We start from the raw sequence: 71,751 nt of genomic DNA on the forward strand, positions 1-71,751 counted from the left end.
AGGGTCTTCGCACCATCGCAGCAAATTCCCCAGGTGGGATGTTCAGCCCCCTCCCTCTTCCAGACTTTCCAAGCCTATCTGCGCCCTTCTCCCAACTCTTGGATAACATCCTTAATGATACCACGATGCACAGTGAGAAGAATCCTAGTCCCACTTCCGGTATATATACAAAATCATCCGATCCAATTCCAATATAGGAGTATTCATAAAATTATGCTTGCTTGGAAACAAACATGTGATTGCGTAAATGATGAATGGTCAATGTTTATGTGCAGGGAGGTGGCCGTTAAATGTAGTGATTGTGTCAGCATTTGATTGCACCACCTCGACCCCAGCTTGGAACAAGGTGAATCGTGAGGTCTATTGGTTGGTGCAAAAGAAGCTAACCCAATTTGTTCATAGTTGCCTTGGCTACACATATGTCATGTCCACCCCAAACACGTACACATCTGAGATGAAACTGGTTGACCCCATGGAGATAGAGGCAAGTGGGTACCCAAGAAGCTCAGCCTGGCGAAGGGATGCTTGCACGAACAACATGGCAGCTGGTCTCATCGAGGCACACAGACTGATCAGCGAGCACGGGCACCTGAATGGCATCATCTTGCTCTTCTCTGATGGGTTGATTAACAAGGGCGACTTCTTTGATGGAGTTCAGGGCTTCATCTCCAAAGTTCCAGTTCACACATTTACTCTTGGCGGAGATGCATATAACCAAGTACGTATTTGACCAGGTTTATTTTAATCCAAATTATGTCCAGCTTATTAATCAATTCAATTTGCGCACATATCATGAGTATATGCTATAGGATCTTTTCACCATCGCAATAAATTCACCGGGAGGCACGTTTCACACCCTCCCTGTCCCGGAAAAACCGAGTCTATCGGTGCCTTTTTTGAGGCTGGTGGATACCATCCTCAGTGGCGCAGGTATTTGTAACAACAAATATTCGACCCGATCTGAATTCAAGAGTGATCATGATATATGCTTGCTAGGAACACATATATATAATTGAGTCAATGACATATTGATTTGTAGGGAAGTGGCCACTAGACGTGGTGATTGTGTATGCATTTGACAGTACCACCTCAACCCCAGATTATAAAACTGTGGACAATATCTTTTGGTTGGTGCAAGAGAAGCTCATCCGTCTCGTGGATAGCTGCCTTGGTTACACTTATGTCATGTCAACCCCGAACACGTGCACGTCTGATAGGAAAATAGTTGATTCGACCGATACAGAGTTAAAAGGCTACAAAAGAAGCCCGTCCTGGAGACGGTCCGCCTGCACGAAGAACATGGCGTCTGGCCTCTTCGAGGCCCACAAACTGATCAGCTACCGTGGACACTGGAATAGCATCATCTTGCTCTTCTCCGATGGGCTGATCAACAAAGGAGACTACTTTGATGGAGCCGAGGACTTCGTCTCCAAAGTACCTGTCCACACGTTTACTCTCGGCGGAGACGCGAACAACCACGTAAGTACAAGATTGGAGATCCATTAATCCAAGTTTCATGACAATTTAGTAATTACATCAACTCACTCATGTATGACGCCTATATGCTATAGGTTCTTCATGCCATGGCAAAGAATTCCCCTGGTGGGATGTTTCACCCCCTCCAGGTCCCTGATAAGCCGAATCTACCAGCACCCTTCTCGCAACTGCTGGACAACATCCTCAACGGTACCACGAGATCCACCTAGTCCAAAATTCCCGATTCAGGTAATATTATAGATCATTATATATCTCCTCAATGAAAAATAGAGTATTATATATTAACTGGCTACATATTCATGAGTGTGCCAATAAATGAATGGTTACTGATGTGTGACGGTCATTCATGCAGCTAGGAGAAACAAGGAGGGGCATGTGATGATGAAACCGCGCGCCCAGCAGTTGCTGAGGCTGCGAGTGGTTGCCGCCTTCGCCACTAAGCCGTAGGTACTCTACCTCCGCCATTTCAAATCGTCACCATTCACACGGCTCACCTACACACCAATAAATTTATAATTTACATTTTCGGCCCGGGCAGTCCTTATTTACTTCTGCATAACTTTTTTTTCCAATAATAATGTGTTAGTTGCATGAGTTTCCTTTGGTTTTCTTGTAATCACACTTTACCCTATCAAGTTTCCCCTTAATTTGAACCGTGTTCGCTAGAACTCCATACATACAGTTCTAATATTGGTCCGGTACGGTCAAAAATGATGGTCCATACATGCTGCTAGCCGCAACCATGACAATTTTGACTTCTCAAATTGCTATTAATTTCGAAGTCAGCGCATTGGCGTACATGTTAGGTTAGCTAGCTGCTGTCTGGCAAAGATGAACATCAACATGTGAATATAAAATGGAGTCAGCTAAACCAGCGCTGAGCGGGTGGTCATGCCAAGAAATTGACTAGCAGAGGAGAGATTAATGCGGAGTGATTTACGATGCAACTACAAAGAACTTCAAGTGAGTGTTACTGTCTTGTGCATATTTGGTTTTGCTTACTCGAGGTTAATTATAGTAATGTAATTGATGAGTTATGCATGCATGCACAGCTTCCACTTTATTTTGATAGAGATCAATTTGACCGGGGAGTAGTAATTGTCTTAGACTCGAGATGAAAAGATCCCCAGGACTATGCGGACATGACTGCAATGCTCCAGAAGTAAGTTCAATCGATCATTATCACACCATATCGGCAACTTTGTTCATTTCCTGATATCAAGTAATTATTATTTTTGTCTCACAGGGTTTGGAAAGAGTTCACCGGAATAGTTCCGGGACTGCCGAGGGAGCTGCGATTTACTCACTCGAAAGTAAGTAGTACTTGCTAGTTCTGCGCATCTCCCATTTATTCTATTTTCATCAATACCATTTATCATGTTTGATTATCAGTTTGATTGAACTCTATTTCTCGTAAAAGTCTTGTGGCAGAAAGGCGGGAATAATTTATGTGGATGCTACGTTTGCGAGTTCATCTATAACGCGACCTCTCAGCGGGGCTACTTCGGAAAACAATATGAAGTACGTAAACAATAATATTCACAATTTTATTTTATTATCATCATTTGTGTTGAGTTTTATTCATATATATGTATTGACCCCTTCTTTAAATTAGATGTTGCAGATGCAGGATGAACTCTTACCACATGATTGTATTCGAGCAATTCAAGAGGAATTAGCGGGACTCTTTCTTGACCACGTCATAAATGAGAAGCGAGAATACCATGTGGAAATTGATTATAGATGTTAGGGATTGTAAGAGATGTTATATTGTATATATGTAGTAGCGTCAGATCGATATACGAAAACTTGTTGTTCGACCAATCTCTCGGAGAAAGAGAGGTCACTCTCTCTCTATATATATGTTCATGACGATATTGTACAATTAATGGTTCCTTCATTTGCTTACTAGCTAGCGTGTTGAGTTATGTCTATATGTATAGTAGCTAGCGTCGACCAAGCACGGAAAAAGAGAGGTCACTTCTCTCTATTAGCTAGCTAACACAATATGAAACCCTTAAGTTAACCCTCCAAAACAAAAACCCCAGCGCCTGCGAGCTGCTGATGCGTGGTAGCCTTTTGGTCCGGGTTGGTGTTACCAACCAGGACTAAAGGTCCTCCTGCCTGGGCGCCCCGCTGCGGCCACGTGGAGCCCCTTCTGTCCCGGTTCGTAAGCGAACCGGGACTAAAGGTTTTGGGTTTTAGTCTCAACCCTTTAGTCCTGGTTCAAGAAAACGGGACTAAAAAGGCCCTCCGGAACCGGGATTAATGGGCCGTTTTCTACTAGTGGCCGTAACCGCCGCCTCCGAGATAGTGGTGGATAAGGCCACGCGCCTTGGCGATCTTGGGTGGCAAATCCTCCTTTATCATCGGGCGGTGGTGATGTCGTGGTGGCGACGAGGGCCCATCGATCCGCGCGTAGCGACCTTGTGGCGGAGGCGACGATGGCTCGTCCTTCACGCGGGGGAGGCACTGGGGACTCCGGCTCCTGCTTCAAGCAGTCGCCAATGTGAAAGTCGTGGTTGCACGACGGGGATGAGGACTCGTCGTTCACCTGCCGGGGTGGGGATACCGGCTTCCGCTTAATGCAGACCCGCGGGTGGGACAGTGGCTCCTCCTTCACGCGCGCCGTCGACGGTAGTGCCGGGCCCATATGACGGAGCGAACGCTTTGTCATAATCTCCATCTGATGGACGTAGGCACACAAATTCTTCGTCCGTCAGAGACGCCTCCGAGATGAGATGGGCCCGTTGCTGCGGCTGGTCCTCCTCGTTGCCGGAGGAGATGACTATCTCCTCCTTGACGGAGGAGCCCTCCACCATGGATGCAGATGGTCCCGGTGAGCGAGGGTGGCGGTGCCATGATCCACCTGACGACGAACTCCCACAGGTGCCGCCTGCCGGCGCGAAGAACCAGGACTTCGGCATCGCTCGGAGATGAGGAAGGTATCTACGAGGTGGAGGAGGATGGTGCGGTGCTCGGGAGGAGGGTGCGGATCTGGAGCACGGCTATAGTAGCCGCGGGCAGGCCAGGCGGAGGGGCGGTTTGCCCGCTGTTAGAGTACACGAGTTGGTCTCTGGCGCTACCAGCTTGAGCTGGTCAAGCGCACCTTATGCCACCGACCTTGTATGACGCATGCAGAGCAACGACCGGTGTCTCCATCCCATAGATCTAGGATCGATTGTTGTATTCAGTTAGAGAGTGCGTGTGTATTTCCTTCTCTCTCTCCCAGATGTACTCTATATTACTGCCCCTTGTGCATGAATACAAGTGTGATGCATCGCAACCTTATCTCAATTCTCAACATGACATCATTCTCACTACATCGTCCTCGGTCGCGAGTTCTCCATGCCAGATCTCGGCCCTCTCTCTCACTTCCTCGGCATTGTCGTCTCCCGCTCATCTTCGGGTCTCCACCTCTCTCAGCGACAGTATGCTTTGGATATCATCGAGCGAGCTAGTATGTCCGATTGTCATCCTGTTCGTACTCCTATCAACTCGGGTGCTAAACTCTCTATATCAGACGGTGATCTCCTCGATAACCCTACTCTCTACCGTAGACTCACCGGTGCCTTGCAGTACATGGCCATCACCCGTCCTAACTTATCTTACGTTGTTGAACACGCCTGTCTTTTCATGCACGCTCCTCGCTCCTCTCACTACTACCTTGTCAAGCGCATTATACGTTACCTCAAGGGCACCCTAGACTACGGCTTGCATATATACCCATCATCACCCTCCATGCTCTTCGCTTACTCCGACGCAGACTGGGTTGGCTGCCCCTACACTCGACGTTCTACCTCTGGGTTTTGCGTTTTTCTTCAGGATAATTTGATATCTTGGTCGTCGAAGCGACAACTTACTGTTTTCAGGTCTAGCGCTGAGGCGCCGTGCCGTTGCCCACGTCATTGCCGAGATGGCTTGGCTTCGACAGTTATTCCAGGAGCTACATCAACCCATCACTAAGTCTACTGTGGTTTATTGTGATAATGTCTCTATGGTGTATATGTCGGCTAACCCAGTGCAGCCTCAACGGACGAAACATATCGAGATCGACATTCATTTCGTCTATGACAAGGTTTCTTTGGGAGAGGTGCGCGTGTTGCATGTTCCTACTTCTTCACAGTATGCAGATATCTTCACGAAAGGTCTGCCTACCGCTACATTCACACAGTTCTGGTCCAGTCTCAACGTTCGGCAAGCCCACGATGAGACTGCGGGGGGTTGTTAGACTACACGAGTTGGTCTCCGGTGCTACCAGCTTGAGCTGGTCAAGCGCACCTTATCCCACCGACCTTGCATGGTGCATGCAGGGCAACGACCGGTGTCTCCATCCCATCGATCTAGGATCGATTGTTGTATTCAGTTAGACAGTGCGTGTGTATCTCCTCTCTCTCTCTCCCAGATGTACTCTCTATATTACTGCCCCTTGTGGATGAATACAAGTGTGATGCATCGCAACCTTATCTCAATTCTCAACACCCGCTTCAATGGGGCGTACCGGACAGAGTTGGTTTCTCGAGACGCGGCATTTGCATGGAAGCGGCAACGCCCGAGAGGTGGCGTCAGTGTGCGCCGCTTTCCCGTCCAGTCAAATCGCGGCATCAATGTCGGCGCTGCATGCTCTGGGTCGATATGAATGCGGCGCGGCAAGCGGTGCCGTGTGTGGGATGGAAATCATGGGAGGGGCGGGTGCGGGGGTTTGGGTGGGTCAGTGTCGTCAGAAGCGGGCTTCGGAGCGGTCCAGGCGCCCGCAAAGTTTCCTCATTTTTGTCTTCGATTTGCGAGAGAAAGTACGTTTAGACCGTGTCGCGGATCGATACAGACCTATATTGGATGATTTCCGCAGTCCGGACATCACGGGCCACACACGTATGCGGGTGGTTTTTGAGATTAGCTTTACTAAAAAAATGAGCATAGATGCTTATTTTTAATGACCTATTACAATTCAGAAATAAATAGAAGGAAAAATAGTTGTGATTAACTTAACTAAAAAATGAGCATAGATGCTTATTTTTAATGACTTATTACAACTCAGAAATAAAAAGAAAAAAAAATAAATATAGCAGAAAAGAAAAAAAAACTATATAAAAACTACTCAGAAATAAATAGAAGCAAAAATAGTTGTGATTAACTTTATTTAAAAAATGAGCATAGATGCTTATTTTTAATGACTTTTTATAATTCAGAAATAAATAGAAGAAAAAATAGTTGTGATTAACTTAACTAAAAAATGAGCATAGATGCTTATATTTAAGGACTTATTACAACTCAGAAATAAAAAGAAAAAAAATAAATATAACAAAAAAGAAAAAAAACTATATAAAAAACTGCTCAGAAATGAGCATAGATGCGCTTATAGAGAAAATTCAACCTAAATTCATAATAAATTTCTACTAATTTGAGAGAAATTCAATATGAATTTAGATTAAATTTCCTGTATAAGGGCATCTATTTTCATTTTGAGAGGAGCTCAACAAAGGGAGAGAGGGAGGGGCTTATAAACCGGTCTGATTCCCCTTCGGTTGGCGAGGTGGGACTAAACTCTGACCGCAACGAGGACCAACCCTTTAGTACCGGTTGGTGGCATGAACCAGAACTAAAGGGCAGCCTTTGGTCCCGGTTCAAGCCACCAACCGGGACCAATGGTGGTGGGCCAGGAGCGAGGCGCATTGGTCCCGGTTCGTCCCACCAACCGGAACCAATAGGTCCAGACGAACCGGGACCAATGTGTTGGGGAACGTAGTAATTTCAAAAAAAATCCTACGTACACGCAAGATCATGGTGATGGCATAGCAACGAGAGGGGAGAGTGTCCGTCCACGTACCCTCGTAGACCGTAAGCGGAAGCGTTATGACAACGCGGTTGATGTAGTCGTACGTCTTCACGATCCGACCGATCCAAGCACCGAACGTACGGCACCTCCGAGTTCAGCACACGTTCAGCTCGATGACGATCCCCGGGCTTCGATCCAGCAAAGCTTCGGGGATGAGTTCCGTCAGCACGACGGCGTGATGACGATGATGATGCTCTACCGGCGCAGGGCTTCGCTTAAACTCCGCGACGATATGACCGAGGTGGAATATGGTGGAGGGGGGCACCGCACACGGCTAAGGAATGATCCGTAGATCAACTTGTGTCTTGTGGGGTGCCCCCTGCCCCCGTATATAAAGGAGGGAGGGGGAGGTGCGGCAGGCCCCTTTGGGGTGTGCCTGGAGGAGTCCTACTCCCACCGGGAGTAGGACTCCCCCCTCTTGCCTTGGTGGAGAAGGAAAGGGGGGAGGGGAAAGAAGAAAGAGGGGCGCCCCCCCCCCCCTTCCTTGTCCTATTCGGACTAGGGGGGGAGGGGGCGCGCGGCCTGCCCTGGCCGGCCCTCCTCTTCTCCCTCATGGCCCACTAAGGCCCATTAACCCCCGGGAGGGTTCCGGTAACCCCCCGGTGTTCCGGTAAAATCCCGATTTCACCCGGAACCTTTCCGATGTCCAAACATAGGCTTCCAATATATCAATCTTTATGTCTCGACCATTTCGAGACTCCTCGTCATGTCCGTGATCACATCCAAGACTCCGAACAAACTTCGGTACATCAAAACTTATAAACTCATAATAAAACTGTCATCGTAACGTTAAGCGTGCGGACCCTACGGGTTCGAGAACTATGTAGACATGACCTAGAACCATTCTCGGTCAATAACCAATAGCGGGGCCTGGATGCCCATATTGGTTCCTACATATTCTACGAAGATCTTTATCGGTCAACCTTATCTCCCACTTGGACTTGGTCCCGAATGGAATTGAAGCGTCTCTTGATGTGCTTGGTCCTCTTGTGAAATCTGGATTCCTTTGCCAAAGCAATTGCACCAGTATTGTCACAGAAGATCTTCATTGGTCCCGACGCACTAGGTATGACACCTAGATCGGTAATGAACTCCTTCATCCAGACTCCTTCATTTGCTGCTTCAGAAGCAGCTATGTACTCCGCTTCACATGTAGATCCTGCCATGACGCTTTGTTTAGAACTGCACCAACTTACAGCTCCACCGTTTAATAAAAACACGTATCCGGTTTGCGATTTAGAATCGTCCGGATCAGTGTCAAAGCTTGCATCAACGTAACCATTTACGACTAGCTCTTTGTCACCTCCATATACGAGAAACATATCCTTAGTCCTTTTCAGGTATTTCAGGATGTTCTTGACCGCTGTCCAGTGATCCACTCCTGGATTACTTTGGTACCTTCCTGCCAAGCTTATTGCTAAGCATACGTCAGGTCTAGTACACAGCATTGCATACATGATAGAGCCTATGGCTGAAGCATAGGGAACATCTTTCATTTTCTCTCTATCTTCTGCTGTGGTCGGGCATTGAGTTTGACTCAACTTCACTCCTTGTAGCACAGGCAAGAAACCTTTCTTTGCCTGATCCATTTTGAACTTTTTCAAAATTTTGTCAAGTTATGTGTTTTGTGAAAGTCCTATTAAGCGTCTTGATCTATCTCTATAGATCTTGATGCCCAATATGTAAGCAGCTTCACCGAGGTCTTTCATTGAAAAACTTTTATTCAAGTATCCCTTTATGCTATCCAGAAATTCTATATCATTTCCAATTAATAATATGTCATCTACATATAAAATCAGAAATGCTACAGAGCTCCCACTCACTTTCTTGTAAATACAGACTTCTCCAAAAGTCTGTATAAAACCATATGCTTTGATCACACCATCAAAATGTTTATTCCAACTCCGAGATGCTTGCACCAGTCCATAAATGGATCGCTGGAGCTTGCACACTTTGTTAACACCTTTTGGATCAACAAAACCTTCTGGATGCATCATATACAACTCTTCTTCCAGAAATCCATTCAGGAATGCAGTTCTGACATCCATTTGCCAAATTTCATAATCATGAAATGCAGCAATAGCTAACATGATTCGGACAGACTTAAGCATCGCTACGGGTGAGAAAGTCTCATCGTAGTCAACCCCTTGAACTTGTCGAAAACCTTTCGCAACAAGTCGAGCTTTATAGACAGTTATATTACCATCAGCGTCAGTCTTCTTCTTAAAGATCCATTTATTCTCAATGGCTTGCCGATCATCGGGCAAGTCAACCAAAGTTCATACTTTGTTTTCGTACATGGATCCCATCTCAGATTTCATGGCCTCTAGCCATTTTGCGGAATCTGGGCTCATCATCGCTTCCTCATAGTTCGTAGGTTCATCATGGTCAAGTAACCTGACTTCCAGAATAGGATTACCGTACCACTCTGGTGCGGATCTTACTCTGGTAGACCTACGAGGTTCAGTAGAAACTTGATCTGAAGTTTCATGATCAATATCATCAGCTTCCTCACTAGTTGGTGTAGTTGTCACAGGAACCGGTTCTTGTGATGAACTACTTTCCAACAAGGGAGTAGATACAATTATCTCATCAAGTTCTACTTTCCTCCCACTCACTTCTTTCGAGAGAAACTCCTTCTCTAGAAAGGATCCGATTTTAGCAACGAAAATCTTGCCCTCAGATCTGTGATAGAAGGTGTACCCAATAGTCTCTTTTGGGTATCCTATGAAGACACATTTCTCCGATTTGGGTTCGAGCTTATCTGGTTGAAGTTTCTTCACATAAGCATCGCAGCCCCAAACTTTAAGAAACGACAACTTTGGTTTCTTGCCAAACCACAGTTCATAAGGTGTTGTCTCAACGGATTTTGATGGTGCCCTATTTAACGTGAATGCGGCCGTCTCTAAAGCATAACCCCAAAACGATAGCGGTAAATCAGTAAGAGACATCATAGATCGCACCATATCTAGTAAAGTACGATTACGACGTTCGGACACACCATTTTGCTGTGGTGTTCCGGGTGGCGTGAGTTGCGAAACTACTCCGCATTGTTTCAAGTGTAGACCAAACTCATAACTCAAATATTCTCCTCCACGATCAGATCGTAGAAACTTTATTTTCTTGTTACGATGATTTTTCACTTCACTCTGAAATTCTTTGAACTTTTCGAATGTTTCAGACTTGTGTTTCATTAAGTAGATATACCCATATCTGCTCAAATCATCTGTGAAGGTGAGAAAATAACGATACTCGCAGCGAGCCTCAACATTCATTGGACCACAAACATCAGTATGTATGATCTCCAACAATTCAGTTGCTCGCTCCATAGTTCCGGAGAACGGCGTTTTAGTCATCTTGCCCATGAGGCACGGTTCGCAAGTACCAAGTGATTCATAATCAAGTGATTCCAAAAGCCCATCAGTATGGAGTTTCTTCATGCGCTTTACACCGATATGACCTAAACGGCAGTGCCACAAATAAGTGGCACTATCGTTATCAACTCTGCATCTTTTGGTTTCAACACTATGAATATGTGTATCACTACTATCGAGATTCAATAAAAATAGACCACTCTTCAAGGGTGCATGACCATAAAAGATATTACTCATATAAATAGAACAACCATTATTCTCTGATTTAAATGAATAACCGTCTCGCATCAAACAAGATCCAGATATAATGTTCATGCTCAACGCTGGCACCAAATAACAATTATTTAGATCTAAAACTAATCCCGATGGTAGATGTAGAGGTAGCGTGCCGACCGCGATCACATCGACTTTGGAACCATTTCCCACGCGCATCGTCACCTCGTCCTTAGCCAATCTTCGCTTAATTCGTAGTCCCTGTTTTGAGTTGCAAATATTAGCAATAGAACCAGTATCAAATACCCAGGTGCTACTGCGAGCATTAGTAAGGTACACATCAATAATATGTATATCACATATACCTTTGTTCACTTTGCCATCCTTCTTATCCGCCAAATACTTGGGGCAGTTCCGCTTCTAGTGTCCAGTATGCTTGCAGTAGAAGCACTCAGTTTCAGGCTTAGGACCAGACTTGGGTTTCTTCTCTTGAGCAGCAACTTGCTTGCTGTTCTTTTTAAAGTTTCCCTTCTTCTTCCCTTTGCCCTTTTTTTTGAAACTGGTGGTCTTGTTAACCATCAACACTTGATGCTCCTTTTTGATTTCTACCTCCGCAGCTTTTACATTGCGAAGAGCTCGGGAATAGTTTTGTTCATCCCTTGCATATTATAGTTCATCACGAAGCTCTTGTAGCTTGGTGGCAGTGATTGGAGAATTCTGTCAATGACACTATCATCAGGAAGATTAACTCCCAGTTGAATCAAGTGATTATTATACCCAGACATTTTGAGTATGTGTTCACTGACAGAACTATTCTCCTCCATCTTGCAGCTATAGAACTTATTGGAGACTTTATATCTCTCAATCCGGGCATTTGCTTGAAATATTAACTTCAACTCCTGAAACATCTCATATGCTCCATGACGTTCAAAACGTCGTTGAAGACCCGGTTCTAAGCCGTAAAGCATGGCACACTGAACTATCGAGTAGTCATCAGCTTTGCTCTGTCAGACGTTCTTAACATCGTCAGTTGCATCAGCAGCAGGCCTGGCACCCAGCAGTGCTTCCAGGACGTAACTTTTTTGTGCAGCAATGAGGATAATCCTCAGGTTACGGACCCAGTCCGTGTAATTGCTACCATCATCTTTCAACTTTGCTTTCTCAAGGAACGCATTAAAATTTAATGGAACAACAACACAAGCCATCTATCTACAAACAAACATAGACAAGCAAAATACTATCAGGTACTAAGTTCATGATAAATTTAAGTTCAATTAATCATATTACTTAAGAACTCCCACTTAGACAGACATCTCTCTAGTCATCTAAGTGATCACGTGATCCAAATCAACTAAACCATGTCCGATCATCACGTGAGATGGAGTAGTTTCAATGGTGAACATCACTATGTTGATCATATCTACTATATGATTCACGTTCGACCTTTCGGTCTTCGTGTTCCGAGGCCATATCTGTATATGCTAGGCTCGTCAAGTATGACCTGAGTTTTCCGCGTGTGCAACTGTTTTGCACCTGTTATATTTGAACGTAGAGCCTATCACACCCGATCATCAGGTGGTGTCTCAGCACGAAGAACTTTCGCAACGGTGCATACTCAGGGAGAACACTTCTTGATTATTAAGTGAGAGATCATCTTAAAATGCTACCGTCAATCAAAGCAAGATAAGATGCATAAAGGATAAACATCACATGCAATCAATATAAGTGATATGATATGGCCATCATCATCTTGTGCTTGTGATCTCCATCTTCGAAGCACCGTCGTGATCACCATCGTCACCGACGCGACACCTTGATCTCTATTGTAGCATCGTTGTCGTTACGCCATCTATTGCTTCTACGACTATCACTACCGCTTAGTGATAAAGTAAAGCAATTACAGGGCGTTTGCATTTCATACAATAAAGCGACAACCATATGGCTCTTGCCAGTTGCCGATAACTTCGGTTACAAAACATGATCATCTCATACAATAGAATATAGCATCACGTCTTGACCATATCACATCACAACATGCCCTGCAAAAACAAGTTAGACGTCCTCTACTTTGTTGTTGCAATTTTTACGTGGCTGCTACGGGCTTAGCAAGAACCGTTCTTACCTACGCATCAAAACCACAACAATAGTTTGTCAAGTTGGTGCTGTTTTAACCTTCGCAAGGACCGGGCGTAGCCACACTCGGTTCAACTAAAGTGAGAGAGACAGACACCCGCCGGTCACCTTTAAGCAACGAGTGCTCGTAGCGGTGAAACCAGTCTCGCGTAAGCGTACGCGTAATGTCGGTCCGGGCCGCTTCATCTCACAATGACGCTGAACCAAAGTATGACATGCTGGTAAGCAGTATGACTTATATCGCCCACAACTCACTTGTGTTCTACTCGTGCATATAACATCAACGCATAAAACCTAGGCTCGGATGCCACTGTTGGGGAACGTAGTAATTTCAAAAAAATTCCTACGTACACGCAAGAGCATGGTGATGGCATAGCAACGAGAGGGGAGAGTGTCCGTCCACGTACCCTCGTAGACCGTAAGCGGAAGCATTATGACAACGCGGTTGATGTAGTCGTACGTCTTCACGATCCGACCGATCCAAGCACCGAACGTACGGCACCTCCGAGTTCAGCACACGTTCAGCTCGATGACGATCCCCGGGCTCCGATCCAGCAAAGCTTCGGGGATGAGTTCCGTCAGCACGATGGTGTGGTGACGACGATGATGCTCTACCGGCGCAGGGCTTCGCTTAAACTCCGCGACGATATGACCGAGGTGGAATATGGTGGAGGGGGGCACCGCACACGGCTAAGGAATGATCCGTAGATCAACTTGTGTCTTATGGGGTGCCCCCCTGCCCCCGTATATAAAGGAGGGAGGGGAAGGTGCGGCCGGCCCCTTTGGGGTGCGCCTGGAGGAGTCCTACTCCCACCGGGAGTAGGACTCCCCCCTCTTGCCTTGGTGGAGAAGGAAAGGGGGGAGGGGAAAGAAGAAAGAGGGGCGCCCCCCCTTCCTTGTCCTATTCGGACTAGGGGGGGAGGGGGCACGCGGCCTACCCTGGCCGGCCCTCCTCTTCTCCCTCATGGCCCACTAAGGCCCATTAACCCCCGGGAGGGTTCCGATAACCCCCCGGTGTTCCGGTAAAATCCCGATTTCACCCGGAACCTTTCTGATGTCCAAACATAGGCTTCCAATATATCAATCTTTATGTCTCGACCATTTCGAGACTCCTCGTCATGTCCGTGATCACATCCGGGACTCCGAATAAACTTCGGTACATCAAAACTTATAAACTCATAATAAAACTGTCATCGTAACGTTAAGCGTGCGGACCCTACGGGTTCGAGAACTATGTAGACATGACCTCGAACCATTCTCGGTCAATAACCAATAGCGGGACCTGGATGCCCATATTGGTTCCTACATATTCTACGAAGATCTTTATTGGTCAAACCGCATAACAATATACGTTGTTTCCTTTGTCATCGGTATGTTACTTGCCCGAGATTTGATCGTCGGTATCCAATACCTAGTTCAATCTCGTTACCGGCAAGTCTCTTTTCTCGTTCCGTAATGCATCATCCCGTAACCAACTCATTTGGTCACATTGCTTGCAAGGCTTATAATGATGTGCATTACCGAGAGGGCCCAGAGATACCTCTCCGACAATCGGAGTGACAAAACCTAATCTCGAAATACGCCAACTCAACATGTACCTTCGGAGACACCTGTAGTACTCCTTTATAATCACCCAGTTACGTTGTGACGTTTGGTAGTACCCAAAGTGTTCCTCCGGTAAACGGGAGTTGCATATTTCTCATAGTTACAGGAACATGTATAAGTCATGAAGAAAGCAATAGCAGTATACTAAACGATCAAGTGCTAGGCTAACGGAATGGGTCATGTCAATCACATCATTCTTCTAATGATGTGATCCCATTAATCAAATGACAACACATGTCTATGGTTAGGAAACATAACCATCTTTGATTAATGAGCTAGTCAAGTAGAGGCATACTAGTGACTATATGTTTGTCTATGTATTCACACATGTATCATGTTTCCGGTTAATACAATTCTAGCATGAATAATAAACATTTATCATGATATGAGGAAATAAATAATAACTTTATTATTGCCTCTAGGGCATATTTCCTTCACAATGGCCCACGTGGCCCGGCCGGCCCCCGGGGCTCACGAACCGGGTCCAATGCCCCCATTGGTCCCGGTTCTGGATTGAACCGGGACTAATGGGCTGACCTGGCCAGGACCATTGCCCCCTTTTCTACTAGTGAGAGCGCCCACTGCTCGACTACAAAGTTGTGGTTCGCCATGGCAATGGCCACCACGGCATCCTCGCTAGTTCGCTCGTCATAGATTTGGCCCTCCGCCAGCCGTTGCTGCTCGAGGAGGAAGAAGCTGTAACACTATGCTCCTCCTACGCCTGCCGAAATGCCAACATTGGGGCCGGTCCCGGCTGCTCCTTCGTCATTGTGACGTTGAAGTGCGTCTGCGCCTGCTCCATGGTGCAGCTGGTAGGGATCGGCGCGGGCGGCGGCACCGAGTCATCGTGGGAGAACCCATGTCCATCATGGGTTTGTCTTCATCGGAGACCTCCGAGGAGCTGGCCGGTATGCCGGCCTCTATCTGCCTGGCACGACGGCTCTGCTAGGCGCCCGCAAGGGCGGCCACCTAGTGCTTCTGCTCCTCCAAGAGGCTCTCCCACAACGCGTTCCCGCATGCGGTCATGGCGGATGTGGTGCACAGGAGGAGGTTGTGGAGCGGATGTGGTGTGGTGGTTTGAGCCAAATGTGCCCGCCTTTAAATAACGAATGCGGTGAGGCCAAGCGTCCGGGTGTGTCAATCCGTGGGCGTCGGAGTTGGTTTCTAGCGTCCGAATGTGTCAATGCGTGGGCGTCGGAGTTGGTTTCTCGGCCGGTGTGCCTGTTTAATGGCGACCGACGGACGGACGTGCATTGTGCAAAGCGGACTAGATAAAGGCAACTGGCTTCGAGCGGGAAAGCACACGAGCGAGGAAGAGAGTTTTGGATGGATAAGTATTGCCGGAAGCGGGCATGCCAACGGTCTGGACACTCGCAAAAGCCCTTGGATTTGCTTCCGGTTTGCGGGAAAAAGAACATTCAGACTGGCCAGCGGACGGATACAAACAATATTGAATGGCAAAACACACCCGAACCATGTGGTTTGAAAATATGCGGACGATTTGAGAGTGCGAGTTGAAGCTAGTCCGTGCCGATGTGTATTTTAGGATTACTCATCTGCTCGGTTTCATAGGCCTCCGTATTTTGCTTCGTTATAACATGCACGAAGCGTGGTCAATACTGGTAATCATACACGTGCAACGGACCTGCTGTGAGCATATTATTCTCTATCTAAGATCAGACGCAGAGAACGCACTCGCGTGGCAGGACAGCAGGACAGAGCTGCGGCCAGTGTCCTGCTATTTTAAAATATTTGGACATTGCCGGAGCATAAAACCGTGTTTAAAAAAATGTGAACACTTATTTAATTCCCTGAAAATTATTTAGGAAAAGTGTGTGTATATTTTTAAAAGACATGTGTACATTTTAAAAACTATGCATTACTTTTAGACATGTGTATATTACTTGGTGTTACTTTAGTAAAGTTGTACTAAAGCAACAAAAAATAATATGGATCAGATGGAATATACTTTCTATGAATAAAATTTTGAAATTATGATTTTTAGAAAGCATGAATTTTTTTGGGAAAATGTTAAACATTTTTCAAAAGAGTTGAAACTCCAAGAAATAAGAAAAAAAAGGAAAAGGTATAAAAAAATAAAACTGGAAGAACACCTGTGGAAACAAACAGAAATAACAACACCAACCAGACAAATCACTATGAAACCTATGGAAAAAAATTGATTAGAAAGAAGATCACTCATCCTCTCCTCCTATTGGAGCCTGGCACATGACGCCGCCCCTGTGTATTTGCTGACCAATTTGACACAATAACCTTCAAATAGGGAATACCTATTTAGCGCTCGCGCGTCACTAGCTTGATGGGCCGTGGCCTAGCAGCGGTAGCTCACCTGCTCCTCTCACGTTGCTAGCTAGCTTAAAGAACCAGCAACCGCTGGTTTTTTGGGCGACTAAAAAAAGGCTGGCTTTTTGAAAAAAAAACAGGTTTTTTGGAAGATTTGAAATTTTTCACAAAATCATAAAGCAATCACGTATTTTAAAAAGATGATCTATAATTTTTTAAATATTAAACAATTACCAAAATGGTCATGGGTTAATATTGGCAATTTAAAAATATTCATGAGTTATGAGAAATGTCCACTATTCGGAAGGAATGTGATGAATTTTTAGAAAATATTCAAAAATTTGAAAAATATTTATTTGTACGAAAAATTATTGAAGAATTTACAAATATGCAGAAATTTTAAAATGCTCATTACTGTTATAAAAAAGAGGAGAAAAAAAATCATGGAAAAAACTGAACAAAACAACAAAAAGAGAAGTGTGAAAAGGTTGTAAAAATCGGTGAAAAAGACGCCATCGAAAAAACATAGAGGAAGAACAAAAGGAAAATCCAAGGGATGTGGTAGGAAAAACATATAGGGATTGACTATTCGTCACCCTGAGTGAGGAATAGTTATTCTTCCCCCCCCCCCCCCCCCCCCTCTATTTTACCAACAATGCACCGTAATTTTACGTTCCATAAGTTTTGTATTATTTCCGACGTAAAAAGAGACCATAAGAAAATATATAATCGCCGTAAGAAATATCTTATGTGATGTAAAATTACAAACGTAAAAACATAATGTGAAATATACATAAACCTGCAAAAAAATCCGTCTTACGACCTATATTTTTATTTCTTTATGCCAAATTTTACATAGTGAATCAATAAGAATGTAACTATTTGAATTCCAAATGTAATTTAATTATAAAGTGACCGTAAGATTACCTCGGGTGAAGAATAAATTATTCTGCACCCTGAGTGATGAATGGTATCACTATATATATTTATGCGTGCATGGGTGAGATGTGGGTTTGAATTCGTAATGGCCCTGCAAAGAAAGAAATGTGAATAGTTACAAAATGATAATTTAAGGGGGGGAAATAGCGTTCATTCAGTTAGCATGATGTGTTCATTGTGGTCAACTAACACTGTTGTTGTTGTCTCCATGTCCAGAAGTCCAGATTACCCAGGGGTTCGCACTAGTGGACTGAATATTCTTCAGAGATCACGTACAGTTGTCGAGTCTCTCTGATCATCAAAGATAAACTACTCTTGAGAGAAGTGAACCGCCAAATTCAGACCCTTGCCGCCTCCACATCTGCACACTGACTGACAGAGCTTCTGTCCCTTGCAATGGTGGGTGGCCACCCGTAGCAGCAGTCGCCGCTCTGAAACCCCGTGGCATCAAGCCTTGCTGAACCGGACTTGTTGCAGATGCAGGAAAAGTAATCACAGAACCGGAATAAAGATAGAACAAAGTAGTGCTCAGAAAACAGAGGACTTCCGAAGCCCTCAAGATGCGTAGCCTCTGACCAAGGAGCAAAAACATTAGCTGACAGTATTTACTAGACTGACGAGGGAAAAAGACAAACATAAAACAGGCAATTCCATCTCAAGTGACAAGGAGGAGCTTCACAGCAAGTCAAGTGATGCTTACAAAATCTCAAGCGATGCTCCCACAATCCCAAGTGACAAGCTAGTATCCAAAGAAGAGATAAGCCTAATGATGAAGAAATTCAATAGATTTTACAAGAATAGAAGCAAAGGGAGAAGCTCCAACTCAAGACATTACGAGCAAAGATCATCAAGTCGAGACCGTAATTGCTGCAATTGTGGAAGACCCGAACACTACTCCAATGAGTGTACGACACCTCACAAGAAAAGAGATGACTCGCCTAGAAGAAAGAGTAGAAGGGATGAATCACCTCATAGAGAGAGAATGAGTAAAGATGATCGTTATGAACGAAGACCTTCTTGGAGAAGTAAGGATTCAGAAAGGAAGGACAATTCAACTAAGAGCTACTCTAGAAGAAGACATCAAGCTCATGTTGTTGAATGGGTTTCTGGCTGCAACTCTGACAACTAATCAGAGAGAAGTTATCACTCCAACTCGGACTATAGTCAAGATGAAGGTGTTGCCGGACTTGCTCTCGTATCCTCCAACTCCCATGACTTATTTGATCCACCAAATGAAGGAACCGAAAGACGCTTCATGCCTAAAGGGACCAAGGTATCACACCCCGAGTATCTTGATTTTAATAGTGATGAGGATGATTTTAATAGCTCATGAAACAACTCAAGAAGATCATAGAGAGCTATAAGAACTCATGAGAAGCTACGCATTGGAGAGGCTGCCACAGATCAGCGGCCGAAAGATCAAAGGGTAGGGATAGCGTGTGACATTGGAATGGGGAAGGGCAGTGGGCACGGATTATAACGTTGCATACACAACAACACTGACCTGGAGGGATCCCCTTTCTTCATCTTTTTTTAGAGGATCCCCGGTATTATTTGGCGAGGGTCTGGATGTCCCAATGGCATCCTAATTTGCTGCGGGTTTTCTTGGATTGGATATAGATAGATACACCATAGCAAAAAATTGAGAGGGGAGGGGGGGTGTTGAAGAACAGGCTTAAGTACTTGTAGACGAGAGTCAGCTAAACCAGCGCTCAGCGGGTGGTCATGCCAAGAAATTGACTACTAGCATAGGAGAGATTAACGCGGAGTGATTAACGATGCAGCTACAAATTTCCGCACAAATCACACGCAGACGAGAGATCTTAGCGGCCGCCGGGATAGTAGAAGAGAGAATTCTACTTTTTCTCAGTTTTTATTTTTATAATAAAAGTATATTTTTAGTTCCTTAAGTTTACAAGAAGTCCACATCTAGCCCCTCAACTTTTTGGGGGTGAATTTCAGTCCCTCATATTTCAAAACATAAGGCATTTTGTGTAAAAAGAAAGAAGGGGTAAACCACTGACATGTCACCGGTTCTGAAATCCCACTTCACGTGGTGGTCAGATTAGCTCCACTGGCATTTCGTCAATGCTACTTTTTATGTCTGTGGGGTCAGCATTTTGGCAACACCTTGTCCGCCACCGTGTCACTATGCATATAGACGCCGGCCGGCCTCTTGCCGCTTAGAGCATCTCCAGCCGTTGGAGTCCCCAAGAACACCACCGAACCAAAAAAGTTGATGTCTTGAGGGTCATTCGGCGAAATATGAGGGCATGCGGAGGGCATCTTTCCAGTCACACCCACCCCAAGCAAAAGTTTGTGAGGAGAATGATTAAGTGGGCCAAGAAAAAGGATACATGGGGCCACCCGATTCACTGAAACTTCCACCAGCGCCCCCAAGAGGCCCCCAACATGCTGGGTTTCGCCTGGGTTTGCCGGCGCTATTTCGACGTCCTGGGGCGCTGGGGGCGTGACTGAGCCGTTTTTCGGCAAAAAACGCCGTCCGAGCCTAAAACCGAGCCATAAAGGTGTCCTGGGGGCGTCCTGGGGGGACGGGTGGAGATGCTTGGTTCCTCCCCTGCCGCTCCTGCCCGCCCTTGCCGGAGCATGTTCTTGCACCGGCGCGGCCTAGGTAGCAACGACGACGACCATCGCCTCTGCTTCGCCATACACCCAACCACGCCTACGTGGCCAAACACTCCTATGGCCGCGGAATCTTGCATCCCCGTGTGTTGGCCTGTGCCACTCCACTTCCTCCTCTTTCCTCTTCCTATCTTTTTATGAGTGCCACACGCACGAAGACAAAGCTCCCGCTCCATGAAAACTGCGTCCGCGCTAAACCTGCTCCCACTTTTGTCCATTCGCCTTCTCTGCATCTGTTGAGCGTACCAGCGTTGCCCCAACATGCCATTCTCACCCCTATTGCCTCCTTCAAGCTTCACCATCGACATCATCCATGGTATATGGCCGTGCCCCCCTATAAGTTGGTTACTCTAGCCTCTCCCATCTCGCTACCCACCTTCTAAACCTCCCAATCGAGTCAGAGCGAGCCAAACCCCTCCCAAACCCCTCATTCTTTCTTTCCAATGTATCTATAATTTTTGATTGTTTTATGCTATTATATTATCAACTTGTATGTTTTATATGCTTATATCATTTTCTAAAACTAGCCTATTAACCTAGTGGCCAGCGCCAGTTCCCTTTTTTTTTTTCTTATTTTGTTGTTTCCCGGAAAAACCATACCAAATTAAGTCCAAACACGATGAACGTTACGGTTATCTTTTCTGGATCAGAAGGGACCCTAGAAGCTTCGGGGGCAGACCATACGCCGCACTAGAGAGGCACAAGCTCACACGGCGTGAGCCTCTATTCTTCTGTGATCCGAAACAATTTTATCGCCGCCGCAAACATCTGTTCTTCCGCAATCCGCCAATATTCTGCCGGAGGGGGAATCAATCATGGAGGCCATCTTCTTCAACCTTGCTGCATCCATGATGTTTGATCTTCAATACAATGTTCTCTTCGGAGATCGTTTCATTGTAATCCTTTTGCGGTGTGTATGTCGGGATCCGATGAATTATGAGTTTATGATCAGGTTATTCACTGAAAGTAACCGAGACTTCTATGAACTTTATTATGTGTGATTTTATAGCCTTGTATTTCTCTCTGATCTATCTGTCTAATTTGGTCAATTAGATTGATTTATCTTCAGTGAGAGAGGTGCTTGGTAGTAGGTTCAATCTTGCGGTGTCCTCACTCTGTGACATGAGAAGCAACGAGACACATATCTGTATTGTTGCTACTAAGGGTAAAACAACGGGTTCGAATATATTATTTGGTCTTACTTTGTCCACATTATGTCATCACACTCCAAGCATTACTCTGTTTGTTATGACCTTAATACCTTAAGATGCATGCTGGATAGCGGTCGAGGGGTGGAGTAATAGTAGTACATGCAGATGGATGCCAGTCTACTTGTCTTGGACGTAATGCCTATATATTGATCATGCCATGAATAATGTCATAACTATGCATTTTTCTGTTAATTGCCCAATAGTAATTATATCCACCATTAGTACGCTCATGAGAGAGATACCTCTAGTGAAAGCTATGGCCCCACGGATCCATTCACTTCATATTATTAAAACCCTAAATACCTTGCTATAATTTATTATCTTCTATTTTATTTCACAATTTATCTATATATCACTATCATAATTAATCTTTACAATTAACGAGTATAAGGGGATTGACAACCCTCTTGCCCGAGTTGGATGAAAGTATTTGTTTTGTATGCGCGCGTACAACTTAATTTTTTTTTGCGTCAGTCTCCTACTGGTTCGATAAACCGTAGTTCTTAAATGAGGAAAATACTATCTGCGGCTATACTACATCATTCTTCCTCTTCAGAAAAATCCCAACACCTATCACAAGTAGCAAGGTGCTGAGCCTGATCCTATCGACACGATTACACTTGCTCTGATTCCTCTCATCTCTGCCAACCCTTGTCTCCCTAGAGCTAATTCTCAACAGGGTCCAACTGAATAGGAACCAGCAGGACAACGAAGCTGTGCCGCGACAATATTTGATTTGGCCATTGTGTCGGCGCGGAGTAGCCACTTCCCAATTGCACTTCGAACACCTAGGCTTGGGCACCCGCGGTGAGGACGTGCAAGCTTCCTGTGCATGCAGCGGACATGGTGGGGGTGGGGGGCTTCCTCAATGTGTGCATCGGAGGCGACGGGACAGGATCAACGTCTTCTCGGGAGGGTAGATTCAGTAAGTATATTTTGACTTTAACCGCTGATGTGGCAGGTGGGATTTCAAAACCAGTGATATGTCAGCCTCAATAACATTTCGCTCCAGTTTTGGACGGAAGTTATCTGCTTATCAGACATGAGACACTAAAATTTTTGTCTCAAAAATATACTTTTCTCTTTCGCAGGAGTTGTGAAATGATATGCCATTTTAATCATCATCTTTTGATTGGCATCAATGGGAAAATATGCGTGGAAAGTTTGAGAGATTTTTATTTTATGTTTTGCTTGATTAGTATAGTGTATGAATTGGTGATGGTGGGGCATAGAATTTGCCTTCTACAGTGACACACAAATACTTCCTTTTAGCAAACGATAATGTTTTCTTAATTTTCTAAACTACGTAGATCGGATTTGATAAATCCAAAAATACATGAACAATAAATATTCTTGGCTTTTATCCAACACTCATAGGTGGTTGTCGAGAAGGGCCAGCGAAAACGACAAATGTGTTTGGTGGCCAATTCTGCCACCAGAAACGAGGACTGGGAGTATGAGAATAGTGCTGGACTGTCGGAGTGTCCCAAATTGTGATTTTGGAAGCCGGTGACTGTCCTCACTTGTCAATCTTTGTCGCATGTGTGCAGCCGACCTTTGTCATTTTGAGCTTTTGGTGGCGTCTGACACTTGTTGCAGCTTGACTGCTTGCTTGTACGAGCATGGTCTTCAGTTGCGTAGCATCTCACGTCAAGACCGTGCTATCCATGTTGTTGTTGGAATCGCGGAAAGAGGTGGCGATAGCACATGATGACTTGGATTTGCTAATGCTTCTCGAGTACCTGGTCACAATCTTCGTGGTGAAAACCCTAGGTCTGACCCTTGTTGGTTATACCTATAATGGTGGTTTTTGCTCGTCACCTTGTTAAAGTCATTGCTCAAGTTGGCTCCGACTTTATCTTCATGGTGATAACAAAGGACCCTAGGTACTAGTATATATGTATGACCTACACCTGTAAGTTGTGTACCGAGACCAGATCAAAAGAAACAAAATCCCAGGAGCGACACGCTCCTGTTGCTATTCATCGGCGTCCCATGTCCAGTGTTTGTTCTGCAAACTAGCTAGCTCGTATCAGGCAAGCCGGCGGCTTGCAGTTTCGTACGTGCATAAGCTAGCTAGCCACCATGGGAATCAATTCAAGGTGCAGCGAGTTGTGTACGTGTCTACACTCGATCAGCCAGAAGGAATCGGCCGCCGCTAGCTTGTACGAGCACACCGTCGGAAAGTACTCGACGGCTGCATCGTCAAGGTCGGGCCTGTGCCAACAGGCAGCGCTTCTGGACGCTGTAGCCTTGTAGTATAAAACCCCGGATCTATCCAGTGGTATTAGTTTGGAAAATATATACGGTGAGCATGCTGTGATGATGACACTACTGGAAGTATTTAAGCTTTGATACTACATCACAAACAGCACAAGCTAACTAAGCTTCCATTCAAAAAGTCCTGGCTCAAGAGTTTACTCAATACCCTAAACTGGAAGAGATATTACAACAACATACACAAGTGCATGTGTGATTATTTGGAATTTGCAATTACACTCCGAGTTTGAAATTTCAAATACATAAAACACAAGATGTGCTTATTTTATTGGATAATAGAAATAAACAAGGGGCATAAACATCCCGCAGGCTAGAGGGGAATTGGGTCGACAAACTGCTGCTTGACCCTATCTTTGTTCAGACGGCCGAATGTGTAGCGGTCCTTCTTGTGATGATACGTGAAGACCATGCTCTTGGTCATTCTCGCGACTCGTTCTACAAGTGGGAGCATCTCACGACGGTCAAATCGTGTCTGATTGGTAGTTTTCCATGCATCTTCAACCATATTATCCAGCACAGCGAAAGCTACCTCACCCGTAACGTGGTACTGGTTGATATAGCTATCCACAGAGCTGGCCACATCCTTCTTGTTCTTTCCACACTGTGAAGTATGAACACACGCATATAATTAGTTACCCGATCCATTTCGCTAAAGATTCAATTAAAGAACATTTGGATATAATGAAGGGACATGTGTATATATAACTTCTAACCAAGCAGGTATCTGTGTACTACTGCTATATATTTACCTTAAATGAAGTCATGTCATTCACCAAACGTGCCACAACACTGCCAGCCATTACAGCATCGGTGCAACCGATGGCCCACTCGAACGCTTCCTTTGTTGCTTCGTCACCCATACCAACAAGTAAAACAACAGATAGCATCGCAATAGCTGAAGAGATTAGCGAGCACTTGAGGTGATCTTCAAAGCTTGGTATGTAACTGTTATGAAACCATTCAGATTCCTGTTGGTAAGACCTACACAAAGTTTGTATCTGTGTGCATACATTGCAAGGTGGACAGTGTTGTTAGATTAATTAAGAGCTAAATTAATAAGATTCCAAAGAATTTACGGTAGAATATAGATATATACCGCTTTCCTACAATAAGCAACACGGTACTTATGATCGGGTTTCAGTTCATGTTCGATCTCTACGAAGGTATTCATCAACCTGACATAGAACTTTCTCAAGTACTCTGGTAATAGAAAAACAGCGCTCTCATCCCATCTGCATGTAGAGCCAATTAGTTTAGGCCGGCACGCAAGCATGATATTAGAGGACAGGATTGCCACAAGGAGATAGTGCCAACCTTTGTATGGCTTCGGTGAGCTTTTCAGCCTCTTCCAAGGTAGCATGCATATCGAAAGTGTCATCTAACATGGATGTCAGCACAAATACCTTTGCAAGGATTATTCGTGCATGTCCATACTGTTGCTCATAGTGCACAGTGTAGGACCAGAAGTAGCATTCAACTATACGATTCCGAGAGTAGCTTAGTTCCACTTCTTCATAGAGATCGTTTCCCCACCTAAAATCAACGTTAATTTGATGTTGTTAGAGATTTGCTTCGGTACACCTTTTTAAAAATATATATTTTTTGATGCAATTGAATAGCAGTAAGATTTACCCCTTTAATTACAAAGGGTATTGTGGTCATGGCAAAAGTTCCCAACCCTCTTGTAACCCATGTTACGCACACAAGCCTCATTTAGGCCCATCTGCTTTACCAATCTAGGGTTCCATTCTTAGTTTTCTCTCACACACACTCACAAATCAAACAAAAAGATACGAGGGTTTTACGCTACTTAATTACAAAAAATTCAAGTATTCATCAAACCTAGCTTACAAATCGTGCTAGTTTATAGATTTGTTATTGTCGCTGCCATGAAAATCATTGCCGCTACTGTAGTCGCCGACGCAACTCAAGAACGGGGTTGCGGTTAGACTGGGCTCCCACGGATAAAGTGTTGCGCGCAATGCACATGGGCCGGGCCCAACTACGTAGTTCTGCAGGACACTCTCGGTACTACCCATGTCCAAGTGAAGTCAATGTTGGATTGTCAAAAAAAAGTGATGTCGACGTTCAAGATGGCACTTTAAAAAGTTCTTTGTTGCTTTCTATCACTTCCATGTATTCTTCACTTTTTAATTTTTGCTTCTGTTTTCTCTGTTTTTTAGGCGAAATGCAACAATATATTTTAGAGATACATGAATGCTTATTTTTATATATGTTCATGTAGTTTAAAAAGGTGTCAGTGTATTCTAAAAATATGCCCGTCTATATAAAAAAGTGTTCACACATTTTGTTTAAATGCTCATGCAATTAAAAAGCGTGTATGCATTAGAAACATGTTCATATGATTATAAAAAAGGTGTTCACATGCTTCAAGAAATGATCTTGTAATTTTAGAAAGTACTCACACATTTCAAAAGAAGATGTTCCTGTAATTTTAAAAGGTGTGCACGTATTTAAAATGGTGTGTGTACTTTAAAGAGGTGTCCATGCCTGTTATTAAACAATGTTCATCTAATTTAAAAGTATTGGCACAAACAAAAAATAGAACATAAAAATAATATAAATCAATAAAAGAAGAAAAAATAAAGAGAAAATGTAAAAGGTAAAAGGAAAGGAAAGGAAAAACACGGAAAAAGACAATAAAAACTGGTGAAAACCTGGTTCCTAGGAAGAAACATAAAGAAAACCGTAACAAAAAGCAATTAAATAGATGGGAAAAATCCCCCGCGGTCGGGTGCCCCCTGTCGGGTGATCCAGGTGTATCCTGGAACAAGAAAGATATAGAGCTTACGCCAGATTGCTCGTCCATTTTTTTATTAGTGCCACATGGACTCCTAGGAAGTACAAAAATAGCCTTTTCAAAGTTTCGTAAAGGGGGTGAACTGAAGAAAACCTCGTATTGTTAACTTATTTTTTTTCTATATCTTGATAGTTTTAGTTGGAGATCCAGCAACTAGAAAGCTACATGTAGGACACGTACCGACAAAAATCCTTGAGCTCCCTCTGGTGAACACACTGCAAAAGATTAAAGTTGAGCTTTGCAAGCTCAAGCACAGAAGGGTTGCATGTTTGCTCTTGTCCATACTCTGCAATGTAATATGGCGCATCTATTCTCTTCAGTGTCCTTGGATATGGTATCTCAAGGTTTCGTTTGACTTGCTCTGATAAAGGGTACTCAAGATTGTCCCTCGTGGATTCAAGGTGATGCCTTGCAAATGAAATGGCTTCATCAAGTTCTGATTCACCGTGGATTGAAAGATAAGCTGCGTTGTATAAAAATAATAGTGCCCTTGGTTCATCAGTTATATCCTTGTTGAAGCTCCCATCTCCGGCCTTGAATTTATTGAATACATCTGTATGATAAATTAGTGGAATGTATTAGATGTTGATTCCTATTAGAGACGACGAAATGACAGTTTAGCTTAAGGATAAAAGCAGAAGTGTTAATTAGTTCATTATACAACCCTGGTATCTTCTAGGTTGTTTGAACTTTTACATTTCAACAAGGTGTCGGACATAAATAATTCTTACTTCTTGGGTAGCAATGACGGATCTAGAATTGACCGTGGGGGCAACATTACAGAGGGTAGCAGTTTTTTTTGTCAAGACACATTACAAATAGTTAATAAAGTATTGTATATACAAATGAATGCACTGGTAAAAAAAGTTGTGCAAATTGTTTGTGGGGGCCATGGTCCCACGACCTCACCCCTACATCTGCCACCGCTGGGTACTATGCACAGGTTAGAGAAATAAAATATTTCATTATCTTATAATACTTCAGCAGAAGTGATGCTTCATAATTTTCCAATGAAGTGTAAGAACAACTGTTCTTCATGTTATTGTCACACAATCTGATCAAATACGTCTTCAGGCAGTCTCAGTGAATTGTATCTTATGTCGAATCTTGTATGTGTTTAGGTATTTCTCTCTGTTTTGTGTGCGCTAGTGTGTTTAGTTATAGTTCTCATTGTTTTATGCACTACCTATAAAGACGATATTGGCATGTCATTGACCACTAACGGGCATTCGGCCGAATGTTAGCAGTACAATTCACCTCAGGACGAGGCCCATCATTGGTGATTGCATGATAAGCCTTGTGATGCCACAACTGAAGGGATGACGGACCACTCAATAGTGTGAGGAGCAGCCAGCCTTTAGTCGACACACTACTAACATATGTACCATTTCCATGCCACATGCAGAGATGTAGTGAGGCCAATGAATAATTTGTTCCCACTTCTGTACCAGAAGAATTTGGGGCCAAAGAAGAACATTTCTCAGTGTTCTCTTTTCTACAGCCATACTATATACCCCTTCTGTTTCAAAATACAGTGTGTATATATTTTATCTTGAGTAAATATTTATGATGTTTGACTAAAATATATCTATTATATATATATATATATATATATATATATATATATATATATATATATATATATATATATATATATATCAACGGGACAAAAATCATAATCTCCAATAACCATGATCACATTTTACAGCATCACTGAGATACACTATCACTCTCAATTTTGTGAAATCATGAACATTTTTTAGAACTCCTGAACATATTTGAAATCATGAACATTTGTCAAATTCACTAACATTTTTACAAATTTTTGAACGTTTTCCAAAATAAAAAAAGTTCAATTCATAAACATTTTAAACTATTTGCAAACATTTTTAACAATTTTGAATGGGCGCATTTCTAGAATGGACGAACATTGCTTTGGAAATTTCTGGAACAATTTTCTAATTTCACGAACATTTTTTATTTAACGATTTTTTTCATTTGACAAACATTTCTTGAAATGCGTGATGATTTTTTGAATTAATAATTTTTTTATGAATGAATAAAATATTTTATAAGTCATGAACGTTTTTAAAACTTTTAGGATATTTTTTTCATGAACATTTTTTGAATTGGCGAAATTTTGTTCAATTTCATTAATATTTTTGAAATACTTGAACTTTTTAAAAATCATGATTTATTTCCAAAACATTAGATTTTGAAGTTTCAAACATTTTTTGAATAATTTTTTATAAAATTGCGCAATATTTGCAATCCACAAATATTTTATGATTTATTAAACAATTTATTTCAAAATTCTCTTTTTTTTAGTTTTCAGGACTTTTTCAAGTCATTTTTCAAATTTTCGGAACTTTTTGAAGTCCTAAATTATTAAAGTAGCAAAAAAACGGAAAAAAGAAAAAAAGAAAAAAAGAAAATTTAGAAACCAGGCCACCCGGACGTGGTGTGTCTTCTCCCGGCGCGCAGAGCGCGGTATGGGAGGTCCCTACTGCATGAGCCAGCCAAGGCAGAGGATTCCCTTGTGCAAAGTATTTTTATCACTTATAGGTGGCATTGATGGGTAATACTTTACAACTTTGGGGCAATTTCCGTGACGTGCCGCAAAAAGCAATAACCCATTTATTGTTAGAAATAGTACAAATACATGTGTGTTGCACCAGACGAAAGAATGGGCATAACATGCTCCATGTGCCATTGTGTATCCTTTTACATCCATTTTTAATAAGTGTTGATAATATGGTCGAACGTGAGAATTCCCTTATTTTTAATAAAAGCTAGCGTTTTAGTAAGAGCATGTGCGTTGCAACGGCTATGAAATAAATTCCAGGGTTTACGTGATATTCAAGAGTTTATCTCATGGTGAAATACTGAGCTCTATCTTTCAATCTATTAGATTCTTCTCCGTCTTATCATGAATTCATATTTTATACTTGACCACTTCAAAGATAAGACGACGTATTAGATAGTAAAGAGTTTACATTGCTTGGTGCTCTTTTGTGGATACGCTACCGCCAGCAGTAGGAGCACACCGACTGCGCCAATGCGGCTACTTCCCTTGACACCATCATCAGAGCTCGAACAGGATTAGAATTAGGACATGCAGAATTGCGGGTGAGATGATATGAGGGAGGGGAGTAGCTACATGCATGAAGGTGGTGGACGAAAGGACCGAGGACATGGTCGACGTAGCCATGACCACATGCCTCTCTCTCGCTCTTCCTAGCCGGTGTGTGGGGCGAAATAAGACGCATCCCCTCCTCTAGACCCAGTTCGAGCAGGATGCACCATTGTCGTACTCTCTCAACTCTTCGTCCCTCCCTCCTCTCTATCTCATCAACGGTATCAGGAACATCGAGACTTGAGGAATATATTGATAATCAGGTAGTCCATAGGTGAGCCCCGAACATCTTTTCCCTTCAGAAATAATATTTATTTTCAATATTTTTTTGAACAAATATTTCCAACATTTCATTCACACATCTTTTAAGTACTGTAACTACTAATATTCATAATTAAGATTAAGCTATGGTAGGCTTAAACAACAGCCAAGTAGTAGTAGATTGTATGCTAGTAGAGATCTAGCTCTACGCAAAAAAAAATGAGATCAACTTCTAGCAGCAGCTGCAACGCATCGTCTAGAAAAAGCAGTAGCGACAAGCATTCAATCCCACCGAGAATCTTATCTTCTCCATGCATCCACCCAGCGCTTTGCCGACCAGCACCGCCAGACGGATTCCCCACCAGACCTCCTCCTCTCGCGCCTCCGCCACAGGCCCAGCCTGCCCCCGCGCGCGCAGTCCGGCCGCCAGCTAGGAGCCCATACACAAGCCAGCCGCGCTGCACAACGCTGCCGCCCGTACGCCGCCCCCAGCACCAACCACGCTAGAGCAAGGAGCTCCCCTCGACCCCGGGCGCCTGCCTCCTGTCCGGCGACCAACCGCTGCTCTGCTGACCTTCTCCCTCTCCATTCCTTCCTCTTCTGGATCTCTCCCTCACCTCTCACCTCCCCGTATCTTTTCTGTATAGGGAGCATCACACCCGCGCCATGGACCTCCGACCCCGACGCCTAAGCTCCCGATGCTATTCAGCGCCAGATCCGCGCCGCCCCACCTTCTCGGACCATGTCGGGAGCCGCCGTCAGGAGCACCCGCGGCGTCCAAGCGCAAGTCCCGCTCGATACGAGCGCCGCTCCTCCACTGCAGACTACGACGGCCGCCCCAGCTTTGCTCCAGCGGCCCACGACTCTGTTCTGCATTCCCGAGGCAAGGGCGATTACTGCCGTACGGCTCTTCTAGGCGGGCCCCCGATGTGGGGAAGGACTGATGCACCGGCGACACGCAGCGACGTGGGGGGTGGGCCGGCGACACACGGCGGCGCGAGGGTGGGCCGGCGGCGGCAGGAGGTGGAGATGGGATTGGGAGGTAGGGACGTGCGGGTGGGTTGGTTATTTATTTTATTTTTTCTCTCTTGTTAGTACCGCTTCAGGTTGAGTTATAATAGTACTGCGGGTTGAATACCCAAAACAGCAGGGGGTTTTCTGTAAAAACGCCGATGACGTACGACCAGAAACCCTACGTGCTTTTTTATTACTAGCACACATGCTCGTGCTTTGCAACGGGATATACGCATTTCAGTGGTTTAACATGCATCATCGGTAACGCTACACTCTCGAATAAACTCCTTTTGTCCCCATAATATTTGTAAAATAGAGAAAAGAAAACAGTTTCCACATTAGAAGATAGCACTGCCCCTGGCAATCCAAGCGTTCATGGCATTCTCGGACAGCAAGCAGGAAGCAAAATCTGGAGCAAGCAATACATGGAGCAAACAAGAACTTTTTGGAATTCAGACACTTGCATCTTCAAAATGGTGTACTACTCCTGGAGCAAGTAACAAGCAGCAAAGCAATACATGGAACAGAGAATGGCGATGGCAACAGCGTGGACGAGGGAGAAGAGGCTGCCGAGCGTTGCTCTCACTCTCACTGTCCCGCTGCAACAGGGAGCCGTCATGGCCATCGACGCCAACTGCCGCCGCCTGCAGGCCTCGCTCCGATCCAGCCGCCCAAGACCTCTCCGCCCCAGTTCCATCCCATCCTCGCCGGCCACCGCAGCTCGCCGCCTCGCCTGCCGGAGCCCCGCGTCCCAGCCGCCGTCACCCGAGCTTGGCCATGGCGCCGCCAACAGGAGCTCCGCCCGCCTCCGGCCATGTCCTCGGCCGGCTCCTGTAGCCCCGCGCCCGTCCCGGCCTCCTCCACGCCAAGCAGCAGCTCGTCGGAGCACGAGCTCCACCGTGTCCGCCTCCCTCTGTCGTCCCTCTTCTTCTTCTATCTCTTTTACTCCCTCTCTGCCTCTTCTCTGAATTTTCCCCACCTTGACCTTGCAGCTCCCGCCGCCGCCCTGCTCCGTTCATCGCCTTCTCCGCAAGATCCGGCGAGGCCCTGCTTTCCCAGCCTCGTCCCCGCCACCAGGTCGCCGCGCCGCCCCACCGGAGACCAGCAGCGCCGTCGCACTCCGTGTCCTATCCCTGCTCGTGTACGTGCGCAGGAGACGCGCCAGGTCGCCTCGCTTCAGGCCTCCTCCTCGCCCATGGGCCACCAGCACCGAGCCGGCTTTCTGGTGAGACCCCAGTCCTGCCTCAGCCACTACGCCTGAAGCCGCCCCGCCGCAGCTCGCCTCCTCGCGTGCCTCGCCCCAACTGAGCACACCGGCCGCCTTATCCTCCTCCGCCGCGACGCCTCGGCCCGAGAAGGCGCCTCGCCAAGCAGCGGGAGGAGTTGCGGGCTAGGCTCACCTGCCGCAAGCGCGCCCGCGAGCTCACCCCCGTGCCTGCCAAGGCCACCTTCGGGCCTTCGGCGACTCCACGACTCCCTGTCCGCCGCGCCCTCGAACGCCCGCCACAAGGCCGCGCCCCATTCCTGGCCTCGGGCGGCGTGGAAGCCGGCGGCAAGCGGAGGCGCGTGCCAGGCAGTGGAGGACGGCTCGCGGGCGTCAGCGGCAAGCGGCGTGCCCGGCGGTGGAGTACGGCAATGGATAAGCGGCGGCGGAGAACGCAATGGACGCAGTAGGCTTTTTGCAAAATCCAACCGTTTTCTTCAGTAACACATTAAAATAAGACTGCGGGTCAATTTTTTATAAACCGAGGAACTTTTATGCAAAATCGCTAGCGATGGACGACAGAGACCTAATTTTCTTTATTATTATCTTTACCTACTAATAAACCAGCTAGTGCTTCTGGTCGTACGTCGTCGTCGATTTTGCAGAAAACTCCTTGTGGTTTTCGGTATTAAACCCGCGGTCCTTTTTAAAGTGAGAAAACGTTTTGAGCCCAGATCCGGCCCGCACAGGCCCGAGTGCCGCCGCCGCCCCCGACCCTCCTCCTCCCGTGCGCTTCCTCCCCGGCCTCCCTCGCGCGTCGCCCGCTCCCCAGCCTCCCTCGCGCCGCCCCAACCTCCACCAGCCGCACCTCCCACCACATCCCGCCGGCAGCCAAGAAACGCCGCGCCGCCTGGCACCCCTACCTAGCAGCGCGACCCCGGCCCCTTCCACTACCCGCGCTGTTGCGCCCCTCCTGCGTATGGCCACCAGCGCCGGATCCGGCCACCGGGGACCCCTGCGCCGCCAACCACCGCCTACAGCGCTGGATCCGGTCGTCCCCGGCCATCTACCACCTTCTTCTACGTTGAGCCACAGGAGAGCTCCCCCCTCTCTCTGCAGTTCGGCGCTGGAAGCCGGGCTCATGGACCGCGCCGCCGTGACCAGATGGGCCGTTCCCCTCCTTCCTTCTTCCTCACATTCGAGCATGCGCAGCTCACATGTCGCTCACTTTTCTGTTGAGGAGGTGAGCAGGTGCTCCACCGCCTTCCTACGGCTGTCACCTCCACGACACTCACCCACACGGTGGACCACAGTGAAGACGTCGGCCATCTCACGATGAAAATCCCTGCCGACGCGGACTTGCAATTTGTTCTGCGTGCGTGCAATACTTCAGGTGCAGTGCATCGGCAACGCTGCTTGCGTTCGGGCATCACGGGAGTTGCAGTTCGGTGCCCAATCCCACAAGGTGCAGTGGCAAAAGTTTGTGGGTTGCAGTTTGATTTGTGCAATTTAAGGTTCAGTTTTCAGTTCAGCTCCCTGTTTCACGGGATATGTGTAGTTCATTACTGCGTGCTAGCAGATTCAGTGTTGTTGTGTGTGTGCAGTGCAGTTCATCGGTGGGGCGGTCTGGCTGGCGACCATGTGTGGTTCTTGCTCCTACCTCGGATCCAATTCTCCACGACATCCAGATCTGCGAGTGTGGTTTGGGCAGCACATGCAGCTCATGGGCCGTTGTTGGTTCAGCTCGTTGGCATGCGGTTCTGTATCGCGGGCGTGCAGCTCACCAGTGTCAGGCTAGCAGTTCCTTTGGCGTTGGCAACAATTTGTTGTTCGTGTGCCTCTCTAGGCTCCTACCGTAGATCTGGATATGTGGATAGATTTCATTTCTTCAATGGTTCATTGATGCAGGAGTAAGCTTACAAAGCGGCATCCTACTTATGTAGCTTTCCGTCCACTGACTAGCCGGCTATCCATGCAACTGGTAATTACTGTGCAGCAGCCAAAATTAAAAAAAATCATACATGCGGCCTCTAATCCCTTGCAATTGATTATATATTTTAACAAACACGAGATGATGAAACATTCATCTAATTTTAAGAGAATCAATAAATTATAGAAACTGAAGTGGCACATATATGACGGTTTGATCTGTAGGCCTTTTATGTTTTTTTCCAAAAGCAGAGAAGGCAGAAGAATCTCATCTCCAAAGTGTTTAGTGCAGAGAAGATGAACCATGCAAAAACTAAGGGTGGACCATGGTGGCTTCACTGCTAGTGGAACGACAGAGGGCTTGGCTGCTACCAGGGTGATTCAAAGGGAGTATATAGGTAGAGTTTTTGCAGCCTCTTGCACGAAATAGTAGCTTCTAGTACATGACATGATTTTGCCGCTGTAATGATATGTTTCATGCGAGAGGACATAATTTGCATCATACTTTTCTGTCCAGTTAGTTCCAAATCACAATGTTTGTTACAATTTGGTGGAATAAGATGAGTCATATATACACCCGATGTAAGCTTTCACATCAGCCTTTGCTCTTGATTGTCTTTGCAAGTCCATAGATATAATTTTTAGGATTTTTCTTTACTCATAGTAAGTGCTGAATATTTTGTCCTTCAACCCTTTAGGTGTAAATATCTGTGATGTGGCTAGCAAAGTTGGTAACACGCACAGTATAACCATTATGATCTGCACAGGGATATCACCTAGGTGCATAAATCATAATCATTCAGTTTTTATTTGGCAAGCTGGAGCTACCCGGAACTTTCGATTTGGTGCCAAGATGGATGGATTCCACTGGGTGACCCACTGTCAGGTATTGTTGTTCAGTTATCTTGAGGGTAAGGTGGATATGTTCTGTTTGAGATCAAAGCTTGGTATTGCTAGAAAATATATATGTGATGTGCACTGAGATTTCAGATATATAACAGCAGTGATACAACACATTGTTTCCCTTGCTATCGATGACCACTTGAAGTAGCATACCTTATAATAATACTTCTATCTTGGCACGATGAGTGTTGTTCAGTGGCAATATTCGCTATGCCGAAGGTAATAGTGATGCACCTTTGCCAAGAAGGTTCTTTCCTGTTCAATGCAATGACAGAACGCTGAAACATCATGGTGTCCATGCTAAAAGATAATGATTCACCCCTGGCTTCTTATTGTTGTATACTCTTGGGGAATAGCTTTTGGAAACCATGATACATATATATCTGTGATAGATGCTTAATATAAGTGGCCAAATTAATGGGTAGAGCAATCAAAGAACCATAATTTATATCCCTTTAAATAAAGATAAGTATTCACTCATTGTTTATTGGTTATATTTTCAGGTCATGAATCATTTCTTTTGTTGAAGGAAGAGACTCCATTTTCTGTCGAGGACCGAATCGCACTACCAAATAGGCTTACTTGGTAAGAAGAAATTGAGAAAGGGGAGCATCTTACACCTAATAGGAAGCGGTGGTCTAATCCTAATCTCACCCAATAGACGTACATTACTACAAAATTTTCTTGCATACCGCCGCCTATATTTTTTCATTACTAACATAACCTTTTTAGATCACCCGCAAAAAAAACCTTTTTACATCAAGCATGTCTTGCATTACATTTGGCCAACTATACTGCAACTTCAAACCACAATGCTTATGTATGTTGACTGTATTTTTTGGAATTGAATTATGTATTCGAAGCTATTGTTCAGCATAGACACTGTTTAAAAATCATACAAGGGGCACACAAAATGTATATGTACTCTTCTGTTTGAATATATGTCTATAAATGGATTAACTGAGCCAAAGGCAGTGCCTTGTTCATACGAATATATGTGTACCACATCTTTCAGATAATCATATATGTTTGCCGGCAGATTATATATGCATTAAACTACAAACAAATTTATTTGTGCGACTTGATACCGGATATATACAGATTGCATGTTCTCTTAGGGCATCTCTAATGCTAGGCGCCAGTGATGGACACTAGGATTTATTTCCTGATAGATCGCCAGCTACATTAGTTGTTCCCAGTGCCTGATGCCGCATTGATGCCAATAGATGCATCAAGCGCTTTCTTTTTTTCCTGGACAAGCGGGTAAAGAAACCGGGAGCCGGCCCTACGTATTTAGAGCCCGTGATAAGCGCCTAGCATTGGAGGAGAGGGCACTTACTTTTTCTTAAATTTTTGATGTTTTTTTGCTCTAGGCGCCTGCACAAGAGTAACATTGTAGATGCCCTTAAGCTATAGGCTATCAAAGTTGTTTTACCAATCACAAATAAGCAACCAATGAAGAAATAGTACAATGATCTATTGGAAATTACATGTTCCCTATTTAACACATCAACCAGTCAAAGTGGCCATCTTGCATTGACCTTTAATGCGCGATTTTTGGCCAGGCCACCGGACGAGGTAAGCAGGTTGAAGTCAAATTTGAGCATATAGTTAATCGAGCACGATCCACTAAAAAATAAGTTAATCGAGCATGAAACAGTACATTGAGTCCGAGCTTTGTTGACAGCCCTACCGGCTGGAGGTAAACACATAATTTTTCCTTTTTTTTCATAAAATAAAATACTTGTACTAACGTTTATTCCATGCATTTTCATACATTATCAACATTTTTTGCATTATTCAATTAAGTTACTCTTTTAATTCACATTATTAAGTTAGAAACACAAAAAATAATTATTTGTTTTCTTCTGTTGCAACGCAGTCAATGTTTTCTCCAGTTGCAATGCACAGGCCTTTTGCTAGTTAATATTAATAGGTAAAGATAAAGATTAGGTAGAGAGTATATTATTAGGTAGAGATATATTAAAATTATATGACGGGTTAACCAGGAAAAAGAAAGACATGCTAGAAAATCTCACAACAAAGCAAAACATCCTATCGTTGTTTTTTTGGACCGTGGCTATCATTGTTAAATCTTAACTAGGTAATATAATAACATGGATCTTTCCTTGCTATCCAAAGTAAAGACCTCTCCCAGCGTCGCCCATCCGTTACTACACATGTCGACCACACAGCGCCATCAGCACCTACCCCTGCCCTCCATCATAGCAACACAACTCGCCTCTCCTCCGTGCGCCATGACAAACCAACGGTGGCGGTATTACGCGCAATCGGTGACAAGAGGCTTATCTACCCCGCCCGAGCAATGTTGCCGCACCTGTTCGCCTCAGTTAGGTTTACGACCTTGTGCTTAATTAACCAATCACCACCTGAGCAATGCTCTCTCAGATCATTGTCCAGGCCATGTCAAAAGGCCACCCTACACCAGTGACAACATCAAATCATTGCCAACATGCACAAATTCATGGATTTCTACTTCAACCGTTCCTAAATTTAAGTCTTTTTAGAGATTTCAATATGGACTACATACAGGAAAATAAGTGAATACACACTCAAAATTACGTCTATATACATCAGTATGTAGTTCATATTGAAATCACTAAAAAGACGTATATTTAGAAATGAAGGGAGTAGGTATGTTCTAGCCTCATGGTAATTAATAAAGGAGGGAGGGTTTGATAAGAGCTGTTGTACGATAAATGCATTCACTCAAAGACCCTATCCTAGGTAGAGTAACAACAAAGCCCGTGGACTCTCTAGCCTAGAAAGGGTTGATGAGAGTTAAGAATGCCTTTTTTGTTGAAAAAGAATTCCTTTTTTTTTACAGGATCTTGCTAGGTGGGCAATGAACTTATTTGGACAGGGAAGTTGTCTTGACTAAAGATAACCTCGGAAAATTTAGGTAGCGAGGTTACACAAAATGGTGTTTCTATCTCAACAGTGAATCAATCAGCATCTATTTCTTAACAACAGAGATGTTTCCCGTGCGTTTGCACGGACCACTTTCCTGGTTATGAAAATATCAACATCTACAAAATCAAATCAATGTCATTAAATCATTTGGTGTTGTAGATATTGAAATTTTTCTATAAAATTGGTCGGAGTTTATAGAGTTCGGGTTGATACAAAATCTATATGCACTATATTTTGGAATCAAGCGAGTATATAACTTACAATCCTCCATCATTTGGTCCTTATCTTGAATTCCAAATCTAATCATCTAAATAGTGTTGAAAATATAAATTGACATGACAGATTGAGAAGAATTTGCATATAAACATAAATTCTAAATGTATATGTATATATAACATATATAGAGATATAGATACCTGGAAATACCCAAACCCCGTGCTCCCGAAGCAAGCGAAAGCAAAGAGCAACCTCATAGAGGCTACAACTATTGAATTCACTCTGGTGGATTTCATTTATCGCTGTGTTGATATGTTCTTCAAAGAGGTGATCAATTCCGAGACGTTCGAGTGTGTCCACAAATGTCATTTTCTCTAAAGGAGTATTGTTGAATGTCTTAAACAAAATCTGTACATCCTCCTTCAATTTGGCTTCTTTCACACGCATGCATTCTTCAGATATCTGCATGCTTAGATGAGTTATGATTAACCAAAAGGGAAAAGGGGATACATCAGATGTAAAGAAATATGAAATGAACAATATTAATACTACCTTATTTTGAGTATATGTTGTTTCCTAAAAATAATTATTAGTTTTATTACCATTTATTTAATAATATATTATCTACTTTATGTTTAAGCATCAAAAAACACATGATGAATTATTTTTTGCACATTTTAGAGGTGGGCCCCATTGCAGCCATACCGTGGCGGAACTATGTGGGCCTCACATCGCTCATAGTGGGCTATTTCGAGTGTAAAATCATTTCAGCACACCGTCTCATAAATATAAGAGGCCAAACATGGAAGACGTTAGAGGATTAGAGAATTTGAGAGGCAGCATAATGGATCAAGAAGGCATGACATGGTGACATTTCATTTCCACCATCAACACCATCACCTAGAATTTATATAGACATTTGAAATTAGTTTGCCTTTTGTACTTGTCAAGGTCAATTAATGGACTCAATACAAGACACGTGCCGATGTACCTTTGCAAAGACAGCTTATGGATAGGTCGAATACACAATCATCTGAGAGAACACTTGTATATTGCTTAGTGAAATTACTAGTACATACTCCCTCCATCCCAGTATATACCACATCTTAGTTTTCACATTTTTACTCATAGCGCAACACATATCAGGATATCGAGGCACGATGAGCCAATGACCCCTCTTAACTCCTCCTTGATATGCTAGTTCAAAGTAATATGTGCTATATTTGGGGACATGGAGAGTACTATACATAATGTTTCAACAAATCTGTTTTGTTTTGTTTTGAAAAGAACATGTTCGATTTTTCTAAGTACATACAAGTATGTAATTTAGACATACCGGCAGCGGGCCTGGCTCGTATTGGATGAAGAAAGCATCCCACACCGATGCTTCGAAGCTGCTGACCCTCTCGGGAGTCGTCGTAACGCCAGATGCCATTTGGAATATCTTTGTGTTCAGCTTTGCAGCAATTTGCAAGAGTGGCCTTTATATACACGTTGGCAGCCCACACGTGGCCGGAAGTATGAACGATCCAGACTACATAGCTAACTACCAACAGCCCATCTTCAACGCAGATCCATAAAACTCCCGCTAGCGTTAGAATCGTGTTGTCCGGACCGCGGAAACCATCCAACACGGTGTATCGATCCGCGAGGCGGTCCAGACGCATTTTCTCTCACAAACTGGAGACAAAAGTGGAGGAGCTTTGCAGGACTTGTCCCAAGCTCGCTTCTGATGGGCCTGGCCCACTAAAAAGTATGAACGCTCCAGACCATGCACAAACCTAATGTCATGCTCAAAGTATGAACGCTCCAGACCATGCACATAAATATCGCCAAAATAATGCTCACATGACAGCATTGACACTGCTCCGGGGCGTGGAATTCCAGCTCCATCAGACTTTTTTATTTTTTTTGAAATAGGACCCGGATCTATTATAAGGGTTCGTAAGAAGTATAAAATGACCCAGACGTAATAAAAATTACATCAAAGAACATGCACCATTGAACGACCGTACCACCAGAACGAGCAGCAGGCACACCAACTTGAGGAGGCCCTTCCCTCTCTGCTGCCCATGGTGGCTACCAGCGGCATGACCTCCATGAGTGCGCCCTGGCGTTGCAGGCACGAAGATCTTTTGCCGGTGGCGAGTTGCCTGTCCCTGGTGGCTTCGACCTCGGAGGACCCAATTGCTTTTTGTTCTTACATATTCAGGATCGTTGTTGCACAATGGAGCTTGAAGTTTGCATCACCTACACGTTCATCTCTCGCCTCGTCTGTCGGCTCTGCCTTTTAACGATGCTCGACTGTAAATAATTGTCGCTCTCCTCGAATCGCTGCAATTTTTTCTGTTTTTAACTAGTTATATTAAAAATATTAGTTGATGTTTAAAAATATTTCTATTTTACCAGATTTACAAAAAATATATTAGTGGGTATATATAAAAAAGCATTGCAAATCTTGATTTTTTTAAAGGCTCATCATCCACCTTAAAAATGTTCATGATGTGTTTAAAATATGTTCATCAGATATTTAAAAAGTGTTTCTCATGTATCTAAGAAATGTTCATCTTGTTTAAAAGAGTCCATCACATATTTCAATATTGTTCATCGCATTTAAAAGGTATCCATTGCATTCAGAAAAATATTCATCATGTATTTAAAAGTACACAGTAAACATTTATTAAGAAACGATGGAATTTTTTGAAATACTCGATGTCTAGTTTCCCCGTGCTGTGGCAGCCGCATTGTGCAGAAATAGTTAATATTCAGATAGACGATGCTTTTTGCACTAACTAACTAACTAACTAACTAAGAATCAACTACTCTGTGCAGGTGTTGAGCCCCAAATACCCGAAGATGCAGCTGACAACTCGCACTACAAAGGTAAGAAGGAGATTTATGCTCAGCGTTGTGAGTAATTGGACAAGGCTTAGATGCTGATGAAATATTTTAAACACATCATGATGAGCTATCTCAAAATTACAGCAATATTGGCCCAAATTGCTGTTAGTGGCAGGCTAAGCCAAGCATCATCAGCTGAGGCCCACCTCGTAGCCAGGCCTGGTCCATTTGGGCCTCTTGCCTAGTTGGTCCCGTTTCTGGGGATTTTTCTTTGCTCTGAATCTTGCAATTTCTCTGAATTTTGATAAGAATAATGGCCAAGCAACCTTTTTTCATTGTTTTTGAGATAGCTCACCATTCACCGAATGGTAATGGCAAAGCAAAATACTCGATGGCTGAATTCAACACCTACCTACGTACTGCTGGTTGATGGAACCCAATTTGGACAGTTGATGGAACCCAATTTGGACATCAACTGGGAATCACAAGCGCCAAACAAAGTCAAAATATTTGGCTGGCTAATTCACCTCGACAAGCTGAACAAGAAAGCTCTGTGTGTCCTCGTCTTTCTGTTTCCACTCAAGATATATAGCACCTATTCTTCACCATGTTTTCTCATACGAAAAAAATGGAGGGAGTTCTGGTGCTCGTGGAGAAACATGAACCTTTGGTGCGCCGCGTGCATGAAGAAGTCAAATTGGAAATGCAAAGCATACATTAATTGCAGAATCGATTGCGTATGCAATGTGCCCATGGTTTATTTCATCTCTTGCCTCGTACATGCACGTACGAATACATGGCGTACGTGCCTTGTAATTTACTTCAGCCAGCTAGCCACACAGTACTGGGCCGAACAATTGAGAAAAATAAGTCAGGCCGAACAATTGAGAAAAATATAAGTCAGGGCCGTACAGATAAGCAAAGTATAAGTCAGAAAACTGAACCACATTTTGCTAACTATGTGCACATGGCTTGCGAAACGATGTACGCAAAAGATGTGAACAGGAATGACAAGGAAAGGACTCAAGAGCTAGGTTAGGATTGATCTAATCTCGAATGAAACTTAATTCCAACTTGCCAAATCTTCTTATCGCAAAATCTGCCAACTGCCACCTGCTTTTTAGCCCAATTAAGTGTAGTTATGTTGACACTATTAGTACCAATAGACTGGGATATCATCAAGGGAACTTGTATATATATGAACCCATAGCCACGTCCATTATAAAGGTAGCTATCACACACTACTGCCAACAATGTTAATTATGTTCATTTCCTTGCTACTTGTGCTACTTGTTCCCCTATACTTGTATCTCAAGGCTAGCAGTAGATCTAAGAACACATCAGTGCTTCCCACAAACTGGCCAATATTGCATATGTTCCCTTCCTTCATGGTCAATGTCCACAACTTGCATGACTATCTCACCTTGGTCCTCATCGGATTAGGCCACAACTTCAGGGCGCACGGCCCACCCGGGACCGGGATGCGGTTCTTCATCACGTGCGACCCTGCTAATGTCCGGCACATCTTCACGACCAACTACACCAACTTCCCCAAGGGTGCTGAGTTCGTCACTATTTTCGACATCAAGGGTGGCACCCTCTTCACCGTCGATGGTGAAGATGCTGCCGCCCAGCGTGGGAAATTGAAGAGCGTGCTCAGCAACCCGCGGATGATTGCTAGTACGGAGGCATGTTGCCGCAACAAGGTGGAGAACATCCTTCTCCCATTGCTCGCCTACATGGCGAGCACCGGCACTCCTTTTGACGTGCAAGAACTGATGTCGAGGTTTATGTTTGACCTGGCTACTATGTCTCTCTTTGGTGTGGATCCTGGCCTCCTATCATTAGACAAACCACCCATGGACGCCGTGGTTGCTCTGAACACAGTCATGGAGGTGGGATTTTTCCGGCACGCCATGCCATCTTGTTGCTGGAAATTAATGAGGTGGCTAAACATCGGTCCCGAAAGAAAGCTCTGCACAGCGCACAAAGTGCTACGAAGGTTCCTCGTGGAGATGATGGAGAGGAGGAAGATGGAGATGATGGAGAGGAGGAAGATGGAGATGATGGAGAGGAAGATCAACACATATCATTTTGGTAGTGACGACGAACAAGATGGTGTGGATATTATGTCTTCCTACCCAAACTACGTTGACGATGACTTGTCCTATGCCAAGAACATTGGCTACATGCTCGCTGCAAGGGACACAATTGGAACAACCCTGACATGGATTTTTTACAACCTTGCCCAGAACCCAAACATTGTGTCAATCATCCGGAGTGAAATCTGGCCCATTGCATCATGCAAAGTAGCATCCGGTGTGGATGCCATGATGATCTTCGAGCCGAACGAAATCAAATCTCTAGTCTATCTGAGAGCCGTCTTGTACGAGACTCTTAGGTTGTACCCGCCGGCACCTTTCGAGCGCAAGACGGTGGCCGCCGATGATATTATGCCGAGTGGCCATGAGGTGCGCACCGGTGACACCATCCTTATTTCTCTCTACTCACTGGGAAGAATGGAGGGCGTGTGGGGTAATGACTGTCTCGACTATAACCCAGATAGGTGGCTCTCGGAAGATGGCAACAATCTGAGGTACGTACCATCTCACAAGTTCTTGGCCTTCAACTCGGGCCCTAGGATATGCCTTGGGAAGGAAATTGCGGTTATGCAGATGAAGACCGTCATCGCCTCAGTGTTGTGGAACTTTGATGTGGAGGTGATGGAAGGGCAAAGCATCCAGCCCAAGCCATCTTGTATACTGGAGATGAAAAATGGGTTCATAGTTAAGCTAAAGAAGCGAGAGATGTAACATTAGATTCTGGTCTTATGTAAACGTCCTTACGGACTACCCGAACAATTTTATGTTTCCCACAGCCACATTATTATCGAATAATAAAGGGCTCTATGAATAAAAATGTATCTTTCTTTTACGAAAGAGAACAAACGTGTTGTCAATTATTACTCCGTGTATGAAACATGGTCCAAAGGCGTCGAGACATGATGTTTTCCTCCATTATATGAGACTACGTATGTGTTAGTACATTTCTATGGAATATAAACATTGACTGTATAGTTGCTTTATTCTGTGAGTAACATTCGTGAAGCAAGAGATGTGCTGCATTTTGGGACTGCTCCGATAGCATCCAATTAGCTAGTCTCCTCGTGAGCGTGTTTATAATTAGCAAGCATGCCCCCTACTAGAACACAACCCCTAGTAGCACAACCCTTACTAGCCCAGTTATAGTCGCATCAGGGCCACACGGTTGCAGTGGGGTTGCAAGTCTAGTGGTGGACATGCAACTGGCTAACAATCTTCCTAGGTGCGCATGTGTCTAAGGTGAGACATGTCTAGTTGCATGCGGGTTGTGACGCGTGCATATGCGCGTTGGGGGCAGACATGCAACTAACTAGCGCAAAAAACATTTTTGTTGTTATAGCTTACGTTGTTTGTTTTCGCGCAAAGGAAACAAAAACAAAAGTAAAAAAACAAACTTCAAAAAATTAAAAAGAAAAATGTGGCCTAAATCCTATTCAAAAGCAGCGTGTGTGGGACTAAAAAGTCATTTATGATTCATTAACACAATGTAGTGGGCTTACAGAAAAAGAGAAATGGCAGATCTACAGAACCAAAACAAAAAAGGGGTCAAAACCCCAAAGGCACACATGGCCCACCTACAACCTTTTGGGCTCGCTACTTCGCTTAGCGACAAACGAGAACAACAACAACATGCGGATGCCGGGGCTATATCTTGCCCCTTGCAAGAGGACCATCGGTCTCCCCTATGGCGGCGGTCGCCAAATGGACTAGTCCAACACGGGGAGCGGTTTTAGGAAGTTGCTATGGCCCGTTCGGGGTGGTTTTAAAAGCTTCACTTTTTTTCTGTGTGTATCTCTCATTTTTTTTTCTTTCGGCTTTTCCTTTTTCAGTGTTTCTTTACTGTTTTTCTTCTGTTTTTTTGTTCGTGTTATCTCACTTTTTTCCGCGTGTATTTCTTCTTTGTTTCCTTTAATAAATTTCTAGTTTTTTTAATACACGTTGTAAATTTTTGTATACATATGGAAACAATTATACATGTTAAACATTTTTCAGTTACATGTTGAATAATTTTTACAAATACACATGTTCCGAACATTTATTTGAATGCGTGTTAAATATTTTGAAATACACATTGAACAGTTTTTTAAAATTACACGACACATTTTCTAAACCAGGCAAACATATTTTGATATTCTATACTTTTTTTTAAAACGTCATAAACATATTTTTTGAAATAAGTGAACATTTTCTTAAATGCCAAGTGTATTTGAAATAGTTAGAAATACATTTTGTTAAATATGCGAACAATTGTTTACATTGTATATAGTTTCAAAAATTCGGTGATTTTTTCTGGAAAAGCGTGAACATTTTTGTAAATGTCATAATTTTTTTATAATGATATGGAATAATTTTTAACTATGCGAACATTTTTAAAAATTGTATAAACATTTTTTATAGCTTTATGAACATTTTATTGGAATACCTGAACATATTACAAATGTCACATGGAAGTTTTCAATACTATCAACAATTCTAAAATTTGCATGAACATTTTAAAAATATTTCATAGCATTTTTAATACACGATAAAGATGCTTTCAGATTTAATTTTTTCGCTAGAAATGTGAATAAAATAAAAGTAATAAAAGGAAGAAAAAAGGTAAAGAAGAAGTCAGCTTAGCTGCTTCTAGTTTTGACCGGGCGCAGTGGCTTCTAGTTAGCCAGGCCGTTGAGTAATCCCAAACTATCGGATCGAACAACCTAAGGAATCTTGTAGAGTAACTAACAACGTACGTTATTCGCAAAAAGAAAAAACGTAACTATGTATACAAGTTAGCTGCATAGTTCATCCTATGTGGAGACCGAGTCAAGGATGAAGATCGAGCAAAGATTATCACCATTATGTGGACGATTTGGCATTCTCGAAATCGGATCAAGCATGGGGAAGAAGGAAGGGATCCAAAAGCCGCCATCAGGGCGACTAGAGAAGCTCTTGCACTGTTGGAACTGCCTAGATCAGTTCCTATCTTGCTACCAGGGCATGGCTGGCGACCGCCCGAACCAGGGACGGTGAAGATCACGACGGATGGTGCACTTAACGTCGCGGAAGGAAGAGGAGGGGCGGGTGGTATAGCCCGTTCCGCGACCGCGCTGTTGGGCTCATGGTGCAAGCCGTTTGGTGAGATCTCAGACCCTTTTTTAATGGAAGCTATATCAATGCGGGAGGGAGTTCTATTTGCAAAGCTTCGTGGCCTCTCGCATGTGATAATGGAGACAGATTGCCAGGAGTTGGTGCAACTCTGGAACACTCGCCACAATTCATGTTCGATTGTGGCTCCTATCTTAGACGAAATAGGAGAGCTAGCTTTTGATTTTTCTTTATTTGAGATCCAGCATGTAACCAGGTCAGCAAACTTGCCGGCGCATCTCTGTGCAAAACGTGCATGCACTTTGAATGTGACCGACTGCTGGCTTGACGAGACTCCTAGTTTCTTGGTAAGTAGCCTTCTAGCTGATTGCCAGGACAACTCTTTTGTTGAATAAAGCTCTCTGATTGCCCGCAAAAAAAAAAGTTAGCTGCATAGTTATACGCAGGAGATCCTTATCCTTAATAAAAAAAGAGTAGTTAACGCAGGTGATCGATGGCCGACGCGGAGCAGCAGCAGGTTGTGGCGGCGGAACCTGATGAGCGCAGCCGGTCGGCGGTGATCTTCCTCGTGGGCTGCATCGTGGCCGTGCTCTTCTCCGTCACCATCTCCATCGCCATCGTCCTCACGAATCTGAGCGCCCCCATCAGCGACCACGATGTTAACGCCGTCAAGCTCGTCGCGCTGGCACTCCTCCTTGGCCTTGCCCTCGGCCTGGGTGCCTGCATCCTCGGCATCCTCATTGCTATGCTCTGTGACCGGCACCACGGAAACCCGCAAGGAGAGCGGTTCGTCCACAAGTTGCTTCTACTCTGGTGACCCATCCATGCATCAAACCGTTTCGGCTGGAAGATCAGATCAGAGGTCAAGACTGATGCTACGTACCTGCAGAGAAGTAGCTAAAGACGTGTATGTATATCGCCTTATTAAAAGAGTTTATGCATCACATTCTTAAGACGACTATTGGAGATGACTTCTATTCTATTGTTAGTTTATTTATAAGTATGGATTCGCTTGGTTTTTGGTCGATTGTAGATTAGATGAATCAGGGGGCAAAGCACCTTGGGGACACCCCGCCGCAGGTTGAGCGTCCGGTGGCCGGACGCACAAGCAGGACCGGAAGTCTTGGAATGCCGGCGTGGGCAGCCCTTTGGTGAGTACATCCGCGAACTGCTGTGTCGTCGGTATATGGAGAACTCGGAGCTGGCCAAGGGCAACCTTCTCGCGCACAAAATGCATGTCAATATCGATGTGCTTTTTCCGTCGACGTCAGTGATGGATGGGGTTGGCCGTCATGTACACGGACGATACGTTGTCGCAGAAGACGTTGTTGGCGCGAGGAAGTGGCACCGAGAGCTCGCCGAGAAGTTGATGTATATCCAGCAGCTCTCAGCTACGGCGTTGGCGACCGCGTGGTATTCAGCCTCGGCGCTTGAGCGCGAGACCATGGCCTGCCGTTTGGAGGACCATGAGACGAGAGAATCGCCAAGGAACACCGCGTAGCCAGACGTCGACTGCCGCGTGTCAGGGCAGCCTGTCCAGTCAGCGTCAGAGTGGGCGATGAGGTGGAGTATGGCGGAGCGCCAGAGATGTAGTCCATCGGTAGTGGTGCCGTGAAGATAGCGCATAATCCGTTTGGAGAGTGCAAGGTGAGCGTCGTGCGGATTGTGCATCTCCAGGCAGCACTATTGGACTGCGTACGCGATGTCCAGGCGAGTCATCGTCGTGTACTGTAGGGCGCCAACGAGGCTGCTGTACTCCAACGCGTCGAAGACAGGGGCACCGTCGTGGGCGGAGATCTTGGAGCACGTGTCCACGGGCGTAGGAACATATACTTCACATGCAGAAAATGATAGCAATAAACTTGACACGATCATATGCTACGTTTATAGTTTGGGTCTTGTCCATCACATCATTCTCCTATTGATGATGTGATCCTGTTATCAAATGACAACTCATGTCTATGACTAGGAAACTATAGCCATCTTTGATCAACGAGATAGTCTAGTAGAGGCTCACTAGAGATACATTGTTGTCTATGTGTCCACACATGTATCTGAGTTTCCGATCAATACAATTCTAGCATGGATAATAAACGATTATCATGAACAGGAAAATATGATAATAACCAATTTATTATTGCTTCTAGGGCATATTTCCAACAGGGTTCCCCGACAGTAGTGGTTACAAAAGCCGAGAGAGAAAGAGGAAAGTGGAAGCGAGCGAAATGCAAAAGCTCAATGCAAGAATAGCAAAGCTAGAGGAACTTGAGAGCCAGCGAGCTACCGACCAAGCATCTCACCGGCACGAAGATCCTTGCTTCGACGCTGCCCCAGAAGCTACCCCACCATCTCAGCGGATAAGCAACGTGGCTTCCATGGAGCTCATTCAGCCTGATTCACGGCTCCTCGCTACCCCGTGGATAGTATCACGGAGGCTAAAAATTGCGAGCTAATGACGAAATGCCAGATCTTGACTTCGAAGGTGGCGGTCGGCTCTGTTGCACCTCCTCTAGCTGAGGGAACTTTTCATTGCGGTCCGAGTCCACATGGCTATGCTATTATGACGGTGGATGAAATAATGGAGGGATTTGAGGAGTTGGAGCTTGACTACCCAAGAGGTGAAGGGGAGAATCATCTGGTTTATGCTTTAAGGAGTACCTGTCTATGAAGGAAGGAGCACATCAAGCTTCCAAACTGGACGCCTCCTCCTCCTCCTCCGGTTAGTGATTAGGGCACTCCGCCTCCTCCGGCGCATGAGGGCACTTCGCCTCCTCCTCCACCTCCTCCGACGCGTCGGAGCACTCCGCCTCCTCCGGCGCGTTGGAGCACTCTGCCTCCTCCAGCGTGTCAGTAGACTCCACCACGTCAGCAACAGCGGAAGAGAGACGCCGCCGCTTCGGTGGCTAGCAGTTCAAGAGGCGAGAATAAATACAGATTTGGTCCAAGCCTGAAGCCTCTTCCAAAGTTACCATAAGAGAGGACTGACAAGGAAACTGATGACATCGTGGCAGCCGAAGTGGAGGCCCATTTTGAACGAAAACCTCCAACTCCGAAGGAAACGGTAGATCCGGTGTAAGCGAAGCGCACTCTTGATGCCCTGAAGCGACCACCGCCGCCTCCGCCAGATTCCAACTATGTCATATTAAAAAGACATATCAAGATGTGCGGCGGTCGGGAAGTACTTCTAGTGATGCAAGATTAGCACAACGAAGAAGTGGGAATACAATTCCCAGCTCGGCGAACAGGTGAAGCAATCGTGCCCCCCGCTCAACGTGTCTAGCGATATCGTCGCTAATCATCCGGGGCTATTGCCCGGTACCAATCTTGGTGATTACCTGAGCGATGATGTAGAGTTTGAAACGTTAGAGGCAGTAGAGATCTTCAGATGCGAGTATGGGAAGCCTCTCATCAAACCTGACCATCCTCCTCTAACAAGGATGATGCGAAGATTGCATGAATGATACATGGATACCTGCAGGAAGTCTGGGAAGAATAGTATGATAGTGAGAATTAACGATGAGTGCGGCCTCATTGGAGTTGAGTTGCTGCATGTTGAATTTGTGGATTTATTTCAGTTATTCAATCAAGACGCCCTCGACAAACAACTCATGACTTGCTACTGTCTGTAAGTATTACTTATGTAATTAAGTCTCTATAGCTCAGCTCTTTCATTGCATGTATATATAATTATCCTCACTATATTATACAAATTGAAGATTATCGAATGCAAAAAATGACAAATCTATGACATTGAGTTCATTAACCCAAATATCCTAAATGAATGGTTGGCTAAAAGAGAAACAAAGATACCGAGGACATCTTGCTATAATCATTACTTTGACATCAAAACAAAGGGAAAATACTCTTTGCTTACAACTTCAAGTGAGTGTTACTGTCTTATGCATATTCGGTTTCACTTATTCGAGGTTATAGTAATGTAATTGATGAGTTATGCGTGCGTAGTTTCCACTTTATTCTGCTAGAGATTAAGCTTGACCAGGGAGTAGTAGCTGTCTTAGACTCGAGATGTAAAGATCGACAGGAGTATGCAGACATGACTGCAATGCTCCAGAAGTAAGTTCAATCGATCATTATCGCACCATATCGGCAACTTTCGTTCATTTGCTGATATCAAGTAACCATTTCCTGGCAGGGTTTGAAAACAGTTCACCGGAATGGTTACGGGTCTGCCAAAGGAGCTGCGATTTACACACCCCAAAGTAAGTAGTACTAGCTAGTTCCGCGCATCTCTCATGGATTCTAGTTTAATCAATACCATTTATCATGGTTGATTATCAGTTCGATTGAACTCTATTTCTCATAAAGTGCTTGTGACAAGAAGGCGGGAATAATTTATGTGGATACTACGTTTGCGAGTTCATCCACAATTCGACCTCTCAGCGGGGCTACTCTGACGAACAATATGAAGTATGTAAACAATATTCACAATTTTATTTTATACCATCAATTGTGTTGAGTTTCTTTCATATATATGTATTGACCCCCTTTTTTAAATTAGTTGTGGCAGATGCGGGATGAACATCCACCACATGATCACATACGAGCAATTCAAGAGGAATTGACAGGATTCTTTCTTAAACACGTCATACATAAAGACGGAGAATGTCGTGTGGAAATTGAAATTGATTTTAGATGTTAGGGATTGTAAGAGATGTTATATTGTATATCTGTAGTAGCGTCGGATAGATATGTACGAAAACTTGTTGTTCGACCAGTCTTGGAGAAAGAGAGGTCACTTCCCTCTGAATATGTTCATGACGATTTTGTGTAATTAATGGTCCCTTCATTTGCTTACTAGCTAGCGTGTCGAGTTCTCTCTATACATATAGTAGCTAGCATTGACCAAACACGGAGAAAGAGAGTTCACTTCTCTCTATTAGCTAGCTAACACAATATGAAACCCCTAACCCTCCAAAACCCCTAAACCCCCTTTCAAAAAAAAACTCTAGCGCCTATGAGCTGCTGACGCGTGGCTGCCTTTTGGTCCCGGTTGGTATGCCGGGATTAAACGTCCGCCTGCCTGGGCGCCCCACAACGGCCACGTGAAGCCCCTTCTGTCCCGGTTCATAAGCAAACCAGGACTAAAGGTTTTGGGCTTTAGTTCCGACCCTTTTGTTCCGGTTCCAGAACCGAGTCTAAAGGCCCTCTGGAACCGGGACTAGTTTCCTGTTTTCTACTAGTGGGACCGGTCAAAATGCGCGGGCTTCATCTCAGTTTTGGGTAGTCAGTGGGTGTCGGAGTCCTATGTTATATAGGTCCGGAGTCCCACAAAGCACCCTGGTTTACATCCGGTCGAGGGAAAACGGAAGTGCGCACACGTTCACGGACAAATACGAGTTCACATTAATGACAAAGTGTGTCCGGACAGCTTGTTCCGATGTTTTACAGATTATTTAAGGGTCTGCGTTAGAGATGGCATTAGTAACTACATTCTACTCCTGCTAGGCAGGCTTTCAAACTCTCCAATGGCTAGCTCGATCGATCTTGATGGTGATCGTACATGCATGCATGCACTAGTAGTGCAGTGATTAGTACTCCCTCCTAGAATTATTTGTCGCTTAAACGGCTGCATCTATTTATTTTTCAAGAAATATCCAATCTATTCACCTTTAAACATGGCACTACAAAGAACAATAGAGGTAATAAAAATTACAAACATGTTTGTGGACACCTAGCAACAACTACAAGCAACTAAAGGAGACAAACCTTATTGTAGTAGACAGTCCGGATGTCGTTGTGCTAAGGCCTTATGGGACCAGCGCAACAGAGCAGCAACCATCACCAATGAAGAAACTCATAGATTAAGGGCGGCCCCGCGCCTCCTTTTATCTTCAAAAAAAAAGTCATAGATCAGAAGGATTAAACCCGTAATCATCAAACAAAGACGAACGATGATCTGATCCAAACAGATCTACCGAAAACAAGGACCAACCGAATTCCGCGAGATCTGACATAGCCGGGTCTACGTTCAGTGCTTCTACCATAGACCTAATTCGAGAAGGCTTGATAGTCCTAAGAAAGGTGAGGGTGGGGGGTGGGGGGGGGGGGTTCTATTTAGGAAGAATAAGAAGAATCTCATTCATGTGTTCATGCTAACAGAAGAGCGGATCCAATACACATAAGACTTTTTTTCAGAAAATTCCTAATGTAAATGATGAGTTTGGGATGTCATGCCCCACAAGTTAGTTGCCGAAGCGCTCCCTAGGAGGGCAGTCTACCACAAGATAGAGTTTGAGCCTGGAGCCAAAGCCCCAACCCCTCCATTTAGGAAAGAATTTCAGGAAGTCATATTGGCCAGATAAGCCTCTGACGGCTCCATATTGATTTTTCCCCAGTTTTCTTTCAGAAGAAGTGGGAGCATTATGCCTAATAACAATTTTAAATCTTTTTACTTCGTGCTTCGTTGGCTCCTCCTTTCTCATCACTCTCCCGCCGGAGATTCAAGACCCCCAGGCTCTAGCTCATTTAGCAGGGCTAAAACTTCCATCTGAGTCTTTACGAGCAGGATCCGGGATGGGTTACGTTCATTCAGAACGAGCTTAATCACAATACCCCCCCTGAAGACATACCTGGGCGGCTTAAGCTCTTTCGATCCTAATGGAAGAAAAGCTCTCAACATGAGAGACATTATCCTTACCGAGAGACATCGCCGCCGCAACACAGCCCAACCAAGATGTTGATCCTAACAAGAACGAGAACAGGATCCATCCCACCGGCGTGGCGGCTGAGAATCCTCCACACCTCCAAGGCCTAGAGGCCATCAGAGATGGGGCAGACCGGCGGCGGTGCCGACAGGAGTAAACATGTGTATCTAGCACTGAAATGCAACTAGATATATCCGTTTGAATGACAAGTATTTTCAAAGGGAGCTAGTATATCTCGTCTAAGAAGAAGCGTGCAGTGATTAACAACCGTTTCCTTTTCCGACTGCAGCTGCAGTTTATAATCGGCTTCGATCGATAATTCGATCCAGTGCCATATTAGAACTTAATTCCGACTCTTACTCCTCCACTCACTCCCGGAAATAAAGTAGTACACTGTACCCCCGATGAATCTCCTGTATACGTAGCCCACGGCGGCCGGCGATGGGGATGATGACCATGCACCGTGGCTACCACGTCGAGACCGTGCCCTACACCAACCGCGCCCACCTCGTCCCCCGCTCCGGCCGGGCCGCACGCGAGCGCCATGCCACCGACTCCTACTTCGCCGCTTTCAAGAAGCATTACGCGTCCTGGATCCTCGAGGAGAACGACGATCAGAACGTCCGCGTCAACCGCATCGTCATGGAGCTTGTCGGCGCCGTCCACCGTAGCCTGCCCAAGAAGGCTCTCGGCTGGGTGGACGACCTCAATTGGGAGGCGGTTGTTCTCAGACACGACAGCGTCAACGCTTATGTGCTGTGCACCGGCAAAATCGTAGTTTTCACCGGGCTGCTCCGCCGTCTCGACACCGACGCCGAGATCGCCGCTGTTCTTGGGCACGAGGTACGTAGCTCAGATCATCTGTTCATCAGGCAGATCATGCATAGTATTAAATTTTCTTTTGTGCTCCTACTACATGTTGTATAGTTCGGACACGTTCTTGCAAAGCACACGTCAGAGATGATCGCAAACTTGATCGACAACAAGTGGTTTCCGGCCCTCCTCACCGCCCCATTCCTACGAAGGTACGTAATCAATACTAGCTCATATCTTTTTTATATTTTTCAACAAAAGGTGAATTTTACTGGCTTAAGATGATGCATCAAGAGGATACAAAACACGATGAGTACACACCCGGCCACTCTCTGCATAGGTATAATGTACACAGCTAACACGAACACGCACAAAAACACGCCAGTAGTTAGCAAAGTCATATAAGACGCTTTGTATAGACGAGAAGAAAAATAAAGCAATCGGATCTGTGATGGCTTTGTATTAGAATATGCAGGCTTCCAGATGAACCCTAACTGCACCCTAATTAATTCCATTGTACGTACTAAATTAACCATGCAAGTTGACTGATATAGTGATCGTGTTAACTATATATGCAGGCAGGAGATAGAAGCAGATTATATCGGAATGATGCTACTCGCAGCTGCTGGTTACGATCCACATGAAGCCCCTCGAGCCCTTGAGAAGGTCGGAAACATGGAAAGAAAATCTATATTGGAGAAACTGCTGTCTTTTCTCTCTCATCCATCCTGCAAGAAAAGGTCACGGCTGCTATCGCAACCTAGGGTCATGAGGAAGGCAATGACATTATACAATCAAGTGAAAGGAAAGAAACATTGTTGTGTTGAAATACAAATTGTATAGGGATAGGATTGGTGTTTAACTATAAACCTCTCCTATCCCTTCTTGTCTCGGTCTCCTCCTCTACCGACCTTCTCTGTACTTCTCTCGATCAAACTCCTGATCGATCTTCTTGTAAGCTACGGCAACATTGATATAAATAGAACTGCGGCCCGAGAAAAGGGTTTAACGTTTCCCATAGATTTTACATGGTAATCAGACCAACTTCTTCCTAGATCAAGGAGAGATCGCATCTACCCAATCCCGAGCCAATCCCAAGTCTCTCCAGAACCTTCAAGCCTCGCCATGACTACCCCCTCCACCCAATCAAGCAACATGACCTCCCTCTTCACCTCCCTCGCTTCATCATCTACTTTCGCCCCTTCATCCAGTAGCTCCAACGCCATGAGCCTCGGGTCACCGCCATAGGAGAAGCTTACGAGGAATAATTTCCTCATGTGGAGAGCCATCGTGCTGCCACAAATCAAGGGCGCGTAGATGGCGCATGACCTTGATCCGACGAGCCAAGCGCCGCCGGAAACCATCACCGTCACCAAGGACGGGAAGGAGGAGCAGATCGCCAACTATGTAGCTAGTAGAAGATGCTCTGCCACAGCCCACATGTTGGTGGTTGTGTATCTCAGCAAAAATATTGATGTGCCCTGCCACAGCCCACATGAAATCTAGCTAGTAGAAGACTGCCTTCATTGCTGGTGTCATCATGTTCAGTGTATTTCTTGTTACAGTGTGTGGACACCATGTGTGTTTTCTACTTTTAATGTCCCAACTGGTGTTGCTCGATGGCAAAACAGAGTCGAATTTTAACGATGCATGCAAAAGGTTGGCTGGAGATTTCTTTCTTTCTTTCTTTCTTTCTTTGCGTCCGGAGAAATTGACATATATATATGTATGTATGTGATGTATCTCAGATTCATGATGAAAGATGAGTTGCAATTGCAATACACTTGGATAGTTTGTACCTCACAGAGACAGACCCTTGTGTTGCCTTTGGTGGCATCTTAGAAATGAAAGTATCGTGGACAGGAAGGGAGACAGCCTGACTTGGGCGTCGGGCAACTTGTTACAGACAAACAGAGCTATATATGTAAATGTGCTGCTGAACATGGATCTCCAAGTCAAGTTAAGAAAGGCCATCATGAACCGTCAAGGTCGTTGTTGATGCCGTGCGCTTTCAGAGCTGACCACCACCATAGTGGTGGTGTATACCATTGCCAAGGGACAGAAGCTTTTGTGAGTGTGCAGACGTGGATGAGAAGCTGCGGAGCCGAGAGCTTTGGTGTCGTGGGTCTCACTGAATTTGGTGGTTCACTTCTCTCAAGACTACTACTTTTATATTTGATGAGAGCCATTCGGTGACTGTACCAGATGAAGAAGCTTTGATATATCCTAAATACATAATCGTGCGCACGCTCGTTAGACGAAGCGAGCGGCCGCGCTAGCGACAAAATAAGCAATAAACCTCCTCCATCTGCACCAGTCGCTATCCTCCCGCATCCCCACCTTCCGTTCCCATCCGTCTCGCATGCCCACCGTATCCCACTCCTCCCTATCGTCCTCCAACTCGCCTTCTCCTCCGTATCGAGCCTCCGGTCCTCCACCGGCGTCGGGAGGTCGAGGGGAAGCGGCAGCCGCGCGTGAACCCGGACGGATCTGACGAGCTCCGCCACGCCGGATCTGAGGAGCTCCGCGCCGGATCCGCCCGTCCAAGGAGTCCCCACGCCCTCCCCCTTCCTCCCATCCCTTTCCCTTTTTCTGGTGTGGTAGCAGCCGACGACAGGCGAAGGCTAGGTTGCAGCCCGCGTCGGTGGAGTCGAGAGGCAACAGCCGGTGACGTGAAGCACATCTATAGGTACCGACGTGAAGCGCATCTCTATTTTTTCATTTTCAGTTTTCAGTTGCACACGCTCACACGTCAGTTGGCTGTATCTGCAGGATAGTTGCACGCTCTAGACCGTATAGTTGGCAGGAGACATTGTACAGTGAGGCAGTCACATATCTAGCTATGCCAACCTCAGACATTATCTTGCCAACTTCAGAGTACAAACTGCCAAGCAAATCTGATACAGTGCCAACTCAAAATTTCAGCATAACATCTAGCAAAGTATGAACAGACAAAGGCTCAGTGCCAACTCTACGAGCCATTGTGGCAACTCCAGTAGCCACTGTAGCAACTCTAGCATCCAGTGAGCCAGCTGCAGGTCCAAAATGTGCCAACTCCAACAACCACACTGTGCCAACTTCAGCATCCAGTGAGCCAACTGCAGGTTCAATTGTGCCAACTCCGGCAGCCACTGTGCCACCCCCAGCAGCTATTGAGCCAACTGCAGGTTCAAATGTGCCAACTAGAGCAACTTCCGAGCCAACTATAGGTCTACTTGTGCCAACTGCAAGACATTTTGTTGCCAACTCTCAGTGGTATTGGGCAACTTGTCCAATCTCCTTTGCCAACAGCTCAAAAAGGCACAAGGTTTGATCATCAAACCAAACTAACCAAGAAGGAAGTCTATAGGAGTCTACGCTTTTTTTAAGATGACAAAGCCATGGGTAAACAAGGTCTGGAGGGGAGGTGAAGGGGAAGTTAAAGAGGAAGAAATTTAATGGATCCTCACTTTCCATTCACCTGGTTGCTGTGGTTGCACAGTTGTGTCTGCAGATGGCTCACTTGCTGGTGGAGTTGGCACAACGGCTGATACGGTTGGTTCATTTGGACCTGCAGCTGGCTCACTTGGCGCTGGAGTTGCCACAATAGTGGCTGGGTTTACTGGTTTGGTGCTTGGGATGCTGACATACTTACCATGTTTTTGCACATCTTTTTTGTTGCACATAATTTTTGCACATGGCGTGTCTATTTTTTTGGCTGCTGGAACTGATTTAGTTGCATGAAAGCAGCTTAAAGTTGCCTATATTTTGTTTGCACACAACTATTGTGGATATATTATTTGTCTACTTTTTTTTTGCAGACAGTGTGCCCATAGTTGGCTGCTGGAATTGTTGTAGTTGCACGAAAGCAGATAACTGGTTGCACATATGTTCGCATGAGTGAAAAGTGCACCTACACGAGTGAGGAAAAAGGTGCACATCAAGTGTCAGTAGTTGCACAACGACACTAGACAGTTGCACCAAACGATGCCTAAATTGCACACAAAAAAGTTTTTTTCGAAACAGGCACATATGGGATCTAGTTTCGAAGAGGACATCGCGAGGAATCCAACAGTGAAAGTGGATCTTAATTTTGATATTCGATTCAAAAGTTATGACATTTTAAAAGAAGTTGTACTCCAAATTAAATGCGTTCACACATGTCTCATGAGTGCTTTCTTTTCCAAAACAGGTTGAATGATACTTTTCCTAGCCAATAGGACAGATTCTTTCCTAATTTGTTTGACTGCGACCAATGTTTTAAATAGCCGGCTATAGCTCCGATATAGCTCCGCTATAGCCTTTTCAGCCGGGTGCTGCTAAATGGTCGCCTTCACAAATAGCCTGCTATATCCCGCTATAGCCCGCTATAACTCCGCTATAGCTATTTTTGGAGGCCCGCCACTATTTTCCATAACCCGCTATTTAAAACATTGACTGCGGCACAAATTTACTACAAATGGAAGGCTACTTTGGAGTGCTAATGAGCGGCCGGCCGCTCGCTAGACGCGTCCTTGATATATATAGCAGCCAGTTGTGTGCAAGTTGATTGCAATGAACATGTCATGTTAATTATTGAATGATTGCTGTTTTCCCCTTTACTACTCAAAGAGTATAATTTTATTAGAGAGAAAATATTAAATCCAAGGAGATTTTGGGAAAACTATGCACAAATTAACATTTCAAATTCGAGAGCCGGTGAGGATGTGATCGATAAGCTCATCATCGTGGATCGGGGAGTCGGCGGCGGCCATAGTGTTGGCAAGTGCCTTCATCTTGTGCATGTATTCTGCGTCGGGCAGATCGTCCTTCCTCAACAACTGAAGTTGCCGCCGGATGTGAAGGACATTGGCGCGGCTCTGGGCGCCGAACATGTCGGCGATGGCAGTCCACACCGCATGCGCCGACTCGCAGCTATATCCTCATCCATGGAGGTGAGAAGGAGCCCCTTGACGCGCTGATCTTGAACCCACCATTGGTGGTACTCCGGGTTGTCGACAGCGGTAGCAGCGTCACCGGTGCCGACAAAAAGTGTTTTGGCCGGTGCCGCCTTGGTGCCATCGAGGTGTCTGTGGAGGTTGGCACCGGCAAGGACAGTGCTGGTGATGCCTCCATAAAGTATGAAGTTGTGGCGACCGAGGCGGACGGAGATCATCGGGACGGTGAGCGCGGCGGGGATCGGGGCGATGGGGGGACGAGACGAGGGCGCCGGCAGTTTGGCCGGTGGAGAGGGCGGAAGACGACATCGCTGCGGCGGTGTGGAGAAGAACGTCACGCGGCGGCGGCTGAAGGAGAGGCAGCGGCGACTCGTATGGAACAACGCACGGCAGCGGCTGAAGGAGATGATGCACTCCTTGATGCCCGGTGCTTTCTTGTTCAGATTTCAGCCACGGTTCTGGTTGGGCTGGGGCTCACCTCTCTGCATGGAGTTTGGATTGTGTTTAATGTCTACATACATAATCTACGTAGTTCTAGTTTTGAGTTTCCCAAAATATATACAGTTCAGAGGAATAAAAGAGGTCATCGATGTTTTACTTTCGTTCGCGTGAAACAGTGGAAGAGGGCAAGAATGTGTAGCCAATTAATTTTACGCCCACACGTGTGGGCGTTCAACACCCCGACCACACGCAAACATCTCCGTTGGCTTCGGTACGCACGAATCTTGTAGCAAACAGGCCGGTTTTCGGTGCCACATAGGACGAGTCTCGTGTGCGGTGTGCTAGTCAGTTCGCCCGCACGGTGGTTGCCATCCTATGGTCAGCGGTTGCCACTCAGAGGCGTGCGGTGGAACTGCCATGCGCCCGCACGCCATGCTCCGACCGCGGTTGACGTCAAACACGTCGCACACCCCTCCACCCTCTCCCTCACGGTTCCATTTTACTCACCTGCGACACATTTACTGGCACAACCCACTCGCACTTGAAACCACTGGAGGAGAAGGAGAGAGGAGAAGGCGACGGCGGAGGCGGTACAATCGACGGTGTTCGCGGCCGTCGGTGGTGCTCGCCGGAGTGGAGCGGCTTCGCCGGAACCCGTGCGGGTTGAAGGTAATGCTCGCTTCATCTCTCGCAACCACTTCCTGCATTATTTCCCCTTTCCCTCCCTGTTCGATTCCTAGATCGATTCATAGAGATTCCGGCGATTCGGCGGTGCGTCGACGTTCCCGCCGGCGCCGAAGTTGTCTGGTAGCCGTTTTTTTGTGGCACTGGGCAGTTTCATCGCCGCCGCGGTTGCGGCATCGTCGGTGCGGTTATGCCTGTTCCAAGGCACGCACTAGTCTTGCGCATCGATTTGGGAGGTGCCCCCCGGTTTGTTTTGATGCGCATTGGTTCGAATTTGAGTTTGCAGTCAGTTCGTGCGAGAATTTTGAGGATGATTGTGAAGTCGAAGTAGTTGCCATTGAAACCTAGATCTAGTTAGTTTGGTTTTGAAACTGTAGAACAAGGCGAACTTGGCAGAATGGCTGAACTTGGCAGAATGGCTGAACTAGGCAGAACGAGGCGAATTTTGTGTGGCAACTAAACTCCCTGAACAAATGTGATAGTTGCCACAAACGTGTTTTCCTTTGCGGCAACAAATTACCGAAAATGTATGTCATAGTTGCCACATTCAAGCTTTCACATAGGGAAACTAATTTTATTGAATGACTATGGTAGTTGCCACACACACGCTCTTCCATGTGTCAAACTGAATTTTGGTGAAATTATATGATAGTAACCACAAACATGCTTTTTCATTGTGAGATCTATTTTTTCCTGAATTATTTGTCATAGTTTCCACAATTTGATAGTTACCACAATCGGTAGTCAATGCAGTTTCGGCATCCAGCTGCACTGGACGGCAACTAATGTGCACATCGATTGTGCGTGTTTGCCACTTGGATTGTATAATCATGTGGCAAATAGAATGTGAACACAATGTCTGTTGCCACAATGCAGATATGACAGTGTGGAAAATTGGCTGCATAATATGGCAACCACATTTGCGTACCAATTGTGCCAGATGCCATATCATGTGTGTTGCCAGATCATGTCTGTTGTCATGTTACAGTCAGTACAAATGTGGCATTTTAAATGTACTACGGACGCAATTTTTTCGTTTTGCCACACTGGCTTTTGTGATATGTGAACACACTGTGCCTGTTTTTTCAGGTTATCGATTCAGATGCGGTTTCATTGCTTTTTTTGTACTATATTGGGCTAACATGGCAACTTCAACATTTTGTTTTCAAGTGCATTAACCAACGTGCTTACTTGCCACGTTTATGTTCTCGACAATCATATGGGGGGGAGGGGGGGCGCGTGCGTGTTCATGTTACATTTTTGCATTCACTAGTTGACAATTTCTGTTAGATGGCGAATGCTTACCTCTTGCATTTACATTTCCCCCCTTAACAATTTGGTTTGTTCCTACATCAGCAGAATGGCTCGTGGCGATCATCAAAATAATGACGATGATTTCATGGATCCACCACAGCGTAACCGGGCAACTGGACGGAGAAAAGAGGGCGACGAGGTAACTGTCCACACACCCGCCCCATCTCCTCCCGATTTTTGTTATTGGTTGGCACCTATATCTTTTGTAGTCGTCTGTCATGAACCAAATTCTCATGACATTGCAAAACATGGCAACAACTAATCACTTTTATGTCTGTTTTTTGCAGAAGAAGAAACGTATTCGCAACAGAGCCTTCCAAGAACGACTGACTGCGTTGACTGACAAATTCAGCGATGATCAGAAAGGGGCTGCTGCTGAGATGGGCATGCAGTCTATGATGGCTGTCCGGTGCACGAACCTTGTCAACCCTGTATGCGACTGGCTTGCTCAGATATACGAGTCCACCTCCAGGGAGTTCGTGATTCTGGGACGTGGAAGACTCCCGTTGAACAAGGATTCTGTATTCTGCACTCTGGGCGTGCCTCGTGGACATATCAAAGTCCCGTACGAGGTCAACAATGAGATCGAGCAAGAGCTGTTCCCCCATTTGTTTCCTGGGTCGGAATCCATGCCGAATACGTCTGTACTGGCAGATTCGCTGCAGGCCATGACGACGCATGGAGATGTTTTCAAGATGAAGCTACTCATGTACCTCATCTCAGCTGTTTTCGCGCCGACCACTTCCCTTCGCCCAAGCAACAAATGTTTCCCCATCCTGGTGAATGATCCATCCTTTCTACTTTATTTTCCTTCAATCTTATGGCTCCGATGTCACGTGTTAAGCTAATGACTGCCAGTGTTTTCGTTGTTATTTTCCGTTTGATTTCTGATGCAGCAAACTTTTTGCAATGAAATTTTGTGTGGTGCAGGCGAATCTGAAAAATGCAAAGAACATGAACTGGTGTAAGTTTATTGCCGACTTTCTCCACGATGCTTTCAAAAACAAGATGTACCAGAAGGGTTGTCGACTGCATTTAATGGTATTTATTTTACCAGACCTCTGTGTGAACTCTTGTTTTTATAACACAGTTTTAATTCATGCATGGCAAACCGATCATAACAAGATGGCAACTTCCATAATGACAATATGGCAACTGTCATATTGACAATATGGCAACTGTCATACAGACAATATGGCAACTGCCATCATATTAGCATGGCAACTGTTATCACAGTATGATGGCAACTGCCAGCACACTATGATGGCAACTAGCACATACATACTATCATTGGATCATACATTATCCTGCTCTTTTTCCCAACTACAAAGTACCCATGATGGAAACTGACATTTCTTTCTTTGCAAATTTGTTTTAAATCAGCTGATGTATGTCGACTGTCTTGATCTGTCCATCGTGGATTTCTCTGGAGTAGGAGGCCCGCCGCCTAGGCACAAGTTTGCTGTTTCTACGTGGACCATCAACGCTATCAAGGCTGTGCTTGCCGCAGACAGGGCAACTCATACCACATATGGAAAACTACAGGTTAGTTTTTGTTTATCTCTTCCCACGACATGCTTACAAATTTGACATGAGGCAACTGTCCGTGGTTTGTAAGGCATGCTTACAATTTCTTTTTCTTTTTCATAGCTGATGGCCAAGCATGCTATAGACTACAACGTGTTTGGGGGCCTCAAAAATTTGGAAAGTGGATGGACGTGCACTCAGCTTCGTCTTGCCCTTCTGAGGTAATCAAAATATCGACATCCATTGTTTGCCGTTGATTACTTGTTGATGTCGCGCAAGCGTCTGCAATACGGGTTGTTGTTGATGCTTCTTGTTTTTGTGCACAGGCGAGGGCACCAGTTGAGCATCTAATTGGGCAGTTTGCATCCGGAATGACCGGCTTGCTCGAGAAGTTGGTTGAGGGGTGGACGTCCCTCAGTGCCTCTGACAGCGACGCGGTTGCGAGGCAGTTCACTTCATTTGTCCCAGAACGTACACATCGACCAACCGGTTGCCGTGGCCGGTATGACTACAACAGTTCCCAAGAGCCCGATGACACACAAGATGATGTAGATGGAGACACTGGCCTCAGCAAGGATGACGACGATGACATGGATAATGTGCATCAGGACACGGATGACGATGAACATGCTAAAGTTCGCACAGGTGCCAACAAGGGCAAGGATGCAACAGATGCCCCCCACCGGAGAAAGTGATAGAACATACGACTGCGAGAGGCGAGGGGGTGTTGCCATCAAGGAGGGGGAGGGCTCCAGATGATGTTGGGCAGGGTTCGCATGGCAAGAGGTCTAGGACCGATCCCGTAGCTGCCAGGAGGAGGTTCGACTTTCAATTTTAGTTTTCTGCTGTGTCTATTTTCTTGGAACAATCTCATCCATTTCTATGCACTTGTTTTTTGTCAAGCGCGGCAATGGGCTTGTTGTCTGACAGTTGCCACCTTCTTTTTTCCCTCCATCTGTTACGTGCAGGGAGTCGACCGCTGGTGGACGAGCAGTTACAAAGAAACAGGCGCCAACGCCAACCCGTGTTTCTGCTCGCTTGAACACATGTGCCCCCATTGTCGGTGATACCCCTTCCACCAGGTCTTCTCCTCGTACGACGACGACCAACACCGGGGATCCTGTCGTGTTGCCAGACCTGAGGAAGCCAGTCAAGAAGTATGTTTATCCATGTGCTTTCATGTACATAGTGGTATTTTTTCTTGAATTTTCAATGCTACTGTTTCAGCTTGTCACATGTTCTTCTGTCATCGTCCCCCACGCGGCAACCGCTGTTTTTCCAAATGATTTCTTCCTTCATTTTTTAGTTTACGGCAACTCCTATTGGTCTTTACATGGCAACTGGCATCTAGGCCAACTGGCAACTAGCACTCTAGCTAATGGTAGTTGCCATCTTTACCTTTGGGTTTGTGAGCTCATCCCAGACACAGGTTTCAAATTGCATTCCTGACAGAACATACACTTGTATCATTCTTTAAGTTTGCTAACATGGCAACTTCTGCTGGATGGCAACTGCTAACTATGACACATGGCAACTCATGTTCCCATTACATGGCAACTACCAGTCTTTTCACTTGTTTTTTCAATTCTTTTAAGATTTCTACCAATGCAAACATATTTTTTGTTCATTTTCTCATACCTTTCTCATGTGATTTTTTTCTTTTTGCAGGGTGAAGAAGACCACTATGCGCGGGGCCAAGCATAGCAGTAAGGACCCGTTCAAACGCCTACATTCAAAGTTGTCAACGGGGGGCAACTCAGATGTACATGAGGCATCAGGCGACAATACTGCTGCTGCACCGTTGACCGCTCCCACCAACTCTGATGCAAGTGGCCGACTATCTTCGCCGGCTGCGGATGTCCAGGTTAGAACAACAGGCATCCGTACATCGGGGAGTGACGAGTCGGTATCTCCCAAGACAGCTGAAATATTGCCAACTCTTCTTGCAATGAAGGATGCTGCTGTGAGCCATGCCACCCCATCAGCAAGCGTTGAAGTGGACGCTCCCGAGACGAACCTAGGCAAGAAAGATTCCCGCTCTTCTGACACTGATTCCAAGCGCGTGCGTGGTGGCATACCTGTGTCCACGACAGAAGCTGCTGAGGCGGTAGTTCATAAGGATATGCCATCTACAGGTGAGAGTCCTGGCACAATAGCTCCAGCCCCTGTCGGTGCAGATACTGCTAAGGTGACCGTGGCGCGTGCTGGTCTTCCACCTAGGCGTCGCAGCCCCCGCAAGCAACCAACAGTCATACCTAACGCACCGGCTGTATCTAGGAGCTGGAGAGACGAGCCTGGGTATGTTCCTGCGTCCACAGTGTTCCCGCCACCCACCAGAAAGCAATGTGATGGAGAAACCGCAAGACCGAAGCACAATTGATGCAGGTGTGAAGCCGGGCATGAGTGACGCAGGTGAACACCAGCGTCATAATAGTGCCTTTAAATTTATTGAATACCAGCGCCTTCCCTCTGTTCATATTAATTTACCTGTGAATGCGCCATTATATTACTTTAATGCACATTTCTCTATTTCCACATCTTCTCAAAATTCGATGGGTGAGATTTATCATTATGGTTACTTTTGCTTTACTGTCAAGTGCAGAATACAACAGAATATACAGGTGATGGATCTGTTTGCATCAGTGGGCATCCTGCTTCCAGAAAACATACAGGGAACTGGAAGGCCTCCTCCTTAATCACAGGTCAGTACAGCACAATGCTCACACATAATTAAACTTCTGTTGGAAGACCATGGAAATGTACTGGTTACATACTTGGATGCATTTTTTAAGAATATAAATATTTGAACAGTGACACTTTATACTTCACACTCAAATGCTCATATATTACTAGATACTTTACCCACGGGTTGCTGCAGGAATGTAAAGTCTAATTGCAAATGAATTATGTATGAAAGAAAATATCTAAATCGAAAGCTACTATTTTTAACATAGAAATATTTCATATTTGCATTGTGTGTGAATAAAGAGCATGCACGTAGAGTTGCAACAATTAAGTCGGGGCATTCCACAACCTTTAGAAAGTTAAAAAAAGAAAAATTAATCGTTGTGCTACATATGTCTATGAACAAAAAATAAACATATTGATATGGTTTGCATGGGTTGAAAAATAATGTTAGTGGACGGTGACGTGGCACACTTGTTGAGAAGGCTTGCATGTTGAAAGAATTGAAAGTAATGAGATGGTTTGCATGGGCTAAAAAATAATGTTAGTGGTAGTGGATGTTGACATGGCACACTTGGTGAGGTGGATGGCTTGCATGTTGACATAATTCAAAGTAGTGGAGATCAACTACTTAGGTATATACTTCCTCCGTTCCAAAATATATAGATGACTCAACTTTGTACTACAGTACAAAGTTGAGTCATCTATTTTGGAACGGAGGGAGTAGTATACATCCAGCATGATGCCAACAGTATTTGTGAAGCTATTTTGTCTTTTCAGACAGTGAACGAAACACTAGTTGCATTTGACACTAGAATTTCCTGATCGCTTTCTGTATTCAATACAAGATCTAACAGAAAGCAAACTACTTTGTAACAGTCTGTTCATTCTGCTGTTATCTGGCCTATTCTTCGATTCGAAAAACCTAGTCAGTTATCTCACAAAAGTCCTACATGAAACAAATTTGAATGCAGCAAGACATGTTGCAACTTGGCAAGGTACTAGCTATCTCGCGCCTCTGGTTGGAGCCTTCGTTGCCGATTCATATCTGGGGAAGTACCGGACAGCTTTGATCGCCTGCACGATTTTCATTATTGTAAGCACTACAAATCATTCATGCCTATTTATGATTCAAAATAACCAAAAAGAATCAAAGACTGCCCTTATGTTGAATAATCACTGTCAAAGGAGATCGTGCTACGCTGAAAGAGTAAGCCCTTTATTTTTTAGTACATGCTATCATGACTGTTCGGATGGATGAAAGACACAAATGCCATTGGCTTCTGGTGCTAAGTCTTTTTTTTTCTGCAGGAGAAATAGCATTGCATTACTCAATCACAACGTCTTTACAATCAAAGGATGCTATTTCCACTACTTCACCTCGACCAGCTCCTAACCAAGTCAAGGTCCTGCCTTGGGTTCTAGCAAACTTAGCTAAGCAATCACTAGCTTTATTTTGAGATCTAACTATATGAGAAATACAAGTCTTCCTTAAACCCATTAAGTGCTTAATCTCTCTAACAATAGAGGAATAAACCGAACGATCCGTATGCAAGCTTGATATGAGAGAGACTGCTTCGAGAAAATCCATCTCCACCACGATCGGCAAATCACTTCGCTGCAAGGCAAGGGACAAGCCTTCCATACACGCGCACAACTCCGCCTCAAGGGAGTCTCTACACGAAAACAACACCCTGCATGACGAGAAGTTGATAGCTCCTCGATGATCACGTAAAATCATGCCCGCACCCGCCTGTTCTGACGCAACAAAAGACCCATCAGTATTCAATTTGCACCACCCCGGCTCCGGCAAGTCCAGCCCCGTTCGTCCTGATCACCAACGCTTCTCCCCCTTCTCACTGTATCCTTCCATTCAATGTAAATTTTGCCTTTGGCTGGGTCAGCCTGTGGACTTATGCATATATAGTTATGATATGATATATGCATACAATGCAACACTTCATTTTATCTCGAACATTCATCTAGCTGTATGTCATTTTGTATTGTAAGAAGAACATAAAAAATGCGCGTGACCTGATATTTCGGCTATCATTCTCGTTTGTCGGCACCTCATTCTGGGTTACTTCTCCACCCCCTGATCCAGTGCGGCCGCGCCAGGCCGCACCGGGACAGCCCCCGCCGGCCGACACGAGGCCTCCTTCGCCCCAAGCTCCTCCCTCCCGCCGCCGCCGCCGCTAGGGGCATTCCCGGGCAAAGCCCGTGTGGCGTGGCGGTGGTGGCGGATCTCCTCGGCCATAGATCGGATCAAGGTGGCAGCGTTCCACACCGGCCATTCAACGACAGTGTCGGGGGGAGGCAGCGGCTAGGATCTACGACCTGCGGTGGCGTACGGTGATGGTCCGCGGGTGGCGATGGCGGTGGATGCGCCCGATCTAGGCCTAGATGGGTTCAAACAAGCTGCCACACAGACCGTTGTACCGGCTGCATCTCAACGTCTCTGATGACAGCTTGCAGGTTCCTAGGCTAGTCCTACAGCACGAGGAAGCACGGTGCTCTGGCCCCGGTTGTGGTTGTGGTGGCCTCCTCCTCCACCGGAGGTGGTCGGTCGGTTGGTTGTGCCGGACCCCTAGATCTCACGATTAGTCCCGGCGGGGAGGCATGACTGCTGGTGAAAACCGATCTCCGACAATGGTCTTGGTAGGCGATGGCGACGTCTACGTGCCCTTACCTTATTGAAGGAATCGCCATTCCAGCCACCTTCTACCCACTCGCGCTGCTTCGGGGGAAACCCCAGACCTAGGTATCCCGGTTCAGAGGATGGCAACACTCTCGGTATCGCTCTCCCTCGTGAGGGCATTGTTTTGGAGCAGCCGTTGGACGGAGGACATAGGAGTGGAGCGGTGTACATCTACCGCGTTGATGACGGTGAGTCTCGGCGACGTGGTGCAGCAGGGCCTACGTGATGGACGTGAGATGATGGACTCACGCAGGGTGGGGGTACTGTCTAGTGTGGTGGTGGCATCGACGGCATGTCTGGCAAGGTCGATGCTTCAATACCTGCTCTGAAGATGGATCGGTGGAAGATGGTGGCGACGACCTCTACAGGGGGCGTATGCGGTGCCCGCTTAAAGTGTGCTGGATCGTTGTATGTCCTGGACCTGGCATTGCGGCTTTGTTGGGCATCCGGTTTTAGATGTTAGGCTTTGGTGTGAGGCCTGGGTATACGACTCAGATAATCTGCACCCCCTCATCAAGTTGATAGGAGTAGCGACAGATGTTGCCAAGATGACGGCTTCAGACTTATTAATGTATTACATTGTATGGTTTTGGTGAATAATAAAGTGGCTGCATGCATCGCCCAGATGCAGAGGCCGGGGGTCATCCTCCATTTTAAAAAAATGCGCAAAGCTCTAACACGTGCGAAAACATAACCATAAAGGTGGCACTTACCAAAACAAAAGAAAAGAGAAGCTATAAAAACCAAACAGCCCAACCTAGATGCCTGATCACAAGAGATCAAAAGATGTGTATTTACCTTAACGTGTGCATTCAACAACTGAGTTCAGTTTTCTTAACATGTCTGCTTACATTATTTTCTCTATTCTGTTGTTTAGGGAATGATGATGTTGCTTCTGTCAGCAGCACTTCAATTAATCTCAGCCGGTCCTCACGCTTGGACTATTTGGGTACATCTAATCTCTTCTCAGTACACCATATTCTTGGTTGGGTTGTATATGGTGGGTTTAGGATATGGTGCACAGCGCCCTTGCGTCACGTCTTTTGGAGCCGATCAATTTGATGACACCGATAATGTGGAGAAAACCAGAAAGAGCTCCTTCTTCAATTGGCACTATTTCGCAATCAATGCTGGTTCATTAATTGCTGGGACGGTTATTGTCTGGGTTCAAGAACATGAAGGCTGGCTCTGGGGTTTTACAATTTCTACACTGTTTGTGACTTTAGGTGTATGTATTTTTTTCTTGGGCTCCATTGTGTATAGATTTCAGAAGCCTGGAGGTAGCCCTCTGGTAAGAATATGCCAGGTTGTCGTTGCAGCTGCTCGGAACTTCGATAAAGTTTTGCCATGTGATTCCTCAGCTCTTTACGAGTTTATGGGGCAAGGCTCGGCAATCAAAGGCAGCCGGAAATTGGAGCATACAACTGGACTTGAGTAATACTCTCCTGAGATTTCGACTCTTAACTTTATAATTTATTCATTCATTCTATTTTGAATTTCCATTCAAGTATACCTGCTTAGTTTATTTGCTAGTAATATGGTATTATAAGCTACATTTTAACTTATATTCGAGTCCTTGAAACGGAAAAAAAATCACACTTTTGTGAAACTTCTATGGTGGTACAAATGGGTGTGCTGAAATTCGTACAAAAAATGTTTCCCTCTTCTATTTCAGTATTAAGGGAAGTTGAAACACAGTCTGATCAAGTAGATTCTATAATTAGTAAAGTGGTAACATTTTTCTTTCCCATTCAGATTCTTTGATAAAGCTGCAATTGTGACATTACCTGACTGTGAATCTCCTAGCCAACATAATAAATGGAAGATTTGCACTGTCACTCAGGTAGAGGAGTTAAAGATTCTGATTAGGATGTTTCCAATTTGGTCAGCAATGGTATTGTTTGCTGCAGTTCAGGAACAGATGTCTTCAACATTTGTAGAGCAAGGGATGGCAATGGATAAACACATAGGGTTCCAATTTATGAGAGACTCATTGTTCCAGTAATTAGAAAATTTACCGGCAGAGCGAATGGCATTACGTCACCGCAGCGAATAGGGATTGGTTTATGTTTCTCGATGTTCTCAATGGTGTCAGCAGCATTGGTGGAGGGTAACCGGCTAGAGATTACACAGGCCGAAGGTTTGGTGCACCGCAATGTGGCTGTTCCGATGAGCATCCTGTGGCAAGGACCCCAGTACTTCCTTCTAGGCGCCGCCGAGGTGTTCTCCAACATTGGGCTAACTGAGTTTTTCTATGATGAATCTCCAGATGGCATGCGAAGCTTATGTATGGCCTTTTCGCTTGTGAACATCTCGGCTGGAAATTACCTTAGTTCATTTATCCTTTCCCTTGTGCAAGAATTCACAGCCAGAGGAGGCAGCCTAGGGTGGATACCTGATAACTTGAATGAAGGGCATTTGGATAGATTCTACTTGATGATGGCTGGGTTGAGTTTGCTGAATATATTAGTCTTTGTATTCTGTGCTATGAGGCACAAATGTAAGGAAGCTTCTTGAGCCTCATTGACCTCTGCAATATGGCGAAGCGTGTGAAGAAATTGTATTGTGGTATCATCATGTGCAAAGGTAAACTATGCCGCAGGTAATTGCAATGCCACATATCGCATCTCGTGTAAAAGCACCCTTCGCCTGAACCCTACATGATATTATTTGTCATCTACGGATCTGAAACTGTACAGTACAGTAGGCGGGCTTATCTGCAACAAGGTCCCAATTTGGTGTCCGAATTGTTAGGTGTGTTCTTCAAATGCACCACCATCCATGATCATTTGCAGCCGAAGTCGTAATGACCCCTGTGATGGTTAAGTGAATCCATCTTAAAAGCAAAGAAAAAAACATGATACATGAAGGATACTAGCATAAATAGTTAAGCTAACTGCAAAGCTAATAACTCGGCACGTCTTAATACCCTGCGTTATCTTCTTCCTCGTGGTTGATTGACAAAGCTAATAGGCTTATGCATGCCTTTTTCTAGAAGGCTGCAGATGAGTGCAACGGTGGCCACTGCCTGGTCAGCGGCAAAAATCCCCTTGGTGACTTAGGCATCAAGAATATCCAATTGTTCAGTTGGGCGCTGCATTTGCGTTGTTTATTGTACAGTTTTTTTTATTCTGTATATAAGATTTGTTTAAAGTCAAACTTTGTAAGTTTGGTCAAATTTATATTAAACATTATGAACATCTACAATATTAAAGTTACACAATATGAAAATTAATTCCATGATGCATGTAATGATTTGGTTCCATGCTGTGAATGTTAATATATTTTTTCTATAAATATGCTCAAACTTTATGAAGTTCAGACTTCAAACAAATCTTATTTGTGAAAAAAAAAGAAATGGAGGAAGTACACGGCTTGGAACATCCTCTGCAAAGGATAAGATTTCTGGGAACGGGAGTAGTCACGGGGATAAGATTTATGTGGATGAGAGTCACATGAATCAGATTTATGTGGACTAGTGGTTGGGTGAGAGAAAGCTGTGCGCACATTTTCATTTAAAAAATA

At 45.0% G+C, this 71,751-nt stretch overlaps 5 protein-coding genes and 1 pseudogene across 5 annotated transcripts in view; 5 read left to right on the forward strand and 1 right to left on the reverse strand.

Moving 5' to 3' along the window:
• Positions 1-1,706, forward strand: part of LOC123039822 (uncharacterized) — a 2,260-nt gene extending 554 nt beyond the window's left edge. The window contains exons 2-6 of the mRNA XM_044462825.1: positions 3-159; positions 276-718; positions 810-930; positions 1,040-1,479; positions 1,572-1,706. Of these exons, the coding sequence (XP_044318760.1) occupies positions 3-159; positions 276-718; positions 810-930; positions 1,040-1,479; positions 1,572-1,706 (1,296 nt within the window). The remainder of the gene's footprint in view (positions 1-2; positions 160-275; positions 719-809; positions 931-1,039; positions 1,480-1,571) is intronic.
• A 22,609-nt stretch (positions 1,707-24,315) lies between these two features.
• Positions 24,316-39,896, reverse strand: LOC123039823 (tau-cadinol synthase-like). Its single transcript, XM_044462826.1, has 7 exons — positions 39,790-39,896; positions 38,654-38,915; positions 27,037-27,409; positions 25,350-25,568; positions 25,132-25,267; positions 24,785-25,033; positions 24,316-24,636 (listed from the first exon to the last, which is right to left on the reverse strand). Exons 1-7 carry the CDS (start codon positions 39,886-39,888, stop codon positions 24,346-24,348), a joined length of 1,629 nt encoding a protein of 542 aa, XP_044318761.1. The 5' UTR covers positions 39,889-39,896; the 3' UTR covers positions 24,316-24,345.
• LOC123039824 (vegetative cell wall protein gp1) lies at positions 31,703-32,796 on the forward strand. The gene is made up of 2 exons (XM_044462827.1): positions 31,703-32,168; positions 32,260-32,796. The coding sequence occupies exons 1-2, from the start codon at positions 31,786-31,788 to the stop codon at positions 32,573-32,575; spliced, it is 699 nt and encodes a 232-aa protein (XP_044318762.1). The 5' UTR covers positions 31,703-31,785; the 3' UTR covers positions 32,576-32,796.
• A 2,603-nt stretch (positions 39,897-42,499) lies between the features above and the next one.
• Positions 42,500-44,162, forward strand: LOC123039825 (noroxomaritidine synthase 2-like). The gene has a single exon (XM_044462828.1). It carries the CDS (start codon positions 42,548-42,550, stop codon positions 44,105-44,107), a length of 1,560 nt encoding a protein of 519 aa, XP_044318763.1. The 5' UTR covers positions 42,500-42,547; the 3' UTR covers positions 44,108-44,162.
• Positions 44,163-53,577: 9,415 nt separating this feature from the next.
• LOC123039826 (mitochondrial metalloendopeptidase OMA1-like) lies at positions 53,578-54,892 on the forward strand. Its single transcript, XM_044462829.1, has 3 exons — positions 53,578-53,991; positions 54,076-54,173; positions 54,540-54,892. The coding sequence occupies exons 1-3, from the start codon at positions 53,590-53,592 to the stop codon at positions 54,802-54,804; spliced, it is 765 nt and encodes a 254-aa protein (XP_044318764.1). The 5' UTR covers positions 53,578-53,589; the 3' UTR covers positions 54,805-54,892.
• A 4,234-nt stretch (positions 54,893-59,126) lies between these two features.
• On the forward strand, positions 59,127-71,166 carry LOC123047643 (protein NRT1/ PTR FAMILY 8.3-like; annotated as a pseudogene).
• The last annotated feature ends 585 nt before the right edge of the window (positions 71,167-71,751 follow it).

The sequence above is a fragment of the Triticum aestivum genome, chromosome 2B (assembly GCF_018294505.1).
Source record: "Triticum aestivum cultivar Chinese Spring chromosome 2B, IWGSC CS RefSeq v2.1, whole genome shotgun sequence".
NCBI classification, from domain to species: Eukaryota; Viridiplantae; Streptophyta; class Magnoliopsida; order Poales; family Poaceae; genus Triticum; species Triticum aestivum.

What these genes read in the sequence shown, in the direction of transcription:
- LOC123039824 (XM_044462827.1), top strand. Translation starts at nt 31,786, where the DNA reads ATGGAACAGAGAATGGCGATGGCAACAGCGTGGACGAGGGAGAAGAGG. An exon ending in CGGAGCACGAGCTCCACCGT is followed by an intron (nt 32,169 to 32,259) that starts GTCCGCCTCCCT and finishes TTGACCTTGCAG; the next exon opens with CTCCCGCCGCCGCCCTGCTC.
- LOC123039823 (XM_044462826.1), bottom strand. Translation starts at nt 39,888, where the DNA reads ATGGCATCTGGCGTTACGACGACTCCCGAGAGGGTCAGCAGCTTCGAA. An exon ending in ACGAGCCAGGCCCGCTGCCG is followed by an intron (nt 38,916 to 39,789) that starts GTATGTCTAAAT and finishes CTAAGCATGCAG; the next exon opens with ATATCTGAAGAATGCATGCG. An exon ending in GAGCTCAAGGATTTTTGTCG is followed by an intron (nt 25,569 to 27,036) that starts GTACGTGTCCTA and finishes CGTTGATTTTAG; the next exon opens with GTGGGGAAACGATCTCTATG.
- LOC123039825 (XM_044462828.1), top strand. Translation starts at nt 42,548, where the DNA reads ATGTTAATTATGTTCATTTCCTTGCTACTTGTGCTACTTGTTCCCCTA.
- LOC123039826 (XM_044462829.1), top strand. Translation starts at nt 53,590, where the DNA reads ATGGGGATGATGACCATGCACCGTGGCTACCACGTCGAGACCGTGCCC. An exon ending in CCGCTGTTCTTGGGCACGAG is followed by an intron (nt 53,992 to 54,075) that starts GTACGTAGCTCA and finishes CATGTTGTATAG; the next exon opens with TTCGGACACGTTCTTGCAAA. An exon ending in ACCGCCCCATTCCTACGAAG is followed by an intron (nt 54,174 to 54,539) that starts GTACGTAATCAA and finishes CTATATATGCAG; the next exon opens with GCAGGAGATAGAAGCAGATT.